The sequence below is a fragment of the Lissotriton helveticus genome, chromosome 7 (assembly GCF_964261635.1).
Source record: "Lissotriton helveticus chromosome 7, aLisHel1.1, whole genome shotgun sequence".
Taxonomy (NCBI): Eukaryota; Metazoa; Chordata; class Amphibia; order Caudata; family Salamandridae; genus Lissotriton; species Lissotriton helveticus.
This window is the reverse complement of record NC_136068.1, coordinates 622,031,734-622,103,822: the sequence shown is the minus strand read 5'-3', so window position 1 is coordinate 622,103,822 and position 72,089 is coordinate 622,031,734. Positions and strand designations below refer to the sequence as shown.

Genomic DNA, 72,089 nt, shown 5'->3' with positions numbered 1-72,089 from the left:
CAGGCACAGTTGGGTGCCGTCTGCATTGCAGCCTCATTGGCCAGATCAACAGCTGGATTATCTGAAGGGCAGCGTTGGTGGGCAGCACTATTGGATTCCGGTAGGTTGTTGCTCAAAACTTTCAGTATTTTTTACGCTCAGATACACTGATGTTGCGTCGGATTGGTAATGTTAGTTTTAGATTGATGGAAGAGTGGTAGCCGTGGCCTAGGGATTTCACCTTGATGTTTATTCCTTGCCCGGAGGTTCTTAGGAGATCTCCTCTCCATCAGCCATCTTGAAGATACCATTCACAAAAACTTGTGAAAGACTTGTGTTTGCTTTTGCTTGGTATAGACTCTGAAATCCGGGAAGAGCAATAGTCCTTTCTTATCCTCCTGGAGAAAGTGTCTCTTTGCAGCTGCTTTGAGCTTGGCTGGGTCCTGTAAATCGAGTGATTAGACTGGATGCACTGAGGGAAATCCTAGAACGTGCATATTCAATACTTTACTCCTATTTTTCAACACCTCAATTTTCTCATATATTTCGACACCTATATTATCCTCTCAAGAGTCAGAAATACATCAGCATATTTGTTGTGCATCTTCGTTGTCCCACTAATGCCCAGTTTTACATGTCTGACTCTATTTTCTTTCTTTTCCATCCTGCTCTTAGAGCTCTCACTTGGCCATCACAGTTTGACATTCTGTTCTCCATTTGTTCCAAATTGGCTTCTATTGCATTTGTACAAAATGATTCAAAATGTCAATTGTATTACGCCTTCTGTTGTATAACCACTTTTTAAGGCTTTCCAGTGTCCAAAATGCCCACTTATTTTAGGTCCAAAAGTATGATTCACATCCGACAGTCATTTTCTGTCGTAAGATTAAACATGAAAAAAAATCACCATTTCAGATCATTTGGAGAAAGTTCCACAGTTCTGGTGTCATCGTTTTTCTTCAGAAATGGGATTTTTTAGACTGTACAATAAATGATTCAAAATGTCAATTGTATCGCGCCTCAAATTGAATGATCACTTTTTAAGGCCTCCCAGTGATCAAAATTGCTATGTTGATAGACTTTTCCACCTACTCAAAAGCTTGTATTTTGCCCGATTTTGAGCATATGACTCCACACTCATTGATTTTAGTTCCTAAAATAAAAATTCACATCCAACAGTCATTTACAGTTGAAAGATTAAACATTAAAAGATTACCATTAGTGACCATTTGGAGAAAATTCCTCAAGTCCGGGGTCATCATTTTCATCAAAAATAGGATTTTTTGGACTGAGCAAAAAAGGATTGAAAATCTCAATTGCATCATGCCTCTTGTTGAATAACCACTTTTTAAGGCTTCCCAGTGACAAAAAAATGCCATATTTATAGACTTTTCTTCCTACTCAGAAGCTTGTATTTTGCCTGATTTCGACCATGAAAATGACTAAACACAATAAATTTGCTCCCAAAAGTGAATATTCACACCAAAAGCCATTTACAGTCAAAAGACTAAACATTAAAAAATCACCAGTACTTACCAACCGGAGAAAGTTCCTGAAGTCCGGGGTCATCTTTTTTCATCAGAAAAATTAGTTTTTGGACTGTATAAAAAATGACTCAAAATGTCAACTGTATCCCACCTCATGTTGAATAACCACTTTTTTAGGCCTCCCAGTGACCAAAATTGCAATTTTTATAGACTTTTCATATTACTCAGAAGCTAGTATTTTGCCTGAATTCGCGCATGAAAATGACTCTAAACACACTAGTTTTGCTTCCAAAAGTGATGTTTCACATCCGCCATTCATTTACAGTCAAAGAACTAAATATTAAATAATCACCATTACTTACCAACCGTAGAAAGTTCCTCAGGTCGTGGGTCCTTGCTTTTCATCAGAAAACTGATTTTTGGACTGTACAAAAAATAAATCAAAATGTCAACTGTATCACTTCTCATGTTGAATAACCACTTTTTAAGGCCTCCCAGTGACCAAAATTGCCATTTTGATAGACATTCCTCCTACTCAGAAGCATGTATTTTGCCTGAATTCGAGCATGAAAATGACTCTAAACACACTCATTTTGCTTCCAAAAATGATCATTCACATCTGACCGTCATTTACAGTGGGTGGAAGGACTAAACATTAAAAAAATCACAATTACTGGCCATTCAGAGAAAGTTCCTCAGGTCAGTTTTTGGACTGTATAAAAAATTACTCAAAATGTCAACTGTATCCCACCTCATGTTGAATAACCACTTTTTTAGGCCTCCCAGTGACCAAAATTGCAATTTTTATAGACTTTTCATCTTACTCAGAAGCTAGTATTTTGCCTGAATTCACGCATGAAAATGACTCTAAACACACTAGTTTTGCTTCCAAAAGTGATGTTTCACATCCGCCATTCATTTACAGTCAAAGAACTAAATATTAAATAATCACCATTACTTACCAACCGTAGAAAGTTCCTCAGGTCGTGGGTCCTTGCTTTTCATCAGAAAACTGATTTTTGGACTGTACAAAAAATAAATCAAAATGTCAACTGTATCACTTCTCATGTTGAATAACCACTTTTTAAGGCCTCCCAGTGACCAAAATTGCCATTTTGATAGACATTCCTTCTACTCAGAAGCATGTATTTTGCCTGAATTCGAGCATGAAAATGACTGTAAACACACTCATTTTGCTTCCAAAAATGATCATTCACATCTGACCGTCATTTACAGTGGGTGGAAAGACTAAACATTAAAAAAAAATCACAATTACTGGCCATTCAGAGAAAGTTCCTCAGGTCAGGGGTAATCTTTTTTCATCATAAAATGGATTTGTGGCCTGTGCAAAGAATAATTGAAATGCCAATTGTATCACGCCTCTTGTTGAAAAAACACTTTTTAAGGTCTACCAGTTACCAAAATTGCCATTTTTATGGACATTTCCTCCTGCACAGAGGCTTGTATTTTGCCTGATTTAGAGCACAAAAATTACTCTAAGCACACTAATTTCGCTTCCAAAAGTGATGATTCACACCTGACAGTCATTTACAGTCAAAAGACTAAACATTAAAAAGTCACCATTACTCACCAACCAGAGAGAGTTCCTCAGGTCCAGAGTCATCATTTTTAATCAGAAATTTGATTTATGGGACTGTGCCAAAAAATGATTCAGAATGTCAATTGTATTATGCCTCATGGTGAATAACCACTTTTTAGGGCTTCCCAGTGCCCAAAATTGTCATTTTTATAGCCTTTTCCTCCTAATCAGAAGATGCATTTTTTCTGTATTTTGAGCAAGAAAAGGACTCTAAACGTACACATTTTATTTCCAAAAGTGATAACTCACATCGACAGTCATTTACAGTGGAAAGACTAAACATTAAAAAATCACAATTACTGACAATTCGGATAATGTTCCTCAGGTCCGGCCGGGGTCATCGTTTTTCATCAGAAAATAGATTTTTTGGAGTGTACAAAAAATGGGTCTAAATGGCAACTGTATTGCACCTCATGTGGAATAAGCACTTTTTAAGGCCTCCCAGTGACCCAAATAACATTTTTATGGACCTTTCCTCATGCTCAGAAGCTTGTATTTTGCTGATTTTTGGCATAAAAATGCCTATAAACACGCACATTTTTCTTCCAAAAGTCATGTTTCACACCCGACCGTCATTCACTGTCAAAGGATTAAACTTTAAAAAATCACCATTACTGACCATTCTTAAAAAGTTACTCAGGTCCGGGGTCATAATTTGTCATCAGAAAAGAGATTTCTGTGTTGAATAGCCACTTTTTAAGGCTTCCCAGTGCCCAAATTGTTGTTTTTATTTCCTTTTTCTGCTAATCGGAAAATTATATTTTACCCAATGTCGAGCATGAAAATGACCCTAAACACACTCATTTTAGTTCCAAAAGTGATGACTCACACTCGACAGTCATTGACATTGGAAAGATTAAACATTAAAAAAATACCATTTCTGACCATTCAGAGAAAGTTTCATAGGTTTGGGGTCATTGTTTTTCATCAGAAATTGGATTTTTTGGACTGTACAAAAATGATTCAAAATGTCAATTATATTGCTCCTCATGCTGAATAACTATTTTTTAAGGCCTTCCAGTGACCAAAACTGCAATTTTTATAGACTTTTTCTCCTAATCGGAATCTTGTATTTTGCCCGTTTTCGAGCATGAAAATTACTTTAAACACAATCATTTTAGTTCCAAAAGTGATTCAAAATATCAATTGTACTACGCCTTATGTTGAGTAACCACTTTTTAAGGCTTTCCAGTGTCCAAAATTCCCACTTATTTTAGGTCCAAAAGTGATGATTCACATCTGACAGTCCTTTACCATTGCAAGATTAAACATTAAAAAAATCAGCATTTCTGACTATTCGGAGAAAAATCCACAGGTTTGGGGGTCATCAATTTTCATCTGAAATTGTTTTTTTCCAGACTGTTAAAAATTATTCACAATGTCAATTGTATGGTGCCTCATCTTGAGTAACCACTTTGTAGGGCCTTCCAGTGACCCAAATTGCCTTTTTTATAGAATTTTTCTCAGGAACTTAGTTTTGCCTGATTTTGAGCATGAAAACGACTCTAAACACACCTATTTTTGTTCCAAAAGTGATGACTCACATCCGAGAGTCATTTACAGTTGAAAGATTAAACATTAAAAAAATCTGCTTTTCTGACTATTCGGAGAAAGTTTCACAGGTCGGGAGTCACTGTTTTTCGTCAGTAATTAGATTTTTTGGACTCTACAAAGACATTATTCAAAATATCAATTGTATTGTGCCTCATGTTGAATAACTACTTTGTAAGGCCTCCTGGTGACCAAAATTGCCATTTTTATAGACTTTTCCTCTTCCTCTGAAACTTGACTTTGCCTGATTTCGAGCATGAAAACGACTCTGAAAACACTTATTTTAGTTTCAAAAGTGATGATTCAAATCAGACAGTCATTTAAAGTCAAAGGATTAAACATTAAAACATTACCATTTCTGACCATCTGGAGAAAGTTCCACAGGTTTGGGGACATCGTTTTTTATCAGAAATTGGATTTTTTTTGGACTGTAAAAAAAATTATTCAAAAAGTCAATTGTATTGCACTTTATGTTGAATAAACACTTTTTAAGGCCTCCCAGTGACAAAAATTTCCATTTTTATAGACCTTTCCTCCTAGTCAGAACCATAATTTTGCCTGATATTGAGCATGAAAATGACTCGAAACACACTAAGTTTAGCTCCAAAAGTGATGACTCACATCCAACAGTCATTTACAGTCAAAAGATTAAACATTAAAACAATCCCAGTTTCTGACTATTTGGATAAAATTCCACAGGCCTGAGGTCATCATTTTTCATCAGAAATTTGATTATTTTGGATTGTAAGAAAAAGTATTCAAAATGTCAATTGTATTGTGCCTCATGTTGAATTAACACTTTTTATGGCCTCCCAGTGACCAAATTACCTTTTTTATAGACTTTTCCTCCTACTTGGAACCTTCATTTTGCCCGTTTTGAGCGTGAAAATTACTCTAAACATACTTATTTTAGTTCCAAATGTGATGATTCGCATCTGACTGTCCATTACTGTTGAAATATTAAACATTAAAAGATCACCATTTCTGATAATTTGGAGAAAGTTCCACAGGTCTAGGGTCCTTGTTTTTCATCAGAAATTAGATTTTGTGGACTGTACAAAACATTAATCAAACTGTATTGCGCCTCTTGTTGAATTACCAATTTTTTAGGCTTCCCAGTGTCCAAAATTGACATTTTTATAGACCTTTCCTCCTTGTCAGAACCATGATTTTGCCTGATTTCGAGCATGAAAATGACTCCAAACACACTAATTTTTGTTACAAAAGTGATGACTCACATCCGACAGTCGTTAACAGTCGAAAGAGTAAACATTTAAAAAAGCACTATTTTGGACTATTCTGAGAAAGTTCCAGAGGTCCGGGGTCCTTCTTTTTCATCAGAAATTGGATTTTTTGGACTATACAAAAATGATTCAAAATGTCAATTGTATTGCGCCTCATGCTGAATAACCACTTTTTAAGGCCTCACAGTGACCAAAAATTCAATTTTTACAGACTTTTCCTACTACTTAGAAGCTTCTATTTTGACCAATTTCAGGCAGTAAAATAACTCTAAACACATTTTATCCCTAAAAGTGATAATTCACATGCAATAGTCATTTACAGTCAAAAGATTAAATATTACAAAAATCACCATTACTGACCATTCGGGGAAAGTTCAACAGGTCCGGGGTCATCGTTTTTCATCAGAAAATAGATTTTTTGGTCGGTGCAAAAAAAAATTCAAAATGTCAAATATGATCATGCCTCATGTTGAATAACCTCTTTTAAACCCCCACAGTGACCAAAATTACAATTTTTACAGATATTTCCTCCCACTCAGAAACTTCTATTTTGACCAATGTCAGGCAGGAAAATGACTTTAAACGCACTTATTTTTGTTCCAAAAGTGATAATTCCCATGCAATAGTCATTTACAGTCAAAAGATTAAACTTTAAATAGTCACTATTACTGACCATCCGGGGAAAGTTCAACTGTCCGGGGTCATCGTTTTTCATCATAAAATAGATTTTTTGGTCTGTGCAAAAAATTATTCAAAATGTTAATATAATCATGCCTCATGTTGAATAACCTCTTTTTATACCATCACAGTTAGCAAAATTGCCATTTTTGTAGATATTTCGTCATACTCAGAAGCTTCTTTTTGACATATTTCGGCCAGGAAAATGACTGTAAACACACTTATTTTAGTTCAAAAACTGATTATTCACATCAAACAGTAATTTACAGTCAATAGATTAAGCATTAAAAAATCACCATTACTGACCATCTGGAGAAAGTTCGACAGGTCTAAGGTCATCGTTTTTCGTCAAAAAATTGATGCATTGGTCTGTGCAAAAAATTATTCAAAATATCAATTGGATCATGCCTCATGTTGAATAACCACTTATTAAAACCTCACACTGATCAAAATTGCCATTTTTATAGACCTTTCCTTGTACTCAGAAGCTTCTATTCTCACCAATTTCAGGCAGGAAAATGACTATACACACTTATTTTAGTTCCAAAAGTGACAATTCACATGCAACAGCCATTTACAGTCAAAAGATTAAACATTAAAAAATCACCATTACTGACCATCTGGAGAAAGTTCAACAGGTCGAGGGTCATTGCTTTTCATAAGAATATAGATTTTTTTAAACTGTACAGAAAATGGTTCAAAATGTCATTTGGATCATGCCTTGTGTTTAATAACCACTTTTTAAAGCCTCACAGTGACCAAAATTGCTATTTTTACAGACTTTTCCTCCTACTCATAAACTTCTATTTTAACCAATTTCGGGCAGGAAAATGACTCTAAACAGACATATTTTTGTTCCAAAAGTGATATTTCACATGCAATAGAAATTTAAAGTCAAATGATTAAGCATTAAAAAACTCACTATTACTGGCCATCTGCAAAAAGTTTGATAGGTCCGGGGTCATTGTTTTTCATCACAAAATATATTTTTTGGTCTGTGCAAAAAATTATTCAAAATGTTAATATAATCATGCCTCATGTTGAATAACCTCTTTTTATACCATCACAGTTAGCAAAATTGCCATTTTTGTAGATATTTCGTCATACTCAGAAGCTTCTTTTTGACATATTTCGGCCAGGAAAATGACTGTAAACACACTTATTTTAGTTCAAAAACTGATTATTCACATCAAACAGTAATTTACAGTCAAAAGATTAAGCATTAAAAAATCACCATTACTGACCATCTGGAGAAAGTTCGACAGGTCTAAGGTCATCGTTTTTCGTCAGAAAATTGATGCATTGGTCTGTGCAAAAAATTATTCAAAATATCAATTGGATCATGCCTCATGTTGAATAACCACTTATTAAAACCTCACACTGATCAAAATTGCCATTTTTATAGACCTTTCCTTGTACTCAGAAGCTTCTATTCTCACCAATTTCAGGCAGGAAAATGACTATACACACTTATTTTAGTTCCAAAAGTGACAATTCACATGCAACAGCCATTTACAGTCAAAAGATTAAACATTAAAAAAATCACCATTACTGACCATCTGGAGAAAGTTCAACAGGTCGAGGGTCATTGCTTTTCATAAGAATATAGATTTTTTTAAACTGTACAGAAAATGGTTCAAAATGTCATTTGGATCATGCCTTGTGTTTAATAACCACTTTTTAAAGCCTCACAGTGACCAAAATTGCTATTTTTACAGACTTTTCCTCCTACTCATAAACTTCTATTTTAACCAATTTCGGGCAGGAAAATGACTCTAAACAGACATATTTTTGTTCCAAAAGTGATATTTCACATGCAATAGAAATTTAAAGTCAAATGATTAAGCATTAAAAAACTCACTATTACTGGCCATCTGCAAAAAGTTTGATAGGTCCGGGGTCATTGTTTTTCATCACAAAATATATTTTTTGGGCTGTACAAAAATGATTCAAAATGTCAATTGGATCATGCCTCATGATAAATAACCACTTGTAAAAGCCTCAAAGTGACCAAAATTCCCATGTTTACAGACTTTTTCTCCTAATCAGAAGCTTCTTTGACCACTTTTGCTCTGTAAAATGACTCTAAACACAGTTATTTTAGTTCCGAAAGTGATAATTCACATGCAAAAGTATTTTTCAGTCAAAAGATTAAACATTAAAAAAATCACTATTACTGACCATCTGGAGAGTGTTTGCCAGGTCAGGGGTCATAGTTTTTAATCAGAAAATGTATTTTTTAGACTGTACAAAAAATGATTCAATATTATTTAATTGTGCTTCATGTTGAGTTACCACTTTTTAAAGCCACGGTAGGAGGCAAGATGGCGTCCGGCTAAACAACACACTTGTGAGCATCTCCAAGCAAACTGTGTAGAAAGCTGAAAAGATCACCTTCTTCGAAAAAAATGCCTCATCATGCTTCAAGATACACAAGGAATGCTGCAGGAAAATAATTTTTCAATGACTTGGCGGTTGTGGGTTGATGGAACGCCTTGAGGACGTCTGCCGGGATCTGGCATCCCGGATTGAATCCAGCCTGTGTGTATCACGGACAGATCAGCGAAACTAGAGAAAACGGTGGCTCTCTGTAAAGGGCGGGGGAGCTCAGTGGAGATACTTTCACTCGCTGGTAACGCGCAGTGAATACCACGAAGCATCTCTCCGAGCCGGAGCACCCGCTGTACCACTCGCGGTGTCATTCAAGGAGCGACTAAGCCGGCAGCAGTCTGCAAAGCGCCGGGGAGTACAGAGAAGAGACTTTAATGCACCAGAAACGTGCGGTGAATACCACGAAGCGTTTCTTAGTGCTGGTGCACCCACTGTGCAGTCCCTCCTTATCATCCAGAAGACACAAGTAAGGATGGCTAGCAAGGGGGGTCGCGCGGCAAAAGGCAAAAATACTATACCTGTTACACAGGGCAGCACAACCCTGGCAGCCTCACGCCAAAAGAAACCAGAATCCTTGGGAGTAAAAGGCAGAAGTGGGGGAGAGAAAGGTGGGGGGGGAAAGGAAGGTGCTGATAAAAGTCCCAGGGAGATCAATTCAGCAAACAATACCATGCCCGCCTAATTAAAGAGATTGACTGTTGTCAGCCATTAATTACAAGCAGTTTTGGTACTTTGGCCGGGTGCTCCGGTGAAACAACTGCTATGCTTGTACCAACGGAAGGAGAAATAGCAGATCACTCCGCATCAGCCAAATCTAATGCTTTACTGTTTCCTGAGTCCCCCCTACCCCAACTCAGGTTATTATAACTGGGTCGGTACCTTCTGCTCAGTTATAAAGTACTCCTTTGGACAGTATCAACAGTGGTAACAACACCAGTGCTCTCCCAAGGGATAATCCTAATGCTATAGTGACTGACTGCTCAGTGGCTGCACTATCACCACCGGCCATCAGTACCACACTGCATGGCTACAAGCCAAGAACACCTGACAATCGGGTCCTATTCTACTCTCTTACAGATGAATCTGAATTGTCAGATGGGAGTATCTCTTTGTTGAGTGGAGAAGAGGAAAGCAAATGGAGCAGTAGCTCTAATTCCGACTTACAGAGACACACACATCGCTCTAAGTAAGTGCAAAAGAAGAAAAACAGAGATCGCCACAAGAAGGAAAATGAGCTTTCTGATAAGGAAGATACTGAGCTAAAATGGGATTATAATGATACATCACTTACGATCTGTTCTAACACTACGGGTACATCAGGGGGCAACCAAACTATTACTGATACTGGCATAGCTCAAAGGGAGACGCAAGGTGCGCAACATAGTGAACCTGCTTTAACAGACATTTTGCAGTCTATCAAAAGCTTTCAAGCTGAAGCAAAAGCAGACAGCCGCAGATCCCGCCTGGCAGCCAAGAAATTGCAAGGAGCAGTCAGGAAAGTGGGAAAAACCTGCGCCGAAATTGTAGACCGAATGGCATCAGTGGAAGAAAGAACGGAACAACATAGAGAAAGATTTTACCTCACTTAATACAAAATCTGAGGAGCATGAGGGGGCGATAAAAGATTACATGTGGAAACTGGAGGAACAGGAAAATCGACTGAGATGTAACAACTTCCTCTTCCTAGGGATCGCAGAAGGTGTTGAGAAGGATGATCACAGGAAATGTATGGTCTCGTTCCTTAGTGGGTCATTCCCCGAACTACAATCATGGGATTGGGACAAGGAAATCCAAAGAGCACATAGATTTCCTTTGACTCCCCGGAAGCGCAACTCCTCAACTCAACAACACCATCGTGCAATGCTTTTGTTTTTTGGAAACTTTCTGCTCCGGCAAGCCTTTATGATCTCGCCAGACCCACAAGCAAAATATCGTTTGATGAAATAAAATGTTTCACCAGGCTGGATTTTGCACACGCCACAGTTGAGTGCAGGTGGAGACTGAGGCAGCTCTTTGATCCCTTCCAAAAACTCGGGTCAACAGTGTATCTTCAAAACCATGCCAGACTAAACATTGTTCATCAAGGGAATACTCGTAGCTTTATTTCTGAAATACAGGCCAAAAAGTATCTTGATGAAATTTCGGGACATAAGTAATATGCACTAAAACCTGGCTTCAGGGATATCCTAGCTTTGCTTACTGGCATTTGATGTGGGTTTGTTGTATTGAAAGTAGCAGCTGTAGTTGAAGTGCAAGGCCTGCGTATAAATATTGCAAATTATGTGGTGCTAGATGTCTGGCCTTATATTGGTGTTTGGTTTGGGTATTGGTTCTTTTGGTGTTTCTTAAATAGTTACTACATAAGGGAAGTGTCTCAGAGAACTTACTGGGGTATTGCATGAAGGATGTCTCACCCCTGGCCCGGTGCTGGCCAGGTAACCTCCAATAATGGTGGGGGGCCTGGGGGGTAGTGGAGGGCGGGCGGGGGCAGGGTGGAAAGTCGGACAGGTCATCAGTACAAGCAAGAGTAAGAGTATTCGGAGCAGGGTAAACTGGTATGCTGAAAATATCAGGTCATGGCACGCCGAAGGGTCCTTGCAAAAGCCGGAGCAAACATTCAGGGAACTTGAAATTAAAGGATGGGGGCACTAAGGGTGTAATCCTTAAATATTTGCAGCCTAAATGATTTCAGGAAGAGGCAAAATTTTGCAATAGGATTACAAACTATGGGTGCTAATGTTGTCTGTTTACAGGAAACCCATATAGAGGGTTCTCAAACACACCTTTTAAAAACACTGGGCTATAAATTGGTTTGTGCAACGTCACAAGGGGCTCGGGTACGGGGGGTTGCTATTTTAGCCAAGGGCCCAGGATATACTTTTATCCGCTGCAAAGATGATAAATTTGGCCGCTGGGCAGTCAAAGAGTGTCAAGACGGACAGGGGCAAAAGATAACAATTTGTGCTGTATATTGGAGCAATAGCGATGACCCGTCTGGTTTTAATGATATCTCTATCGAACTTTCACATTGGCCTCAACCTTTACTGATTTGCGAGGACTTTAATATTAACCTCCCCAGTGACTGGTCCATTAAGGACGACTGGCGGTACAATGGCCGGAAACTCAAAGTGTTTAAGGCGATAAAACACATGTGCTATACACATGGGCTTATAGATGGATGGCAAATTTCAAATACTAATGATTCCGGCTATACTATTTTTTCTAACCCACACCATACACACGTAAGAATAGATTACTTTCTGATGTCTAATTCACTTAAATCTAAGTCTCAAATCAAGAAGCTGCCTAGAATTCTCTCAGACCATAACCCCTAAATTTGGACACTAGATTTAGCACGGGGAAACATAACGCCCAGATCTTGGACATTTGAGAAACCTCTGCCGTTTGATGACAATTATTGCACACACGTGCGAGAGTGGATCCCTAATTTTTTTAAATATAACATCGGGAGTGTCTCTATTGAAGTTATGTGGGACGCCCTAGAAGCAGGTATTCGCGGGGAAACGATGCAATTTTCATTAAAGGCTAATAAAATTGACAAAGTGTCTATGAGGGAGCTGCAGGAAAATCTTCGTTTGGCCGAAGAAGGGTTGATAATCGCATCCATTGGGAACAAAGGGATAGAAGAAACTAATAGAATGCAGAGCCTAGTGGCAATCGCAAGGGCCGCAATCACAGATATCTTTACCGCCAAAGCCATAAAAAAAAAGCAGCAGCTAATAAAGAGATGGTGTACGAGGTTAACGAGCAGGTCGGCCACCAGTTAGCTATTCGTATGAGACAGGCTTCAGTAAATCTGATACGGGAGATACAGGACCCAGTGGAAGGCCAAATTTCTGATCCAGAATTGATTAGAGAGGCTTTTTGGCGATTTTATAGTACCCTATACGCTGAGGAGGGTGGGGGAAACCCAGCCGAGATTCAAAGTTATATAGATAGTGGTGGCCTTGATAGGTTTAACAAAGCAGGTCAAGCTATTCTAGAAGAAATTCCTAATACTGAAGAAATTTTAACTATAATCAAAAATGTACCGAAAGAAAAAGCAACCGGTTTAGATAATATACCATCTGAATTCTATTTAGTTTTTTTAGACCAGATTAAAGGTATCTTACTTGATTTATTCATTTAAATTTTCAAAGGGGGGCAGCCCCCAAACTCCTGGTCCAAGGCAAAGATATTTTTTTCCATAAAACAAATAAACCTCGAGAACAGCTAGGTTCATACTGCCCCATCACTCTCATTAATGCAGATTCCAAAATCTTCTCGAAACTCCTGGCAAACCGAATTGCCCCTATCATTCACAAAGTAATAGCCAAATATCAGCACAGTTTTGTGCCAGGGAGATCAACGGTTAATCATATCCAAAGAGTGATTACCCTATTCGACCACTCGGTAGTTGCAGGAGACTCTAAGGCGTTGGTTCTCATGGACGCCGAGAAGGCCTTAGATAGGGTCTCCTGGCAATTTTTGTGGACTGCCATGTCTAGGATTGGTATTTAAAAGGGGTTTATCCAGACAGTACAAAAATTATATGTTAACCCCGGGCTATGGTAATGGTAAATGGCAGCCTTACTAAAGAGCTGATTATATCTCGAGGAACCCAGCAGGGGTGCCCTTGCTCTCCACTACTCTTCGCGATATATCTTGATCCTTTTATTCACAGACTGGAAAGAAACCAAGAGATAGAACCGATTTTGTCACAGGAACACACAACCAAAACCTTGGCTAACGCCGACGACATAGCGATTGTGACAGCAGACCCAAAGTTAGCTATGACTGCTATCACTAGGGAGGCTATACAATTTGGAATGGTATCGGTATACGCACTCAACCAGGGGAAAACGCAGATTGTGTTGAATAAGAAAATTGAGATGTGCGATCCTCTAGTGGTAGATAATGCAACATACCTGGGCATCTGCATTAAATCTAAACTTGAGAGTTTGGTAGAACTAAATGTGATGCCAATGTTGTATTCTATGCAAAAGGATCTCCGCCGGCTAGATAATTTACATCTTTCTTTAATTGGTAGGGCTAACGCCTTGAAAATGGTCTTCTTTCCTAAAATTCTTTACTTATTTAGAGCCATATGTTTAGAAATCTCCGATCAATGTTTTAAATCTATGGAACATACCTTTTCCAGTTTCATCTGGTCATACGTGCAACCCGGCGCACTTATACATTTCTGACCCTTACAAAAGAAAGAGGAGGTTTAGCCCTCCCAAATCTTAAGGCATATTATTGGGCTTCTGTACTGCTTTACAGTCGGGAACTGTTATAAAATAATAGGGATGACATGATCCCAGGGGGCGGTCAGCCTTCCATCTTTCAGCTAATTTTAGGAAGTAAAAGCACCGGATATTTATGGCGACATCTGCATGACAGCTACCATAAAAAAGTGAAGTTTAAGATGTTATTCAGTGGATTTAAAACATGGAAAGCTATGAGAAAAATGCTGGGTATTGGGCGAGTATCATATTATACCCCCTAAGGGATATCCCTGATCTGCCAGAGATTTTTAGAGATAACTGCATGAATAAATGGGATGCGGTAGGAATATTCCATATTGGGTGTTTCTTCTCCCCCATCGGGTTTCAATCTTTTGAAGAAGTAAGGGAAAACTTCCAGGTGGACAGGCGGGATTTTTTTAAATGCCTCCAAATCCGAGATTATCTTTCACGAAGGGTAGGGGGAGGGGCCCCATCTGAGAAAGTCGCACTAGTGGAAACATTAATTTACAGTAATAAAAACATCATTGGGGGGATATACTCCCTTGTAAATATGATGTTTCCAGATGATCTGGAGAAAACCGCTCAGTAGTGGCAGGGGAAAATAGGTATAACTTTGGATGAATTTAACAATGCCTATTCAATGTCTCAAACATGTCTTATGTCCACAAAACTCCAAGCACAGTTTTTCAAAACTTGCTTTTTCTTATTCTATACTCCTGATAAAATTGCCAAATGGGGGTGTGGAAAAGGGACATGCTGCCCTATATGTAAGCTATTCAATGCCGACTGTGTACATATTTTTTCTACCTGTGATGGATTAACCTTTTTAAAAAGTGAGATTGAGAAATTCCTTTCTGCCGTATTAAAAAGAGATATAATCCTGTCTAATGAAGTTATCCTATTATGGGCCTCAGATCCTAGCACTCCCAGATTCGGGTATGAATTCATTTTTATTGCTATGGCAGTGTTAAGGATTTGCATGACCTCGGCGTGGTTGGATCCGACTGCTTCATCATTTCAGCAATGGCTTGCGAGGTTACTAGCAATCTTTAATTTGGAAATTGCCATTAATAAAAGGAAAGGCAAGAAAAGGCGCAAACATGGGTTGAGAATTTGGACCCCTCTAATGGATTGGTGTCAAATCCAAAGTAATATCTTATGATTCATGAGGAAGATTATTTCATTGTATGCATCCTTTGGGTATTGTGAACGTTAATTTGTAAACTGTTTATGAAAATGATGAAATGTGGATATCATGAGCATATACTAATATGTAATGTATGTTTACTTGTCTGTCCTGGAGGGAGGGGGTGGGGTTGGGGAGTGGGTAATTGTTGAGAAAAACCAAATAAAGATATTTAAAAAAAAAAAATGATTCTTTGGACTGTACAAAAAATTATTCAAAATGCCAATTGGATCATGCCTCATTTTGAATAACCGCTCATTAAAACCTCACACTGACTAAAATTGCCATTTTTATAGAATTTTGCTCCTACTCTGAAGCTTCTATTTTGACCAATTTCAGGCACGACAATGACTCTAAACACACTTATTTTAGTTATGAAAGTGATAATTTATATGCAATAGTGAATTACAGTCAAAAGATTAAACATTAAAAAATCACCATTACTGACCATCTAGAGAAAGTTCAACAGGTCCGGGGTCATTGTTTTTCATAAGAATATTGATTTTTACACTGTACAAAAAATGGTTTAAAATGTCATTTGGATGATGCCTTGTGTTTAATAGCCACTTTTTAAAGTCTCACAGTGACCAAAATTGCCATTTTTACAGACTTTTCCTCCTACTCAGAAACTTCTATTCTGACCACTTTTGGGCAGTAAAATGACTCTAAACACAGTTATTTTAGTTCCACAATTGATAATTCACATGCAATAGGCTTTTTCAGTCAAAAGATTTAACATTAAAAAAAACACTATTACTGACTATCTGGAGAATGTTTGACAGGTCCGGGGCCATTGTTTGTAATCAGAAAATTTATTTTTTAGACTGTACAAAACATGATTCAAAATGTCAATTGGATTGTGCTTCATGTTGAATAACCACTGTGACCAAAATTGCCATTTTTTCAGACTTTTCTTCCTACTCAGAAGCTTCTATTTTGACCAATTTCAAGCAGGAAAATTACTCTGAAGACACATATTTGTGTTCCAAAAGTGTTAATTCCCATGCAATAGTCATTTACAGTCAAAAGAATAAACATGAAAAAGTCACTATTACTGACCATCTTGGGAAAGTTCAACAGGTCATTGTTTTTCATCAGAAAATTGATTTTTTTGACTGTACAAAAAAATATTCAGAATGTCAAAATGATCGTGCCTCATGTTGAATTACCACTTTTTAAACCCTTACAGTGACCAAAATTGCAATTTTTACAGATATTTCCCTCTGCTCAGAAGCTACTATTTTGACCTACTTCGGGCATGAAAATGAATGTAAATGCACTTATTTTAGTTCCAAAACTGATCATTCACATCAAACAGTCATTTACAGTCAAAAGATTAAACATTAAAAGAAATCCATTACTGACCATCTGGAGAAAGCTCAACAGGTCTGTGGTCATTGTTTTCAATATGAAAATTGATATTTTGGACAGTACATGATTCAAAATGTCAATTGGATCGAGCTTCATGTTGAATGACCACTTTTTACAGCCTCACAGTGACCAAAAGTGCCATTTTTACAGACTTTTCCTGCTACTCAGAAGCTTCTATTTTGACCAATTTTGGTTAGGAAAATGACTCTAAACACACTTATTTTAGTTCCAAAATTGATAATTCATATCCAATACTAATTTACAGTCAAAAGATTAAATATAAATCTTTTGGATTTGGAGCCAAACCAGTTTCCAAAATTGAAGTATGGGAGGACAATCAAATAACATATGTTTCAAATCTGCAGAGGGACAAGGACATGACCAGCAAGTAGAGGGAATGTCTGAGGAGAAAGATGACATTTTTTTAGGTTCTCTCTCTTCTACTTTTCCCCAATCCCATCAACACTACATGCTCATAGATCTTTTGATAGCTATTGCTTTTCACCTTATTACCTCTGATTGGAAACAAGCTACTAACGTTACATTTCGTGCTTGGTGGAACGCGGTTTGCTTTCATCATCGACTTGATACTAATTATGTTTCCCCCATCTCCCTAGCAATTAAAAGGGATCTCCTTTGGCTTCCTTTGGTAAATTATTTTTCCTCATCTGCTCCCTCAGTCACTACCTCCAATGCTAGATCTGTTGAAGTACGAAAACCACCTTGATTCTCCCATTGCCTTTTCTTAATATCTCTTATTGAACGTTCCATATTATTGTTTTGAACATATTGCATACTTTTTCATGTTTTTTTTCTTCAATATTGCTATGCTTACGTTGCTTTTCTATTTACACAATTATGATTGCTTTTCTTATATATTCATATATACTTTGTAATATCATAATTTTCTTTATTACTGTATAACCTGCGTGCTTATTATTTTATCTGTTTCTTCATTTTATGTTCTGTTCTTTTGTTCTTTAATAAACTCAAACTTAAAAAAAGATTAAATATAAAACCATCTGTAAAAAGTTTGACAGGCCCGGGGTCATTGTTTTTCATCAGAAAATAGTTTTTTTTAGACTGTAGATTTATTTCTTTAAAATGTCATTTGGATCATGCCTCATGTTGAATAACCACCTTTTAAAGCCTCACAGTGACCAAGATTGCAATTTTTACAGCCTTTTCTTCATAGTCAGAAGCTACAATTTTGACCAATTTTGGATGGTAAAATGATTCTGAACACACTTATTTTAGTTCAAAAAGTGATAATTCACATGCAATAGTCATTTAAGGTCAAAAGATTAAACATTAAAAAATCACCATTGCTGACCATCTGGAGAACGTTTAACAGGTCCGGGGTCATCGTTTTTTCTCAGAAAAAAGATTTTTGGATAGAAATTCACTAAAAGTTCCAAATGTTACATGGATATTATAGTTAGGAAATAGAGTTTGAAAAACCTTGGAAATTCACTGAAAGAAACAAAGGTTACAGTGATGTTAGTTATAGTTAGGAGATAGAATTTAAAAAATCTTAGAAATTCACTAGGTAATTATAGTTAGGGTCCAGTTTCTATAAGAAAACAATTTTTTTACTTGCTATGTGTTTGGTGTGATTTGACGAATCTTCACAAAATGTTCCCAAAAAGTGCCCCAGTAATTCCTGTTGTGCATGGAAAGTTTTGAGTTGACCCGTCAAGCGAGGGCTGAGGAAAAGGGAAGTCAAAAAAAGTGGTTTTCCCATGTTAATTCCCATTGGAAGTTTCAACACGACTACAGTCTGAACCACTTAATGGAAGGACACCAAATTTGGTAGAAACTTAGATTGGGTTCTAGAAAGCGACCTTTTTGAGATTTGATGTAAATCCATTTAGTATTTATCAAGATATTAACTGAAATCCACATTTTTTTAAAGGAACGCAGATCTTCCATGGATCCTCCTTGTTTCTTGGATTTGCGAATCCATGAACTAAAAGCAATGCTGTGATTGGCTGGCTGTAACCTGAGAGGAAAGTTGCTGCCACCATTTTCATCACCATCATTTATATCACCATTTACATTAGGAATCAGTTCCAAGCAGGGAAAATAAACTTAAAAGGTGAAAGACTAATGGAGGGGTCTGTGAGGGACCCCTCATGGGCAAGAAATTGTGCAACAACTTAGTTTCACCATGCAAGGAGCCTCAGGTCCTCCCTGTATCCTCCTAAAAACCTCCTTCTAAATTCAGGTGAGCTGATGATCCATACCCCAATTTAAAAGCCATACACTCACTCAATGATCCACACATCTACTTACACAGCCACTCACATACCCACTTACATACCCACACAACTGCCCACATACCCACTCACAGACCCTCCACACCACTCTCACATGCACTCACAGACCCACACAGCTTTCACACACCCACTTACATATATACAGAACCACTCACACACCAATACAGCCACTCACACACCAACTCACACACCCACACAGCCACTCCCACACTCACCCTGACCCACAAAGCCAGTCACACATGCACTCACATACCCACCCACCACACACTCACACACCCAATTACACCCTGTCAAACACCCAGGTTGCAGGGACAATATAGTTAAGAAATACTATTAAAACCATAGAAATTCATTATAGTGCGTGAGTGGGTCTGTGAGTGATTGTATGGGTATGTAAGTGGGCTTGTGGTTGGTTTTGTGGCTATGTGAATGGGTGAGTGGTTGTGAGGGTCTTTAAGTAGGTGTGTGAGAGGTTGTGTGGGTGTGCGAGTGGTTTTGTGGATGATGTCATTTGAGATGTTATCAATGATATCAGTGGTGTCAGTGATCCGGTCATGAATGATGTAATATGTGCGGTCATAAGCAGGGTATTGTGGGGCCTAAGTTCTATTTAGTTGAGGTAACCATAACTGCTGAATTTCATTGCATTTGTATGAGTGAAATCTTTGCCTCTTAGCCTAACTATAACGTCTTGGTAGCCTTTGCGTTTTCAGTCAATATATATATATATATATATATATATATATATATCTCCGGATCGATTTATTCAAGTTTATTCGGGAAGTAAAGTTATTAAAATTCTTCAAATTGAGAACCCCAGGAGAACAAACACCAAGGGGTGCAGCAAAGGGACACATTGAGGAGCAAGAACCAGGAGAAATAAACATCCGTGACTTGGAGACTCTAGCGATGCTGGAGGAACTGAGAGATGAAAGCAACACCCAACAAGCATCTCAAAGGGATAACGGTAGAAGAGCAGCAGCTATGGGGATAACTCAAATAGGGGAATTCCAGGAATATGTAGCCTTGATTTACAAGTGGCACAAAAGAGGACCATTATCCAAAGAAGAACTACTATTTTCACAGAACAAACAACCGAAAATACCAACATTCTACCACCTGCCGAAGGTACACAAGGATACTACTAGACCACCAGGGAGACCAATTGTGTCGTCAATAGGAGGATTGACTGAGAACATGTCAAAATTCATTGACCACTTTTTAGCACCCTGGGTTGCACAATTGAGCTCTTAGACAAAGGACACCAAAGACTTTCCCAAACAAATACAAGATATAGGTTGGGAGGATGATTTAATTATGATCACGCTTGATATTTGCAACCTGTATATGAGCATAAGGCACCAAGCTGGCCTAGCAGCAGTAAGGACTTTCCTTGGACACTGTCCAGCCAGATATTTGGAACACAGTGAAATGTTAATTGAATTCATTTCGTTTTGTTTGAATAACAACATTTTTATCTTCCAAGGCCAACGATATCGGCAGATAAGGGGTACGGCGATGGGCACCTGCTTCCCCCCAGCTACGCGAACTTGTTCGTGGGCTTGTGGGAGAAGCAGGTGGCCTGCACCGATGACTAGGGTGAATGGGTGGACAAAGTGGTCTGCTGGCGGAGATATATTTACGATCTCTTCATCATTTGGAAGGGATCTAAAGTTTCAGCAGAAGAATATATCGCCGCCTTAAATGTAAATGATTTAAATCTAATATTCACGCACAAAATGAGTACAAATGAAGGGAATTTCCTGGATCTTAAAGTGCTTGCTGAATCCGGAGTAATCCAAACAGCCCTGTATAGAAAGACCACGGCTGGCAACCCTGTTTTGCATGGACGTAGCAGCCACCCAGTGACCCTTGTAAGTAGCATCCCCTATGGGGAACTACTACGAATAAAAAGAAACAGTTCAAGGAAAGAAGATTATGACCAGGCAGCTAGCAATAGCATCAGGCGGTTTAGATCAAGAGGCCACTCACAGAAAACACTGCAATTGGCCAAGGAGAAAGTAAAAACAATTGACAGACAGACACTACTGAGGGACACACAGACTCACACATTGAGAGAAGAGACAGGAAATCTGAGACAAATCACCAACTACTCGTCAGCAGCCAGTAAATTAAGAACAATACTGTGCAGAAATTGGAAAATTTAAAATCTGACAGTGTCATAGGAAAGGAACTCCCTGAATATCCCCAAATAACATTCAGGAAATGGAGGTCTTTAAAAGACCAATTGGTACAAAGTCACCTTACTAAACCATCACCAGTCTCAGGACTGCAGAGCCTTCATGGCTCGCTCCCCTGCGGGAAATACAAAATCTCCAAATTCATGACTTGCACTACAACACATGTGGTATGCTGTATAGAGTGCCCTTGCGGCTACCGTTACATAGGAAGCACAGTCAACGCAGTTAAAATGCGTATACTAGAACACCAGAGAGCAATTGCAAATAGCCCGCCATTTTGCTAGCCACCATAACAGCAACAGAACTCTCCTACAGTTTTTCTGTTTAGATTGCATCCCAAACGACATCAGGTGCGGTGACAGGGAGAAAAGATTGCGACGTCTGGAGTCTTGATACATTATCCAGACCAAGTCACCGAGGCGTTTGAACGCTGGAGAAGAGCTTATAACTCACTTATAGTTTGTATATAATTTCGAGCAGCACCACACATGTTAGGGTTAGAAAAATAGAAGGACTGACACTTAGCATGGCTTTGAACTAGAGAACATATGAATTAAGAGTAATGAATTATGATTTAGGTACAGAGACAAAGAGTAGGAACATAAGGTGGCAATTGATTGGACTCAGAAAGTATAGTCTAAGAGAGGTTTTCTCACTGTGTAAACCAATGCCAGCCCATCCAGGGCTTAATTATTGAGTCACACTCTTCTCTATGTAAATATGTAAAGTTAATTGTAAACATTGGAATCATATGTAATTAGAATGAGTTGAAATCATGATCATATAATTTGAAATCATGGATATGTTTGATTTGGAACGGTTTATTAATTTGAGCTGGCGAATATGCATTGCCATTATGTTATTTGCACATTCCAATATGGCGACTGAGAATGAACACAGAAGGTATTGATGAAGGGAAGTTATCTAGCTGTGTAAACCAATGCCAGCCCATCCTGGTCTTAATAATTTGAGTCAAATTTGTTTCTCTGCAAATATGTAGAGTAATTTGTAAATATTGGTCTTACGTGTAATTAGAAAAAATGCATTGCCAAAATAATATTTGCACATTCCAACATGGCGACTGAGACTTAATCTGAAAGTCCTTTGTTTATTTTGATTATCATTTGTAAATATTAACTTCCGCCTCGCAGACGCAGGCTGACACTGACGAAAGCTACAGCTGAAACGCAACTGTTTTGATTGTTTTGCGCAATGAATCTAAACCGGGATTGAAACTAACGTGAGTGCTGGTCCTTCTGTTGTATGACAGCGGAGCGTTATATCTATCTATCTATCTATCCTATCTATCTATCTATCTATCTATCTATCTATCTATCTATCTCTCTCTCTCTCTCTCTCTCTCTCTATATATATATATTACCTACTGGCGATAGCCAGTAGGTATAAATAGTTAGGATTGTTTTCCATAGGGAAATCGCAACATTCTATTGGGAATAACTTTGGCGCCGGTTGAGGAATCTTCCTGAAGTTTTCCTTAACTTTGCCTCGTGGCGCTCCGGTCCTTCCCTGAAAGTTTGGGGGGGATTCGTCAAGCGGTGCCCGAGATAAAAGGGGGGTCCCAAAACGTGTTTTCCCCATGTTAATTTCCATAGGGCGGTTGGACTCACTTTTAGCCCGAACGGCTGAATGGTTTTCCACCAAACTTGGCAAAATTGTAGGGACTGGTAGCCCGACGTGCCTTTGCTATGTCTCAAGATATGAGCTCCAGTGGTTTTTACGAAAATTAACTTTGAAAAAATATATATTGGGCTACATTGGGCTATATATATGTTAGAGCCCAAATGTAGCCCAATGTAGCCCAAAGATGGCCACCAGAGACAAAAAAAACAAATGTAGCCCAAATATCAGCCAGATGTATCCCAACTATAGCCCAATGACAGAATGTCCCAGAGTGTTCTAAAGAACAACTAGAGCGCTAACAGTCTTACTTATGACAAAAGTATGGCACACCTGAAGTCATCTTGATTGGAATAAAGTGTTAACACTTAAAACATTTAATTTGCAAAGGAACAAAATGAGGGGGTTCATTTTGCCATAGAAATTATGATTAGTGCTGAAGAAAGAAAAATTAGGGCACATTTTGAGTGACTTCTCAAATCCTCTTATATTTCATTAAAATAATTCTGATATGCAGTCTCCCAAGATGGCCACCTGAGACAAAAGAGCCTGTGCTTAAAAACTCTGTTAGCAAAGCAGGCATTTGAGATTTAAAAAACGTTTTAATATATAAAAACGTTATCCGCTAATAGAATTAGCATTTAAAAAACCTTGCGAATTCAATGAAAAAACCAATGGTTTCAGGCCTTATATAGTTAGGAATTAGCATTTAAAAAACCTTGCGAATTCACTGAAAAAACCATAGGTTTCAGGCCTTATATAGTTAGGAATTAGCATTTAAAAAACTTTGCAAATTCACTGAAAAAAACATAGGTTTCAGGCCTTATATAGTTAGGAATTAGCATTTAAAAAAACCTTGCAAATTCACTGAAAAAAACACAGGTTTCAGGCCTTATATAGTTAGGAATTAGCATTTAAAAAACCTTTGAAATTCACTGAAAAAAACATAGGTTTCAGGCCTTATATAGTTAGGAATTAGCATTTAAAAAACCTTGCAAATTCACTGGAAAAACCATAGGTTTTAGGCCTTATATAGTTAGGAATTAGCATTTAAAAAAACCTTTGAAATTCAGTGAAAAAACCATAGGTTTCAGGAGTTATATAGTTAGGAATTAGCTTTTAAAAAACCTTTGAAATTCACTCAAAAACTATAAGTTTTAGTGGGGTTATAGTTAGCTGGACATTTTACTCATACAAAACCATTGAAATTGCTCCTATATAGTTAGTTGTACTAACTATATTTCGCGCACCCGCAATCCACTGCTGATGATGTCACATATTAGATCATTCATGACATGGTCAGTGACATCACTGATGACATCTCAAATGACATCACTGATGACATCATCCACGTGACAATCACATACACCTTTTCATACACTATTACAATTTTTCATCACTCTTTGTAAAATACAGAGTATCGTATTTAAATCCATTGTCACAGCAATACAAGTATCTAAAAATCCACTCAGTGATTCATAGATGTATACACACATCTAATCACTTACCTATGGATTCACTCATAGATGCTGTCAATGAACAATAGAACACTATCAAAAATACTTATACATCTATATCGACATTAAACAACAGCACGCATCCTATTCACATATGAAGTCATCCTACTCACTTATGCAAACAATGGATCATACTTACATATTTACTTATCAAAACACTTATACAAACACCACTTCTTCTATTCATTTAGATAGTAAGTCATACTTAGTGAATTATAAAATCATTATTACAAGTATACAGTTATCCATACTTATTTATATACAACAACTGACACATACACTGCCTTTTATTTTTCTAGTTTGTTGGACCTGTACCATTGAGAAATATATTTGCTCATCACCACACCCATAAAGATATTCACTCACCCAAACAACTGTTAGAACATGTAGTTTTAACTTCCTATATCTACTGAATCAACTATTCACACATCTTTGGACAGTCACATATCCCCCACCGAACCACACACACTTTCACACTCCCATACAAATACTCAGTTAACTAATCAATAACTAATATAGACTTTCACATAGCTAGTAACCAACTGTAGAATCAGTTTACACAACAACTGACAAAGTGATACAGATATTCACACAGTTTAGTCACTATCCACTATATTTAGTGAGACATTATAAATTGGTCAAGTAAACAGTCAATTACACTGCTACTAAATCCTCCATCCAAATATTTATTTATATATATCCACTTATTCTTCAATGCAAATTGCTATATATATAATGCATATTTAAATAACGAAGCAAACCACATTCACTGGATGATGTCATCAGTGATGTCATCAGTGATGTCATTTGAGATGTCATCAGTGATGTCACTGACCATGTCATGAATGATCTAATATGTGACATCATCAGCATTGGATTGCGGGTGCGCGAAATATAGTTAGTACAACTAACTATATAGGAGCAATTTCAATGGTTTTGTATGAGTAAAATGTCCAGCTAACTATAACACCACTAAAACTTATAGTTTTTTGAGTGAATTTCAAAGGTTTTTTAAAAGCTAATTTCTAACTATATAACTCCTGAAACCTATGGTTTTTTCAGTGAATATATATATATATATATATATATATATATATATATATATATATATATATATATATATATATATATATATATATATATACATGAAAAGCAGGCTTCCTTCCTTAAAAGTAGACCAGGGGGCACGACGGATTAAAAGCACGTTTTCTTTATTAAAAGGCTTTAGCATGACGCGTTTCAGCTTTCGCTTTCATCAGATGCTGTTCCTTTCATGTCGCCACTGACACTGCAGTCCTGAAGGTATTCATATATTGGCCCATCTGAAGTACAACTTGGCACACCTGGGCTTCATTAGGGAGAAGTCGCTTAGAAAAGTTCAGCATGTGGGGACGGCAACTCGCCAAAATGCAGTTGGTTCATTTCACCGTGTTGCGGTCAGCGATCCTTCTTTGCATCTCTCTAATTGAGGCTGGCTTGAAGCATAGTCCGGTTTTGAGGACTGCAGCGTATTTCTCGACAAAAAAGAGGCTTTTACATCCGCACCTCCCGCCTTGCCATCACCGTGGGTTATAGGTCCGGGGCATCATTAAAGTAAAGATGGCGCTCCATGAGTTCATGGACTTTCTATACATATATATATATATTTTCACCAAAACGTCCGTAAATCCACAGAAAGCCAAACTTGAGCCCAAATTCTTCAAGCGTGAAATTGTAAGATTTACGGAAGTTTTTGGGAAAAGTATTTGAGGTTCGCGACCTCACTTGAGCCCGACATCAACAAGTGGCAGAGAGACCCGCAATCCTATTGGCAATATATATATATATATATATATATATATGAAATAAATGGTTTATAGTTGGCCAGGTAATATTAACTGCTGAATTTCTATGTTTTTGTGCATATAAAATCTGTACGTAAATAAAATTCCATATAGCATTTGCTATTTTTTGTGAATTTCTTAGATTTTAAATGAATTTTCTAGGTTTAATTTTTTCTGTGAATTTCAAAGCTTTTTCAAATGTAAGTTTCCCAACTATAACATTTGTGTAACATTTTGTTTTTAATGAATATTAACTATATATATATATATATGAAAAAAATGGTTTATAGTTGGCCCAGGTAATATTAACTGCTGAATTTCTATGGTTTTGTGCATATCAAATCTGTACGTAAATAAAATTCCATGTAGCATTTGCTATTTTTTGTGAATTTCTTAGATTTTAAATGAATTTTCTAGGTTTAATTTTTTCTGTGAATTTCAAAGCTTTTTCAAATGTAAGTTTCCCAACTATAACATTTGTGTAACATTTTGTTTTTAATGAATATTAACTATATATATATATATATGAAAAAAATGGTTTATAGTTGGCCCAGGTAATATTAACTGCTGAATTTCTATGGTTTTGTGCATATCAAATCTGTACGTAAATAAAATCCCATGTAACATCTGTTATTTTTTGTGAATTTCTTAGATTTTAAATGAATTTTCTAGGTTTAATTTTTCAGTGAATTTCAAAGCTTTTTCAAATGTAAGTTTCCCAACTATAACATTTGTGTAACATTTTGTTTTTAATGAATATTAACTATATATATATATATATATATATATGTTCTCCAACAAATTGCCTCAGCTTCAAAGACGCACACGACGTTTGGCCTTCCATCCGGCTTTACAAGTAACAGCTCGCTTCGTGTTTCACAATTTATTTAAATTGCCTGACGCGTTTCAAGACATCCTTGTCTCTTCCTCATAGGCTGTTTAAGGAGTTCACGGAGCTTTCCTCTTGCTGATTGGATAACAGCATGCTGACAGTTCATAAATAGCCCCTAATTCGGCTGCGCTGAGTGCTTGTCAAAATAAAAGCATGCTGGGGTTGGTAGTCCCATGGAAAAGTTAGTTTTGTTCCCTAAGTGCGTTCAGTGACGAACCATTTTGTTAAAAATGTATTTCTTTTCCTTTTGTAAGGTTGTGAGTCACGAGGCGATATTCATTTTTCTGGCCCCACATGCTGCACAGGTTAGGATACGTCATAAAATTACTTACATCTAATTTAATAGAACCTGTAACAGTTGGCATATTCCAAACTAAAATACTAGCCTACGCCGATGATGTGGCGGTATTAACATCAAACCCTGCTGAGGCAATTCAGGAGATCGAACAGAACACCCAGACCTTTGGTTTTCACTCAGGGTATTCCCTTAACAGGGACAAGACAATGGTCTTATGTACAGAAAATATGCTGTATGAAGGCCCATGTAGGGTGACCCATGCCACATATCTCGGAGTCTGTATATCCCCTAAGGTAAAATAAATTAACCAACCTAATTATGATCCCCTGATTAAAAATATTAAAAAGGACCTCTTAAGGGTAAATAATCTCCATTTATCAATCCTTGGTAGAGGGAATTATCTTAAAATGAACGTCTTTCCGAAAATATTATATTTATTTCGAGCAATCCCACTGGCTCCCGAGGATAACACTATTAAAAATATTAATTCTTGTATGCTTTTTATCTTTCTGATGTTGATAAAAGTAACTACAAGAATTATATATGCATTTCATGTGGCAACTAGCAGTTGTGTTGGTTGATGTTGAGTGGTGACATGATGTGTGCCAGACAACTAAATCTGTTTGTAGTCTTGTAGTCAGGCCAAAAAATGCATATCGGTTTCAAATGAAAACCGAGCCATACACAAATGCACAAAGACTATTATTCACATCAGCTCATTCACATGTAATCACTCCATGACTTATGCATATAACATTGTATCACATTACTCGCACCTCATCAATTCCCATGACATCATAAATAGCATTTATCTCAAATCAATCAATTAAGGTTACTCATGTTTAATCCTTAAATCATTTACACATCGATTATATGGAAGAACATTGTATCACACCACTAATAACACAACAAATTCCATTACATAAATCAAATTAAATCATTCACATCACATTTCTCACATCAAATAACGATGTATACCGATGTATCACATCACTTACATTACATAATTTATATCACATCACTCACATCATGTAACTTGCATACCTTACTTTATAGCGCTCATACCACATTACTTATATCACTTTACCTACATTACATATGTCTCACTTATACTACTTGACAGACTTCAGACTCCAGAACATCTAATTTTGTTAACAGTGAGCCTGGAGTTCACTGAGCAGTCACAACAGCTTAGTAGACTGTTCAATTGTTCATATTTCCTAGTGTGTCATTTCTGTTTCAGCATATTGTGTAGTTTATATGTTAGTTGGCAAAAACTATTCATGCATATGGTTCATCGATGTTACAATAACAAAGCAAATTATATACTATCTAATTTAAACAAATGGTCAATGTCACAATGCAATTATGGCTATCCTAACATAGCCCACAAGAATGCAAGAAAGACATGGTACAGGCGTGTCTGCACAGTAATATCATGGAACATCGCCAGTCTTAAGCATATTCGTAGTCAACCGAAAGCTCTCAATATTCATAAAAGTAGTAACATAGTTTGCCTGTAAGAAACATGAACAGGGACATCGCTCCTGATAGCAGAGTAGCATGAAACAAGAAGAATAAAGGTGGAGACAACTGTTCTCAACATAAGCAGCTCCTCGCTTCAAGCAGTCATACCAACTCTACATATCAATTTCTACCTAAACCTCCATTGGACTGTCCCAATTGTAACAGCAAAAAGTTTCTGTGAGACACTTGCTTGGCTCATTTGTAGATTAGCAGCCCTTTAAAATGACTAACGTGGGTAATCAATTAACTGTTTCACAGCCAACTTACACAGACTACCTTACAAGTAATTATTTACACACTTACAACCTCACTTCACTACAAGCTTTTCAATTGTTTAAAGCGTTCTCTTATAAAGCCCCAGGCATTTTTAGAGGAATATCTACTTTGGGCTACACCTTTCTGAGCAACCTTTCACTTCAGTCATATAAGGTCTTCAATGTAATAGAATGCCTCTAAAGTGACCATTTCCCATACAAAATCCAATTTCAACTAGAGCATCTGACCAACAAGCATCTAAAGTCACTGGGTACCTCATCGGGGGGGGGGGTGGAGAATATATGCTTCCCCTTGGGCCACAGCTTTACTTAAATTGGAAAATAATATTAGACTCAGTATATCATGGCGTAAGGGTGAAAGGGTTCTATAAATTAGCAATAACAAAGAAGACAAGGTTAGTTGAATACCCATGGCATACTGTTGAGACGAAAAAGAACATCAGTCTTAAGATCAGCATCCGAATTTACAACAAGTACAAAACAAACGTCACTGAGGAACTGCATTTAAGGAGTATGGAAAAAGCTTAACCCAAGCTACTTTGGTCGGCAAAGATAACACATGGAACTAGAATGGATATGTGTTTACACCTTGCTGGGGCATAATAATTAGCTACATTTTCTAATACATCAATTCATTCATTAAGTAGCAAATTCTATGACAGGGGGAATGGTGTCTCTACAGTAAGGCATAATGAGCATGTCCATAGGCTTTACACCGACTCAAACATACAGGGCAATTGCACCCACAAAAACATGGGTCTGAATTCAATACCTCAGTTCCCACAAAAATGAATTTTGCACAATAAATAATAACTGTGACAGAGGGAATTGTGATTCTAGAGTAAAGTGCACAGAGCACGTCTGTAGGCTTTACCTCAATTCAGGCACACAGGGTATTTGCCCCCACGAACGCAAAGATTCAAATTTGACAACTCAGAGCTACAAAAATTAAATCAACACGATAAATTAAAGCAATGTTCATAAAGTTCTTAAAACCATCAGAGAAAATGGCAAGCCTGGCCCCAATGGCTTGCCAAGCTCTCTTGTTAGAACTGACACAGACATTTTAATGGACCATTTAACACCTCTCTATCAGGAGCGTCCACAAACCACCCAGGTGCCCCAGTCTTGGAGAGGGTCCATCTTAATCCTGATCTACAGAAAGGGTGTAAATACAGATCCAATGAACTATTGACTAATTGCACAACTAGATGTTGAGGAACAGACCCTACTATATAAATTAGAGGACTGTGCATAATTAGAAAATCGAATTCCTTTTAATTAAACAGGATTTGAATAAAAAGCATTTACTATAGAAAATATAGTTGCCTTGTCTTACATGGTTCACTGTTTCTTTCTTTGTTCCCGCTCACCTCTCGTCACATGTTTTATAGACCACTCTGCAGCCTTGGCCAGAGTGGAGAGAAATAAACTCTGGGTTAAGCTTGGGTTAAGCTTACAAATAGTAGAATATCATCCACTCCTTTACTTAAAGCAATTATCTCTCTTTGTTATGCACGTGGGTCCGGATCAAGATAGGAAAAGCAAAAACATTCACAAGCCAAATACCTGTCAATCGTGACCTAAAACAGGACTGCATTTTAGCCCCATGCTGGTCAACCTTCCTACCAGACCCAAGAAACACACCCTCAAACACAAACCCAACAATTGGATCATACATGCTGACAATTAGACAAGACCAAGGAGATGGTTTTTCGGAAATATAAGAGCAACCCAAGCAGTATTGCAGGTTAGAGTGCAATAGTAGAGAAAGTGTTGGATAGCGGAGGAATAACATTTACTATTCCCACTCCAGTCAGTGCATCAGTAGGGAAAGTGTTGGATAGTGGAGGGGTAAACATTCCTATTCCCACTCCAGTGAGTGCAACAATAGGGATATTGTTGGATAGTGGAGAGGTACAAATTACTATTCCCTCTCCAATAAGGGTAGCAGTAGGGAAAGTGTTGGGTTACGGAGGGGTAAAAATGACTAGTCCCACTCCAATGAGTGCAACAGTCGGGAGAGTTTTGGATATCTGAGAGGTAGAATTTACCAATCCCACTCCAATCAGAACAACAGTATTGCAAGTTTTGTATCGCAAAGGGGTAGCAATTAATATTCCCACTCCAGTCAGTTCAAAATTAAAAACAAACAAAATATTAACAACAAAATATTTAAAAAACAAAATAAATACAAACATATATAAATATGTTAAAAATTTAAATGTAGGTATATTTAATATAATTAAAAAAACAAATTATCATGTTAAATGCATATGGCATATACCTTCAAATATTATATAAAACAAAATAAACATTAATATTAGAACAAATAAATATTTTTAATTAGAAAATAATTAAAAACAAAAACATTCATTATTACATACATTTCATTTTTTTCATTTCCTACCCTGCAACACCACACAATTCACAACCCACATCTAAATTAAAAAAATAATGTACTCCCATATTTATCATAATTAATTACCAATTAAAGAAATATTATTAATTAAAAATAAAAATTAAAACTCATTTTATTTCCCACACTTTACCCCTATAATCCCCACAACCCAAAGCGAAAATTAAAACGTATTTGCAATTACAAAACTAAAGTATTTACCAACTAATTATAAAGTAAGTAAAATGTATTTACTCCCCACCCGTTACCCCGATAAAAGTTAAACCCACACAAACATATACACAATTACCCTAATTAAATATCAATTAATTACTTAATATTAATGATCCACAAATTATTAATTAATTAAACATACATTATTTCCCATCCTTTACACCTATAAACCCCACAACACATACCTAAAATTAATTACATAATTTCCATATTTAATTTTAAATTAATTAATTAATATTAATTAACAACTAATTATTAATTCAACATAAATTACTTCCCACCATTTACCCCTATAAACCCCACAGCCCGCACCTAAAATTAGTTACACAAGTCCCACAATTAATTTTCAATCAATTAATTAACATCAATCAACAACAAACTATTAATCAATCAAAAATAAATTACTTCCAACCCATTACCCCTATAAACCCCACAACCCAAAGTTAAAATTAAACAGTAAAAATAATAATTACACATTTAAAACTTCTTTTCAATTATAAAACGAAAGTATTTACCAACTAAATATAAAGTAAGTAAAATGTATTTACTCCCCACCCTTCACCCCTATAAAAGACAAAACCCACAAAAAAAAAACAATTACCCTAATTGAATATTAATATCTACCTAATATTAATGATCAAATTATTAGTTAATTAAACATACATTACTTCCCACCTTTTACACCTATAAACCCCACAACCCACACTTAAAATTAATTAGTATCCATATTTAACTTTCAAATAATTAATTAATATTAACTTATTATTAATTCATTAAAAATAAATTACTTCCCACCCTTTACCCCCATAAACCTCACAACCTGCAACAAAAGAAATTACACAATTACCATAATTAATTGCCAATTAATTAATTAACATTAATTAACAACCAATTAATAATTATTTAATAAAAAGTACTTCCCACAATTAACACTATAAAATCTCAATTAAATAAATATTAATAAATAAAAAATAATCATTACATTATTATAATTAAAATACTTCCCACTCTATTACCGTATAAACCCACGGCCTGCTACGGAACTAAAAAAGGCAAAATGTAATAAAATAAATTGATAACTACTAAAAAAGTAACACATATATTAAAAGACATAAACAATTCTTATACAAACAAAAATTACATACATTTAAAATATATACTAAAATACAAGACACTAATTAAATGATATTAATGACTTCTATATTTTTTTAAACGATATTTCTTACCTTAACATCGATATTCTTGACCACGATATTCTTGCTGTCGATATTCCTGACTCACGATATTTAGGACTCTATAGGCCCCATTAGGATGGCGGGCGGACTTTGTCCGCCCGCCATCCTACCGGTAAAAAGGGCCCGCCCGCCATAAGGGCAGGGGGTCCTGTGGGGGCAATTAGGTGGCGCCCGCCACAGTGGCGGCGCATCCCGTATTTGTAACATCTGCTCTACCTGAGACTTTATTCCGCTATGCCTACCCTTATTTGTGTGGGTCACACTGTGCCATCGTATCTAAATTTCTAAAATTGGGACGATAAAGCTTGAATCACTACAGGGCTTCATGGTGACTCTGGGCCTGATGTAGAACTTGCAGGATGGGTTACTCCATCACAACGGATATCCTGTCCACCGAAATATAAATCTCAGAGGATATAATTGGATTTATGTCTCGGCAGATGGGATATCCATCACCTTTGTGACGGGGTAACATACATTCGTGCTTAGTTGGACCCCTGTAAGTCTTTTTTACATTTCTTTAATAACCAACCCCTATTTATTACTTTTTTATTGCTTATATTATTCCTTCATTGTTTTATTATGTATGAACCAGTTATAATGATGATGACCTTGAGCAACACTGAGGTCAAAATGTGTCGACGTTTGCCACTGCATAGACTCTAGTAGTTACTCCCATTTAAATATGCTTTGGAGTCAAGAGTCATGTAGCATTTTATGGATATGCACTTTTCACATATTCACCTTCTTTGAACCATGGGATCGCTGTACAAACACTCTTTATATTGCACTTATAATACATTTCTTTGCAAATAAATCACCTCAGCACCAGGACTTAAATATCTTTGGTTGGACCCAAGGTAGACAGTCTTCACCATGGCAATCCCAATCAATCACTTAAGTACCTGAAGATAAGGATAGTCAATTGTCTTTGTTTGTGTGGTGCTTTTTTCGGCATGTGATAATTTTTTATTTCATGAACATAGGTGTTTTAAGTGTTTTTAAGAAAAAGTTACAAAGATAGAAGAGATAGAAGAGAATTAAACTCAATTTCCCATAAACTTGTGAAATTATTACAAGTATAATGTAATTTGATCTGCTACAAACTACACGAAATTTCTTTGACATTTGAAGTTTTAATTAAAATCCTCTTTATCATTTCACTTTGCATATTGTAAAATAATGGGATTCTTGTGTGATTTATACTTTTTTTTTTCAATAGTATAAATAATGCAATACATAAATATTAATAAACCTAGAACGTCAAACAGTCTCTCAGAGTCTAGCACTCATGCCATACCAGATTCTGTAAAATGTTGAATTATTATTTCCAAATTATGTGCATACACATTGAAATATAATAACTGGGTGTATGGCTCATGGAAAGCAGTGAACCAAATTTACAGCTAGCCCACATCAGGAGAAAGCCTACTGCTGTAATATTTACTCTGTGGAAACTAAATAGCTACTTACATAGTCCATCAACAGAAGCTATTTTCAGAACCACTTGAGCTAAGCTGCTTACAAGATTTCTTATGGCCATCAAGCTTAACGAGGGAAGTTTTCACCTGTCTTGGATAAAAGGCAGTATAACGCATACAGACAAACATACAAAGTTATAGCAGTTGACCCCTGTTATGCCTCAAGTACAACCAATGGAGCAGCATTTAGAATGCAAGATGGCATTTATTAAATAGTATCACTTAGTTATGCAAGCCAAATCAAACACGCTTGAGAAAGTGAGGAGAGGAGTTGGCCTAACGGCTAGGGCGCTCGACCTCGGACCTGGGGATCTGGGTTCGAGTCTCGGTAACGACGCCAAAAACCTCCTGTGATTCTGGGCAAATCATTTAATCTCCCCGTGCCTAAAATGAATGTGTGTGTGTGTCCGTCCTCATGTAACGTAACTGGTGCTATGTAAAGCGCTCTGATACCTGATTCGGTTCGGGTCTAGTTTGCGCTATATAAAACTCTGCAAAAAAAAAAAAAGCGTTGTGGGATGGGGAGCCAATGTAACTGCCTCATGAGGAGGGAAACATGTTCCCATCTGGGTTGCTGGAAAATCAATCTAGCTGCCTGGTTCTGTACTAATTGTAGTCTCTTAACGAGATACAATGGGATGCCAAAATATAGAGAGAGTTGGTGTAATGTAAATGTGATATCACCATGGCAAGTCCCTAGTAAGGAGTCTTCTGATCTTCCTTATCTTTCCTAGCTGGCGGAAGCAAGTCGATGTGACCGATGCAATTTGGGATTTCATGGTGAGGTTGCTGTTCGTTATCACCCCCAGAATTTTAGCTGAGGAAGATGGGATTAGGGGTTAGCCAACTCTGATGGCCAAAACTGAGAGCTCCATGTATGCTGAATACCGCGGATGAGGATAAGTTCGGTCCCAATTGAGTTTTAACTGGTCACTGTTCATCCAATCCCGGATGTGCAGCCTCCAGGATGCAATACATCTAACATACCCTGGGGCCATATTATATATGCAGCACATTCTCCTGGATTGTGCTTTCGAAAGGGGTGCAGTACAAGAAAATGCACCGCATTATGGTGAAAGTTCTACCCCCAGGGCAGCTGAGACCTCGTGCTGCCCTGGCGGCAGCGCATTCATGTGAAAAACAGCGCAGTGAGGGACTGCACCCCCCTGCAAGGTGATGTGTGGGGGTCCATGAGAGCCCCTTCTCTCCTGCCAGAGGGCTGCAATCAGGGGACACACTGACAGTGTGCCACCTTTTAGGCGGCTCATGGTCAGTGCACCTCCTAAGAGCTTCATTGCCTCTGTGCTCGCATCTGTAATACAGCGCAAAGGCAGAGGGACTCCCTCATTTGCATTGGGGCCATGCCTCCATGCAAATTAGGGAATGCCCTCTAGAGGAAATGCTGGTGCTGTATGTGCGCCATCTCGCTCATTAATGCAAGCGTCTGTGGCCCCTTCTGTAATATCAAGGGCCTAGATGCTGCGAAAAGTGGGTTCAAACGTCTGTTGCAGCCCGGGAGCACTTCCATAATACAGCCCCATGTCTGCATAACTAACAAGCACAGTGAAGGATCTAAACTTGAACCCAGATACCACTTCTGTCTTGTGTCAGGCTATAAAATTCATCTTTAAAAAAACAGGTCTTGAGGAAGGTGGACTTGGACAAAGACCAAGGGCTTCCTATGCAAACACAATCTTAAAATCTTACGAGGGACTAAAAATGCATACATACTTAAACGCTGCCTTAAATAGGGAATACAGAAATGAAATTCTTCAAGCTTGCAGGCATGGAAAACCATGCCTGCTATAACTAATTACAGGTTTTGCAAATACAATTCAAGAATCCATGCTACACCTGCTTTGCTGCTGCCTTAAATGTTTGTCAGCAATGCATGTCACACTTTGTTAAAACCATTGTTTTTAAAATACGGAATCTCAACCTGCAAAGAAGCCACGGACTACTGTCTGAGAACTGGGCCGTACTGGGAAAGCAAACCATCCATGGCAATTGAGTCAGGCAAGCGCAGGGTGGGGGTTGGTGCACGTGTAAAACACTGCACCTGCTTTTGTTACAGAGGGGCAGATATTGCGGTCCGCAATAACAAAAACGGCCTGCAGGTGTCCAAAACTGGCCCTGCTGAGAACCAGTATTCCAATGGACTTTACTCTTGAAATAAATGTTATGTATGAAACATTAACAGATGAACAGTTTGGCTGTTAAGAATTAAATTGAATGTTTTAAAATGTTAAAATGCTAATCTTTTAATACGTTCTTTCTCATAGATTTTTAGATCTTAGATTTTCTTAAAGAACTTTGTTAATATTAATAATCTGATGTTTTATTTCAGTGTTTATATAATTGTGCCATTGTTTAGTAATTGAAACAACCAACTTATTAATTGCAGTGCAATTGGCCTGTTTTTTCAGTGGCATGAGGAAATCATCTTTCATATGATTCTGAAGTGCCATATCCATGCTCCCCCACTTTGCACTTGCTCATGAGGATCTGAGTTGGCATCAGCCAACAGACACATTTGATTTGACGGTAAATTACCAAAACAAACAAGTTGTTAAATTGTGCCTTTAGTATACATCCTTTAAAAATTATTTTGCAACTTTAAGGGTTTACTATGGCCAGAGGATTTTATACACAAGGCCCTAATTTCAGAAACCAAGAAAAACACAGGTCCTGCTCATTAAAAAAGAAGTATGGTTCTCCTTTTTGTAAAATTACCCTATAGTATAATTTAGATTAGCAGTATACCAGTGCACGGTGGGCAGTTCCAAGACATTTACCGAATGCTCATCAGTAGGTTTTGACAGGTATCATGACTTGAGTTAGTGGCTCTCCTGCCTTGCATCATAGAGTTTAAGTGAGGTTTTCACCGAATATAAATGTAGAAGCTAAAGCCTATTGAGGTGCTATTTTTACCAACTACATAAGGGTTTTTTATAATTATTCAGGAACAATTTAAAATGTTTGCACCAGACATGGTACATATCTATTGATTTTATTGTCATCTCATTCCTCTGAGATGTGTTGCACTGTGGATTTAATTTCAGGTAACAGTGAATATGATTTGCACAATCTTTTTCTGTCACCAGTTTGACTTTCAGGAACCTAAATAAATACTCGTATATGCTATGTTATGGGAGATTTGTAAAGCGCACGTACTCCAGCAGTTCTCCTTGCACTGAGTTTGAGGCCACCACTGATGTTGTACCTAGCTATAGGCTTGTGTGAAGAGCCAGGTTTTCAATTTTTTCTTGAAACACATATAATCAGTCTGTCTTATGTCGATGGGTATGGAGTTCCACAGTTGGGGTCTCAACATGGAGAAGCGTGAACCACCCAATCTTTTGCCCTTGAATCTGGGTACTGTCAGCAAGTTCATTTGCGCAGATCTAACGTTCCGTTTTGGGAGGTATGGGTGGATCCTCAGAGAAAGGAATTTGGGGCCTCTGTTTCAGATTGCTTTATAGATAATACAGCCCGTTTTGAACACAGACCGCCTTTATACAGGAAGCCAGTGAAGCTCCTTCATCAAAGGCTCCGTATAACAGTGCATGAGTTGTTGGAAGATTATTCTGGCTGCTTGATTTTGGATCAACTGAAGTTTATTGCTTTGATTAATGTGAAGACCTAGGTATGTGGCGTTGGCATAATCAATTTTGGACAGGATCATGGCCATTATGATTAACATGCTCTCCTCCCTCGTGAAAAATCTTCTGATTTTTCAAAAATGTCTAAGTTGGAAAAAGCAGGTTAACGTGAGAATGATTATCTGAGATTCCATGGAAAGGTTGGAGTCTATTTGAATGCCAAGACTCTTTACAGCACTCTTCGGGTGGGTGGAGTGCCTAGTGTTTTGGGCCAGTATGTTGGAGTCCATTGGTTTAATCTGTTGTTGGAGATAACTAGCTCTGTTTCATCAGAGTTCAGTTTCAGAGGCTTGCTTTTCATCCAATCTTTGATGAATAACATAGTGTTTTGAAACAAAACCTTGGAGTCCTGTGTCTCGTCAATTAAAAAGATTGGTTGCATGTCATCCGCGTACTTGTAGATTTTAGCCTTCATTTGTTGGAGGGAATATATCAAATTCAAAAAGATGTATTAAATGAGACTTGAATTATGCCTTCCATCTCGGGGCAGGTAACAGCAAAAGAAAATTGCAGATGTAGCCATTTTATAGTCAGCAACAACAAAATAATATATTTCTGAGGGAACAGCTTAGCAATGTAGACAATTGCTTAGCCAAAATACTTGCAATCAGTACACTTTCTGACATTCGTCTGCACTTAAACTGTTTTTCGTATAAATGAATCATGTTCAGGATTAGAGATTTTTTGGAGATGTCTCTCAAATACAGTTACATCGGGTGCATTCTCAGCAGAGTAGAAGTGTTCTTTTTTGTGGGAAAAGCAAACAAGTGTTTTAAACGTTTATGTCAGTATCCTTAATAATTTAGATTAAAAAATTATAATTGCTTAAGTTAATTAAAATCTGCCCATTGTTTTCTTTTGAGACTCGCAATGAAGCCAACATTTTCTTGGATTCACGGACGACATGCCAACTTGGATTAATGTTAGTCTGTGGCTGCATCTCTGACTCAGGATATAAACCTTAGCAGGTTAGAGATCTCCTCACGCACTGAAGTTATTCTGTAAGCCAAATGTTTACTTTTAAACAGGATGCACGGTCAATACACTACAGAAAAAGAAGTGATATCATTGTTTAAAAAAATCAAGTTTATTTTTTACCAATAGCGATTCACTCTGAATATTTAGTTTTTTTATTTAAATCGGTCACTTCTCGTCTATACTTGAATGTATTCATGTCAGTAAGACAATCGAATATTCAATTCTTTGGTTTATCATCAATCACAATTTCATTGACTCAGTCTTTCTATTTCTTTCTTTTCTGTCACACTATTATTTGTTTTCACTTTTGACACATTATCTATTGCATCTCCATTTATTGTCTATATTCATAATTGCCAGTTCATATATAGTTTTCATCTTAATCAATACTTTTGTTAAATACTGCAACAGACAGGATTGATTTTTAATTATAGGTATTTAATTTATAATTGATATAAACAATTCATCCTGAAAATGTGTATGGAGTGATTTTTTTGCTATTTTCACGCATTTTGACTTCTAATATTCACTTAGTAATCTGTCATTTAAAGTCCTCATATTGCTAATTTAGGTACTTGGGACCACGCATAGATGACTGCCGTATTTAAAGTTTCCGAATTGGTCGACGGGTATTTTTTGCAGATATTAATCCTACCTTGATAGAGAGAACTGCTGCGGCAAAAAGACAATATAGTGACCGCCCCTCCACAATGCAATGGGGGCATGACAGACTTGACAGGAGTTCCTTAATTATTTTTTTTAAACACATTTTATTAGGTTATTTTGCACTGAGATGGGCACAAGCCCTACAGTGACCTGTAGGGGTAGTTTGCTCCAATAACCACATTTCTGTCAATAAACGGTACCTGCCAAACATGCAGGTGAAACAACATGAACATTATGCAGACAGATTTCGATTTCCACATTAGTACATACAGCACACCAGACTCAATGTATACAATATAGCAAGGCAGCAATGGTCCAGAGTGGCATTACATCAGGCAGAGGAGGAAGATCGATTCCTCGATATGTCGCCCACCGGAGTTCTGTAATTTTATATAAGTAGTCCCACAAAATCGAAGCCTGTTTTCAAAAAATTTAAAATGATTGTTCCTGACAAACTGAGAGATTTCACCGATTTAACCAAATGTGCAGAGGTTATTTTCATGCTCTTGAACCTGAAACCTGAAAGTCTCTATGCTGGTCGGCAGCCTACTCCAAACCCTTGTCCTGCCTTTGGGTGCCTGGTTGAGCCCAGGCGATTTCACTCATTGTTTCTTTTGTTTCTTTTGTTTGACCATCCAACTTCATGGTTCCTACTGGTCCAGCTACAGATGAAAAGGGGGGGCCGTTCGGCCACCCGCACGTATGGCGGGGCGCCGCCCCCCTCACCCCTGCACCCCTGCACCCTCGGTGGTAGGGGCGTGCCCCTCTGCCACGTCGTGATGACCCAGCGGTTGCGCCCCCACCACAGATTGGTCTTGGCTCCCGCTTTGACCCTGAAGCAGATCTAATTGCTTCCGGGTCGGGGAGGGGGAGCCAGAGGGGTTAAAAGGCCGGGGGAGCGCGGGCTACTTTCGGCAGAACGGCAGCATTGAGGACCCTTGCACCGCGTGGACGATTGGTAGCGCTACTTTCGGCAGAACGGTAGTGCAGAGTGTGGGCAGCACTCCTCCATTGATGCTGAGTCCGAGGTGGGAAAACTTGGTGCACATGCGAGTTGTTGAGAAGCGTGCTGTGGGGAGTGTGTTGGAGCACGCGCGGGGGGGGGGCAGTGTTTTATTCTGCAAGCCTCTCTTAATTAAGGAGAGGTAACGTATTTGGAAGGAAGCGCGTGTGGCTCGATTGGGAGGTTGCCAGAAACTACACGGATTTGGAAGTGAAGCGGGATTGAGCCTGGTTAGTAGTTGGATGGGAGTATGAGTATGGTCATAAATCAAACTCTGGTTTCTCTTCAACCCAAATCAATCTTTTGCCTTTTTTACTGAAGATTTTCAGTGGGGGGAATGTTTAAGAGTTTCACGCAATTTTTGAAAACCTTGCTGATGCTAAGGAGGTTGGTTTTAAGAACCTGTTTTGAGGCATAGGATAGTAGCAAGCTTGTTTTAGTTACTATAATTTTAAGACTGGTGTGAATACTGTTTCTGAGCATAAGCTTGGTTCATAAAAATTGCAGGTGCAGGACAGTACTGTCCAGGCGTGTTTTGCTGGCATAGGGAACAACTGCCATCACTACAGGATCCTGTGTACATCTGCATGGATATAACTTGATCAGAAAGGGGTGCTGGGATACAGCTGCAAGGTGGCAATTTCTTGCAAAGTGTGACAATACTGTATGCTAACTGTCTTCTCATCGTAGGCTAACACTGAGGGGCACTGCGGGCTGAACCAACGGAGAGTGGCGCAGTGGACAGCGACATCAGAGGGCATGGGAAGGCCTGCATTTCACTGCTTCTGTTGGGCCGCCGGGTTAGAGTGCGTCAGAGTGAGCTCGCCCAACACCCTGGCTAGCTGGTGTGTCTCGGTCACAGTTGCGTGGTGCTTTCGGCCAGTCTGTGTACCTCCAACTAAGTAAAGGAAAAGCCAGGCAGGCCCTGGTAGGTGCAGGAACACAGCATGCTCTTAGGTTTGGCATAAGTGTAGGTGTTTTTTAACGGTTGCAAGGCAAAGAGAGGATGGCTAGTGGTCGAGGCACTAAGCGTTCCCGCATGGAGCATATGCTACAGGGCATGATGCGCAAGATGACTGCAATGGACAGGAGATGGGGGAAAGTAGACCAGATAGGTAGGAGTGTGGCTGAGCTCAGGCAGAGGCTTGATGATCAGGATGGTCCAGCCGGGAGACCCAAATGGGTAATAGTGCCCCCGCAGCCCAGGGGGGATTTGGATGCGTTGCCCAAGCGGGTCAGAGCCAAGAGGGGTAGTGGTCGGGTACCCAAGTCACAGGGAGAGGGGGGGCTTCCGGGGGTGGTCCCTGAGGGAGGGCTTACACCACCGGTGGCTTCCATGCCTACTCCCATAATCCCGACTGGGGTGCCGGTAACCCGACCTTGCCGGCACCAGCACCAAGCACAGTGCCAAGGTAGTTCGAGCAGTAGTCCCAATGGTACCCATGTTTACCCCGGCACCTATTCCGGTACCCAGCACGGGATCCCCCATACCAGTTTCAGCACCTCCAGTGGTTTGTCAGGTACCGCCAGAGCTGGCAGTGCAGATAGTGGCGATACTCCCTTGGCTAGGGATAGGTGGGATGTTACCTCCTTCAGTGGGCGCCAAAGAGGTAGGAGAGGACCCCGCTGCAGAGGCCCAAAGAATGGGAGCAAGAATCAGGAGTGCCCAGAGTGGCAGGGGGGGCAACGCCTGTGACTCCACAGGGAGCATGTCCGGCAAGCGACTCTGCGAAAGACAAGGCTGTTGGATCAACGCTAGTCGCAGAAAGTGGTAAGGAGGTGGCATTACCAGTAGTGGGGGAAGGCACAATACCCTCCAGGAGGGAAAGTCTTGCCCAACACGTAGCACAAGAACTGAAGGATATGATCTGGGCAGGAAAATATATCAATATTTTTTCTCTGTTAGCGGATAACAGGGAAATGGAGTATGCTAGGAAGCAGAAGGATTGCATGTTGCCAAGTGAATAGCGGGGAAAATTGGCAAGGTTCAGGGTCGAGGAGACATTGATCAATTGGATTAGAGCCTTCTCGGTGTTTATGGCGGTAACAGCCGAGCGTTTCCTAAATTTGCAGGCAGAAATGGTATGTTACCAGAGTAGGATTACTACTTTCAGTGAGAAATATGGGGGGAGGGGGGAAGGAGTACGACATCACCTTCAGGAAGGCAAAAGAGTTTGACCAAATGCTATCCTGGGATAGGGTGGATTCCATTTCATGGTATGGCCAGTTCACGGCCGTGCAGCCAGGGAGTGCGGGCCCAAGTTGGAACAAAAACTACCCCTCCAAACCCCAACAGCCCTTTTGGCCAGCACAGGGGGGTGACAAGGCCACCAGGACGGGGAGCAGTGGTGCGCAAAAAGGAGTGTGCTGGGATTTTAACAAGCGTTCATGCACCAGGACACAAGGCACTTGTAATTTCAAACACGCATGTTCCATATGTGGCCACCCTTTTCACCCAGAAACAGCCTGCCTCTCTAAAGGTAACACCTCTGGAAACAGGGGAAAAGGAAACAAGATTAAGGGGAGAGGACGGCTGGTAGCTCATTCACCCATTGACGTTCTGGCTATGACTCCTTGGTTGAACAGGTACCCGGACCATGCCTCTGCGAGGATACTGCAAGTAGTTTTTTTGCAGGGCTTTAGAATCCCAGTGGTGGGAACTACCGGGACTCCAGAATGTAGGAATCACCTCTCAGAAAGGCACAACCCAGAGGTAGTGGCGACAAAAATTGTTAAAGAGCTGCGCTTGGGTAGGATAGCGGGTCCTTTTAATGACATCCCTGTACCTAATTTTGTGTGCTCGCCCCTCGGCATGGTCTCAAAGAAGGATGAGGGCGAGTACATGCTCATTCATAACTTATCGGCACCTAGGGGCACCTCTTTAAACAATGCTATGAATGAAGACATTTGTAGTGGTAAGTATGCATCTTTTGACCAGGCAGTGGAAATGTTGAGGACTCTCGGGCCGGCGGCCTTGCTGGCCAAGTCAGACATTGAATCTGCTTTTCGGCTACTGCCAGTCCATCTCCTAGATCAGCACCTGCTAGGTTTTGCTTTTCAAGGAAAATTCTAAATACACATGTGTATGCCCATGGGTTGCTCTGTTTCATGCGCCTACTTTGAGAAATGTAGGGGCATATTACAAAGCAATAGCGATAATTATCGCTATTGCTTGGTTAGAGACAACATTTTACCGCTGAGCTTAGCGATTTTTATCGCAGATAAACCTTGGTATTACCAAGGTTTATCGCAAATGCGATAAAAAACGGCCGCAATGCATGAATATCGCTGAAAAGTCAGTGATATTCATGCATTACCGAGCTAATGCTCTTAGCCATGTTATCTACAAAAGTTGGTAATAGGAGATAGCGATGTTAGCGACTGTTTCCAGTTGCTAACATCTTGGCACGCCCACTTTGCATGTCATTAGTGATAAATATCACTAACATGCAAAGTGGGGCCCAAGATGGTCGCTATCTCCTACTAGCTGTCGCTAACTGGTGTTAGCGACAGCTAGGTAATAGGGAGATAATTTTATCTCCGCTTTCTTGTCTTTTAAAGCCAAAAAAGCGGAGATAAACCCCCTTGATAATATGCCCCGTAGTTCCTTTCTGGAATGAGCTTTCAGGCAAAAAACGAGACACCACCATGTCATGCATTACCTGGATGACTTTCTCTTTCTGGGCTTGGCGGGCTTACAGGAGTGTGCGTGGGCATTGCAGGAGTTTTGCGTGCTCATGCAGGCTTTTGGGGTCCCGCTGGCACCTGGAAAAACGGTGGGTCCGGCTACCAACTTGGAATTTTTAGGCATACAATTGGACTCAGTGGAGGGTTGTTTCAGGCTACCAAAAGACAAAATCACGAAATTTAGAGCAGCTCTCCAGCAATGTTTGGTTAAGGAAAAGGTGACCCTCCAGCAATTACAGCAGACTGTGGGCCAGCTGAATTTCGCGCTAAGAGTAATACCTATAGCATGCCCCTTCTCACGCTCAATCTCGCAGGCCATGACAGGCCTGTGGGAGAAACACCATCGCACTAGATTGTCGGCCGAGGTTCGCCAGGACATGCGTATATGGATTGCATTTCTGAAGGATTTCAATGGCAAAGTAGTGTGGTGCGGTCCACCCACTACGTCTGCTGAGTTAGGCCTATGGACTGACGATGCATGCAGTGTGGGGTTTGGCGCCATCCTTGGAAACAAGTGGGTGGCCCAACAGTGGCCGGTTTGGTGGGAGGAGAGCGGCTTGACAGCGAGCATCGGCTTTTTGGAGCTATTTCCAATCTGGGTGGCATTAACAGTTTGGCCTGATCTGTTTTGTAATCATTCTGTGATCTTCTGGTCAGATAACATGTCTGCAGTGGAATGTATCAACCAGCAGGTGGCGCGTTGTAAGTTTATACTCCGCCTATTGAAAGAGATTGTACTGGTTTGCATGAAACTTAATGTACAGTTTAGGGCCAAACACGTCCCAGGGGTGTTGAATAACGCAGCTGATGCACTTTCTCACTTTAAGATGCAGGTATTCAGGGAACATCTACCATCCGCAGAGGCGATGCCTGCACACTTCCCAACAACACTCTGGCAGATTGGTGCCCCCAGCTACAGAACCTCGTGGCAGCTAGCATAGCACCCAGGACCAGAACAGCTTACGAAGGGGCGTTTTTGTCTTATTGCTCCTTTTTGGGACAGGACTGGGCAGAGAAATGGGATCAGGAGGAGAATTTCACTCAGTACATATATGCATTGCATAAAGAGGGGCGCTCAGCAGCGACAGCTAGCAGACATATGGCGGCCGTAGATCCCACGAACAGTTTCCTTGTGCGGAAGGCACTGAGGGGGTGGCGGAGCCTGCAAGCAACTGCCACAGATTCCAGACAACCGATATGTCTAGAACGGCTGGCAACATTATTGAAGTCCTTGCCGGACACCTGTAGTTCACATGGGGAGGTACTTTTATCCAGAGCCGCCTTTTCATTAGCTTTTTATGGGGCATTACGGGTCAGTGAGCTGGTGGCTAGCAGCAAGCAGGACATGCCAGGGGGTCTTCGGCTGGAACACACAAAGATACTGGGCGATACGCTGTTGGTTACCATACGTAAATCCAAAACTGATCAGGAGGCCTGGGGGGATAGTCTGGTACTACATCGTGCACGGACTAATCCCTGCTGCCCAGTTTTCCATGTAGAGGCCTTTATCAAACAACGTGCTGGCGCAGCGGAGGGAGCATTATTAATGCATGCAGACGGTACCCCATTGACCAGGTTTCAGTTCAAAAGAGTGCTGGCAATGACTATTGGCAAGGTTGGTTTAAATGCAAAAGATTTTGGGTCACATTCATTCAGAATAGGGGCAGCCACTGAAGCGACGGCTAGAGGATTGCATGTGAACAGTGTCAAAAGGATTGGGAGATGGTCTTCCAATTGTTACAATCGTTATGTGCACATGTTGTGAGGTACCAAGTATGTTACGCTGACCCCTGTCTTGTTGATTGCTTGTATTTCAGTTTCTCGAGCCTGTCACGCAGGGCAGAAACTAATACTGGATCACCAACACAAGCAAAGAGGTAAAGAGGACCAACAACAAGATAGAGAAATTATTCCGGTCACCTTAATTGCAGAATATACCACATGGATGCATCTGGGGGGAACATCTCTTCTTACAAGACGGGGTCCACCTGGCTAGGGCAGGCAACAAGCTGTTTATGGAGAATATTTTGGCTTGGCTGGGTGGGTTCTAAGTAGGCATGACCTTTCAGGAGAGGAGGATTGGAGGGGCCAGATAGTCAGTCAACCATGATGGCCTGTGGCGGTAAGGTCATGATCGGTGAGCAGTCAATTTAAGGTCCTTAGGGGGCGTCACCATTCTTGAATGGGGTCGCCCAGGGGGAGGGGCAAATGGTCTCTCCCAGAACTCCAGGGGCGGTACATTCGCTTGGTTGGATGGGTGCGGGGGAGGGGGGAGTCACGCTTTCTTTGGGCTGGTTAGCCACCACTCACGTACAATATGACGTCATTAAACGGCGCAGAGTGCAAGGGCCTTCCCTTTTGGGTAATGTAGCTCACGGAGCGTACGGGGTAACCGGGAGGGGGGGAAGTACCCTCTTGGTAAACGGGCCCTCTGCACATGCGCACTCAGACGTGAGGGCGTAGCTGGTTAATAAGGATCTGACACCGGTTAGCGACCATGCCATAGGCCCAAAAGCTAGGATATGTAGAAAAAGTTTGAAGTATGATATTAGATTCAGTTAGGAACACGCTGTATTAGACATTTGTTAAGGTTAGCCCTTTGACACCTGTCTACATTGATTGTAATCTAATGTCAACATTTTTTCTGCATAAATGCTTGTGTGTAAATATTGTTTATTTCAATTTTTAATTTGTTTTCATGTTTTAATAAATACGGACAGGGGGTCATGAGACCCCCGCCTTCCAAAGAAACTCCTCTCATGTCCAATTGCTTTAATTGTAATTCAATTTATATTGGTTGCCCAAGTGGGGGAAGGGGGATGGTCGGGAGTCCCTGACCATATGGCCCCTTCTTCCGTCTTGGAATTCACGTCAGTCAATGCCCTGCCTTCTCCTGCTGGCAGCTTCATTCTCCTGCTGGCAGCTTCATTCCAGCAACCATCAGCCCCAGTAAGGTTACATATTCAATCACTTGTTTCATGGTGCTCGGACCGACCACAGTGCTGCAGCCACGGCTGGGCTCCCTCTGTGCGGGCTTTAATGTAAATGCTGGCTGCTGGTGAACATTAATTAATTTCTGAGCTCCGCCAGCCCAAGGAGAAGAGAGTCAGGCCTGCAAATGTTATCTGCTCACATTTGCTGAACGTTCAAAGACATAAGTCAAATGTCATCCGCTGCTTTCGAGCGCCTCTTTATTTTCTTTCTCTGATTTCAAATAGAGGATTTACCAGTTTTGCATGCATCTCCCACAGCCCCCTCCCCCTGTGCTGCTTGAGCCCTGCACCCATGATGTTCGTTTGTCCTATGTCCTAAGTTCTCCTCTGTCCCTCCCTGCTCTCTCATGCACTGTAACCTGCATGTAACATGTCTTATATTCAGAAGGTTTTATACCCTGCTGCAAAAAGGTGTCTTGTATTTTACATCAGATGTAATGCGAATTTATCCGGATGTTCCAACTCTCGATTAGGAGAGGGGTCTTTAAGCTAAATAGTGATAAGCAAAGGTGGTGCCTGCCAGAGAGTCGCAGCCCACCGAGCTGAAAAAACACAAACACAGGCAGTCTCAGCGCTTACGCAGAGGCACACGGTGCTCATGTTGTCCCCACAAACAGGCGGCAGTACCCGGCTGTCCACCCTGCAAATAGCACATATCCTCTCGTATTGTGTGTGCCATTTATTCGCAGTTTGTGGAAGCTGTTGGTGTGGACTTGTCGCACAATATTAGTGATGCGCTGTACTGTATCAGTTTATGATAAACTAATACAGTACAGCGCATCACTAATACACATGTGTTAAGCAGGGCTCAGAAGAGATAGGGACTCTTCAGGAGAATCTAGACTCACGGAAACTCACAAAGGCTCCTTCATATTCATGTCAGCCAGCTAGCTGCTCAATCATAATATAGCAAAAAGAACAACTGGTGGACAGAATGCAGAACAATATCATACATTCACCCCAGTACAGAGATCTGGGCCTAAATCCATTGTTTCTTTGCTCACCATGCCATTCCAGTTTCGAGCCAGCCATATGCAAATCAGTCTTGATCCTGCGCCCAATGTGAACAGTCCAGCCCGAACTGCCAGGCCATATGTATTCAAGTAACCTCTCATTCGGGAAGGGGAACACAAAGCAGTACCCACTGAACTATGCACATAACATATTGCTCTTTGATATGCATGGTACATGTCCTTTGCAGCAGGCATATTACCCCTCTGCACTACCTTAGATGAGTAAAACAGCCACTAGACAAAACATGCTCCCATCTCTCTCCAGCAGGTACATTGATTACCAAAGTTATCTTGGCTCTTGTATTGTTGACCGAAACCTGCTGAATATACAAACAACTTTGCAGTGTTTTTAAACACTCTTGCACTTGTACAAAACCGGTCCCCCCATACTAAACTGGCCCCCTACCCTTCCAGTCGCCCTGGGAAACACCTGCTCCTGCCCTTCGACTGCTCCTGTCCAGTCAGTACTCCTGCTCGATCAACACTCCTGCTTCGTCAATTCCCCTGCCCCCTCCCTTCTCCTGGCCCGTCACTTCTCCTGGCCTGTCACTTCTCCTGGCCCGTCACTTCTCCTGCCCTGTTCACTGCTCCTTCCCCATTCACTGCTCCTGCCCCATTCACTGATGCAGCCCCATTCACTGCTCCTGCCCGTTCACTGCTCCTCTCTCGTTCACTGCTCCTGTCCGTTCACCGCTCCTGCCCGGTTACCACTCCTGCTCATGCCTAATCACCGCTCCTGCTCCGTTACTTCTACTGCTTCGTCATTTCTCCTGCCCCGTCACCTCTCCTGCCCCATCACCTCTCCTGCCCATCACATCACCTGCCTGTCATGTCACCTGCCGTCACTTCTTGTGCCTGTTCACATCTCCTGCCCTGTTGCCTCTCCTTCCACGTCACCTCTCCTGCCCTGTCGCCTCTCCTGCCCCATCACTTCTCCTGCCCCGTCACTGTTCCTGCCCCGTTCACTGCTCCTGCCCCGTTCACTGCTCCTGCCACGTTCACTACTCCTGCCCTGTTCACTGCTCCTGCCCTGTTCACTGCTCCTGCCCTGTTCACTGCTCTTGCCCTGTTCACTGCTCCTGCCCCGTTCACCAGTCCTGTCCTTTCACCGCTCCTGTCCTTTCACCGCTCCGGTCCTTTTACTGCTCCCACCCGATTACCGCTCTAGCTTATGCCCAGTCACCTCTCCTGCCCCGTCACCTATCCTGCTTGTCACCTCTCCTGCCCCGTCATCTCTCCTGCCCGTCACCTCTCCTGCTTGTCACCTCTCCTGCCCCGTCATCTCTCCTGCCCCGTCACCTCTCTTGCCCCGTCACTTCTCCTGCCCCGTCACTTCTCCTGCCCCGTCACTTCTCCTGCCCGGTCACCTCTTCTGCCCAGTTACTCTCCTGCCCAGTCACCTCTCCTTTCCTGTTGCCTCTCCTGCCCCTGGCCCATCACTTTTCCTGCCTTGTCACATTACCTACCCCGTCACTTTTCCTGCCCCGTCACCACTCCTGCCCGTTCACTGCTCCTGCCCGTTCACTGCTCCTGTTCGGTCAGCACTCCTGCCCGATCAGTGCTCCAGCCCCATCAATTCTCCTGTCCCGTTCACTGCTCTTATCCGTTCACTGCCCCTATCCGTTCACTGCTCCTGCCGGTTACTGCTCGTGCCCATGCCTAATCACCACTCCGGCCCCTTCACTTCTCCAGCCCATTCACTTATCCTGCCCCGTCACCTCTCCTTTCCTGTCAACTCTCCTGTCCCGTCACTGCTCCTGACACGTCAACTCTCCTTCCCCGTCACTTCTCCTATCCGTTACTTCTCCTGCCCGTCACTTCTCCTGCCTGTCTCTTCTCCTGCCCGTTACTTCTCCTGCCCGGTCACCTCTCCTGCCCTAGTACCTTTCCTTTCCTGTCGTCTCTTCTGTCCAGTCACTGGTCCTGCCCAGTTCACTCTGTGTACAACATTGACAAATTACACAAGGTGTCAAGTTCCCCACAGTACTCTGTTTGGGGAAAGCTCCTCTGTAATCACTAACTCCATTCTCACTGACACTTGATATGCTAAAGGCAGAGGGCGGCACATTGTCATTCGAAAGGGGATAATCTGCCTCAATCGGAATGACAATGGGCCTGTCCACAGTTTATGCGAGCTCAGGTAGGGGCTGCTGCAGCCTCTGGAGTTCAACAGAGAAGTGCGAGCACCCCCTGGAAGCTTTGAATGAAAAAAGTTGTTTTAAGCAGGACTATTCTTGCCGTCCCGGGATAGTTTTTTTAAAGTAAGATGTAGAGGAACGGACTGAAATAAATATTAGAAGTAGGGGCACGCCGTGCCCTTCCGTCCCCGCCCACTTCTACCACTGAGTTTTTCACACTCCTTTTCTCTTGGAAACGGCACCGCCTTGCCATTTTTGTTTTTGATTACACACACACAGAGCTGCTAGATTAAAGAAAACGATGCAACATGTTCCTAATGCACAATACGTTAATATGTGTAAGGACTAATATAGATAAACAGTGGTGCCACAGAAGCATATAAGCTAAAGGAAATGGTCTCAATAAAATAGTGATCAACGGGTTTTATTTATTTGATTAGCACATGAATGCGTGAGTATAGACGTCACACGGATATGCTTACGCCACTTTGTTGAGAGCACATATACTGCAAGGCAGTTTACTGCATGCACAAAGGGTTTGGATAAATATGGCCACTCACTTCCATGGCTCCCGGTGGTTCATTTCTAAACAGCTGTGTACACCCCTCAACCAGCAAGGGCAGTATTTTAATGGCTAAAAGCAGGGAGGAGTGTTGGATCAGCTACCCATTACATAATAACAAGAAGTGGACAGGGTACCCACATGGCGTTTGAGTGGTATCATGATTGCGTCCACTGTTGAAAGGTTACAGTTGGACAAGAAAGGTAAACATGGCTTATGTACGATGCTCCTGTGCAAACCGTGGTCAGTGTGGAAGGAGAGGATAGGTGTGAGGTGTGAAATCGTTATTTACTTATTTAAGATTTTGCAGAAGTTAACCAAGATCCTGAGTGAGATGAGGGCAAAAAATTTACAACACAACCAGATTCAAAGGAAAATGTTTTTTTTTTTTAAACTCAAATTTTGTACAGAAGGCGATCACTCCCAAAAGGGAGACAACAGACAGTTGACGGTGTATTAATAGACTGTGGAAAATAATTTAAATGCATGGAAGCCTTGCATTGTGATGCACGAGTAGAAATGAGAGAGAAGTACAAGAGGAGCTGCATCACCGGGATGCTGTGAGGTGTGACCATCGTGTAGGTTGCATTTGGAAGGCTGGTAAACAAGAGATAAGCAGAGAATGTAGAGGAAGAGGTTAGAAATCAGGAGAGAAGATAACGAGGTAGTTGAGAGAATAAGAGGACATTTTAGAGCGGTTGAGGTTTTGTGGCATTGCAGCATCACACTTTTTTTTAAACAATGCCGAATTCAAAAGCCAAGTTTAAAAAACTCTGAGACTAAGGAGCCTGGACTGCAGCTTAAGTTCCTGCTGTTGTGCAAAAATGTGTAGCAATAAGCAAATTAGTGCTACAGGAGTTTAAAAACGTATAAATCCCTTTCTGACTACCCTGACGGCTGTCGCGGGGTAGCAGTGCAGCTTGGGCTGCACTTGCGTAAACAGAAACTTTACAGTGGTGGTGTAAGCAGTCAACAAAATCTTTATTTCTGAGTGTCAAGTTTGGACACTTCTAGCTGTTGCTGCTCGCATTGTTCTGGAAAGAATGCCCACCGCCGGTTTTCTAAGGAGTGTTAATGTAGCCGATTAAATCTGAGAGGCATCTCAGTGGGCTGTTTAACCCTTCATTGCCTACAAGAAAGAAACTTAAAACAACCAGGAACAAACATTTATTTAGCATTTCACAAACCCATTCTTTGGTTGGAAGACAGAGAATAGCATCTTCTATTTTAGTTTTCTTCAACCATGTGCTCGCTGCATTGTGGAACTTGTAGTTGGGCCTTTTAACAGTTTCATCATGGGCCCAAAAATAAATCTGTCTTTCTTAATGTTTTTTAGCACCCAGGGTAATATTCTGCCTAGCTAAAAACCTATAAGGCCCTAAAGGCGAGCCTGATTGCATTGCAAAGGCTTGTTCTGAAAGACCTCCTATTCTTACCCCGAGAAATTATGAGCCCACTTGGCTTTGGGCAAATAGTATGGAGTTATCATTACTTTTAAGTTATTTTTGATGGATTTGGAAAGTATCTGATGCAGTCTATTTTTCAATGCGCTGTCATTAGTGAGTGTCATTATTCTTTTCTGTGTTTTCAATAATTAAATTGGGTTTTGTGCTTCTTCTAAATTGATATATTCCCATATTATCAGTAGTCTTCCTCATTCTCAATGGTTTGAGATACTTCTTGAATAATTCTACGTTTATGTCCCATGCATGAAAAATTCTTTATTGTGTAGTTAATAAAAACCATTACAATATAAAATGCAACAATGATTTAGGATGGATCAAAGAGAGCACATTCTTATCAAATAATAAAACAGACATTGGTTTAAAAGGTAAACATAACTGTGGTACTGATATAAAAAATGAAAAGTGCAAATTCAGATTCTATAAAAACAGGTTAAAAAAGTTCGGGAAGGTCACATTTGTAGTAGGTCTTGACACAATTTCTGTTTTTTCTCAAAATTGATAACATATTGAATTATTCCACAAATAAATTGAGGGTCCGCTGAGTCCATCACTTGGACTATGGCTGAGCGACAAGTGCGGATGCCTAGTTTGTTAAATTTTGCCTTGAGCAGGTACCGACGTTCACTGTCTAGTTGTGGGCAAATGCAGATCAGATGAATAAGATCTTGTACCGCGGCGCCACATAAGTTACACTCCATTGAGCCTGGTGTCCTCCAACCCGGTTGGTCAGCATTTGTAGGAAAATTACCCATTCGTAGGGTTAGGTATTTGGATTTCAGATGAGAGGAAAAAGCTAGCCCTAGATAGGGTGCCGGGGCCAGCTTTTTATATGATTGGATTATCATCCAGGAGTGTGTACGTTGTCTCAGGGTTCTTTTATCATCAAACAACGAGTGCCGGTAAGCTGCCTTTTTTGCAGCCTGCTTGAATGAGGACACTGGTAACTGCTTTTGCCACAATGACTTCAGCGCTGTGATTTCTAAGGAGGATTTTAAATACTTTGCGTGCTGGGAGTTTGGGTTGCCTTGCATGGCTTCCCAGATAGCAAAGTTAATTTGTATCTCACGGTTTAGCCACACATTGTACCAGAATCTATGTCCTAAGCAGTTTATTCAGTTTGCTATATCATTTACTCTTTTGTGATGACAGGGATGTACACATACCTTCTGGTTTCCCTCTTAGGGGGAGGATATCTTTCTTCCATTATGGGATTTTTTAACTTTAGGTTCCAAATGTTTACAAACATTATTTTTTAAGAGAGATCAATATTTCTCAGATAGATTTCTCTTATTATATATTTAATTCAACAAAACCAAGCAATGAACCATAGGAATAAAGAATGGAGATAACATTTGATGCAGTAAGCACCATATAGTACATCGACCAAGAATGCATGCAGAAAAATATCTCTAAAAATGAATGCAGGATGGTGAAATTACTTTACATCTTGGAAAGAGTTTTAGTGAAAGAATGCTCAACTATGAATAGGAATTCTAAAATGAGAGTGAAATATTTTTCTGATTTGAACACCAGACAACAGAATGTTAGATTTATGGCCAAAAAAGGAAAACAAAAATTGATAATGGTTCCATAACGCAAAAAGGAGAAAACATAGATATCATTACATATATCACACATAAATATATCAAATAAAACATGACATCTCCAGATCTAAAAGAACTAATAATGCATCACAAAAACTATTTCAAGTTCAGAAAACCTGAAACTGTAATGTTATATCAAGTACATACATTAATTTGTTTGATAAACATATCTACACTTATGATCCAAATCAGGCGTCATGCCTCATGTGATTTCAAACTATAAGTGCACTGGGCCTTTGGCTAACCAGGTTCCCAGTGACAGATCGCTTTCCAAAAACTGTACCATGATTAGCACAACTTCAGCCACCATTGTAAGTCTCTAGTAAATTGTATCCCAATTACCTTGGGCATGGGTACTAAAGAGGGTTCACTGGGGCTGCAGCACAAATTGTGCCACCCCAAGGACCCCTCACCAAGACCATGCAAACTGCCACTACAGGCTATGTGTGTTGGTGCAGAGAAAAACGAACAGTCAACATGACACACAGTAATGTGTGCCATGCCCCTCACACTGCATGAGATATAGGTAAGTCACCCCTACTGCAGGCTTTACAGCTGTAAGGCAGGGTGCACTATATGTGGTTTTTAAATTTCACTCACTTTTCACAGGCCCACACTTAGTTTAGAAGTGCATCTCTGTCGGCAGGTGTATGCCCGCCCTCTACCAAATTGAGTTTCTAGAGGGCGAGGACTGCTGATGATGAAGCATGACACTTGGTGGTGTGTGAGGCCAGTCCTTCACTTTTTGTGAGATGTCCACACTCAAAATTAAGTCTTAGAGCACCTTCGGTCACTACACTGGGAGCGGCCCTATTTGTGTCGAACAGTTTATGTTGGAGGCTGGCCTGCTCCTACTACCCCACGCCTCTAGTTCCCTCCCCCAGGATTTTCCGGGGTTAGTGTGGTTTCACAGGGTGCACTATATCCCAAGTGTAGTCATATCTGCATGTTTAGATATGACCCTGCAATATCTAAGCCATTCTTGGATATTGTATGAGCACAGGGAAGCCAAGCAGAAGGCATGGGCTGGATACTTGTTATTACAAGTTTCCTAGATCCATGATGTCTTTACCGTACCCTAAGATATTTGGTGCCAAACATCTTTGCTTAATAAATCCTCACTGATGCCAGTGAGAGATTTCTTAATAAATGCACATGGGAGACACCTTAGAGGGTTCCCAGTAAACCTACCAAGCCCAAGTGTTGTCTCTGAATTGTCAAAGGTAGTATGTCACCACCAGCCATGTTTCTGACCTCATGGGCTGAGAGCCTGCTCTCCCAGAGACCAGAAACAAAGCCTGTTTTTAGCGGAAGTGCTTCACACCTCCTCCAGGCCGGAATGGCCTTCCAGAGTGGGAAGCTTCAAAGGCGTTGACACCTTTGAAGTTCAGCCCAGGTATCCCCAGATAGTGGGGGATGTGAATCCACTTGTCCTGCTTCACATTTGGTGGGGGAACAGTTTTAATTAAAGTTAGTTTGACGAGGAGGAGGGTCCACACTTAGCCAGCAACACCCATAGTGTGGGACAAGTGATGTAAACCCCTCTCCTGAAAATCCACCATTTTGAGATGGAGGAGAAACAACCTATCAAGACTAGGGTAGTACCCATTTCCACAGGTATTGTTCACTGAGTGGGTGTAGGCACCCTAAAAGTAGGTAGCCCATTGGCTACTACATGTCTCCCCCTATAACGGCCCTAAAACCAGTATTTAGGTGGAATCCCTAGACCCAGAACCTAGATTCGATGGACAAGAAGTAGACCAGGACAAAGAAGACGCAATGCCTGTGACCTAAAGCCACGCTGCAGAGAAATATTGGTGCCAAACCCTGCCTGCTGCCTCTGGGACTTCGATAATTGTGGTCTGCTGTTTCGTCCTGAACCATAGTAGACTCCAAATCCCACAGACCTCCTCCAGCCTTTGCAAAGTCACCACAGGCACCCGCACCAAAGAGGTACACCAGCCCAGGGGAGTAAGATTTGTCTCCCCACCAATTTGGAGACACCAGGACCTACCGGGCGGCAACGTACCAATGCCCGGGATACCAGCCCTCTAGAGAAAACATCAAGTCAAAGAGTCCATGGCGGACCCCAATGATACCAGATGCAAGCACCCATCAATGTGAATCAAGACTACTAAGACCCACATCCTGAGTCCTAAATCGCCTCTCCAAGGTGCCTGCTACTGACAGTGAGGGCTGCTTGATGCATGACACCGTGCTGACCTATTTGCTCTGTACCCGGACCAGGCAATGATAAACCAGCCATGCTCCCATGGTCCTGTGACCATTGCAACCTTCTCCCTAGAGTGGGACCCACCAGACTTACCTCTAACTCCTCATGTGCAGTGCCTTTCCATGTGGCTCCCTTCATCGCAGAGCACCAGCTACCAGCACCATCAATGCCCAGCTCATGGCCAAATCTGGGACGCTCCTGATCTTCTGCTGCTGGAACTTTGGACCTGGTCCTGCGATCGACCTAAAACGAGAAGGTGAACTTACTGAAAGCTTTGCCTGATTTTATTTGCATTTTTCTGCTTTCCCTATTGACTTCAATGGAGAATAATTGCTCACAAAAGTGATATATTTTTCCAAATTCATAAACTGTAACTCCTAAAGTGCTTACTGTAGATCAAAGTTCTTGGTCTTAAATTATGTTTGCCCACACTACCACGGAAAAAAGCACTAGTATAATCTACTTTAACCTCTATGTACCAGTAAGGGATCCACTGGACTCTCTGCACAGTGTGCTTCGTTTTAGTGCACTATATAGAAAGCCAGCATCTTACACCAACATTGTTGCATGGCCCCTGAGGAGAGATGAGCCGATATTTTGAGCATCAATTCGCCACCTTCACAACACCCTACCACCATTCCTTTCTTTCCCATCAATTATGGGCACCAAGATATTTGATGGTGTTAGAACGGCCGTAGTTTACTCACTTTATTCATATCATAAGCTGTAACACATTCTGGTCATAACTGGTTGTACAGTATACATATTGTCTCTATTGCATATCAATAACCCAAACCTGCATAATCCTGCAAAGCATCGTCATTACAACCATAAAGTCAATACATTGGTTGTCATAAATAACTTTTACCAACTGCCATGACAGCTCTAATTCTGTTGCTTAGTTGGAACAGTGGATAGCTGCTTTGAGCCTTCCCTTACTAACGAATGTCTGATGTTCGTGGCCTTGTGGCCATGCCTTGGCTGTAAGTGACAATTTTCGCCCAATGCTGACCATTTTTGTGCCCCTTTATTGTTAAACCTTGTGACTCCTCACCATGCGGGCGGTGGCTTACCGACCTCCGAAAGCTCTTACAGACTAAGAGAAACCTAACAGCTCGAGTGCCCCTATAATGTTCAGAAGGAACACGTTGATCCCAAAGCCAGAATGGTGTGTCTTGTCATCTGTATAATAGCCTGGCATCCTTATGTTGATGAGGCCATGCCTCATGAATTCCCAACCCATGCCCTTATATAACTTGCTCATGGTTATGTTCAAAATGCCAAGATCTCTCTACATCACCATTGCTCATTGTGGCAGCACCAGTATTGTACTATGATCTCTGACCATAATATATTGGCCAGGCAAAACAGTTGTGATATGGTTGTCAAATCTACCTGGATGTCCTCCAAAAGGTATTTTGACCCCCTTGCACCCCGGATGAATTACCAATAGCCCTGTCTGTTTGGCCTCAATCATTAACAATATATCGATGAACTCCTTGCACCATATTTTCTCCTTTTCTGGTAATGGAACCAGACTTGCCAGCCTGGTCTTGCTTGCTAACATAGATGGGTCACCCAGGTAGACCGCCCGGCAACACCTGCAACCTGCACTTTTCAGAGAGCCCCTGCCTGGGCTTTGAGCAAGCCACACTTTCTGCCCGGCCCCTGCAGCACTGTATCTTAACCAGAGCCGGTCCCCTGGAGGTCGTAGACCGCTCCGCAAAGCCCGCAACCTGCACTTTTCAGAGAGCGCCTGGCTGGGCTTTGAGCATGCTGCTCTTTCTGCCCGGCCCCTGCAGCACTGTATCTTAAACGGAGCCGGTCCCCTGGAGGTCGTAGACCGCTCCGCAATGCCCGTAACCTGCACTTTTCAGAGAGCCCCTGCCTGGGGTTCGAGCACGCCGCACTTTCTGGCCAGCCCCTGCAGCACTGTATCTTAACTGGAGCCGGTCCCCTGGAGGTCGTAGACCGCTCCGCAATGCCCACAACCTGCACTTTACAGAGAGCCCCTGCCTGGGGTTCGAGCACGCCGCACTTTCTGGCCAGCCCCTGCAGCACTGTATCTTAACTGGAGCCGGTCCCCTGGAGGTCGTAGACCGCTCCGCAATGCCCGCAACCTGCACTTTTCAGAGAGCCCCTGCCTGGGCTTCAAGCACGCCACACTTTCTGCCCGGCCCCTGCAGCACTGTATCTTAACCGGAGCCGGTCCCCTGGAGGTCGTAGACCGCTCCGCCACACCCGCAACCTGCACTTTTCAGAGAACCCCTGCCTGGGCTTTGAGCACGCCGCACTTTCTACCCGGCCCCTGCAGCACTTTGTTTAAGTCAAACTCAGTGACGCGGGACGCGGCGGACAGCGCCCGGGCAAAGACCTGGCCAAGACGGGCCTGTCTCAGCCCGTCATAGACTGAAATAGACTAGGCTGGGCCACGGCCCTTGGTCCGCATTTAAAAGGTACTGTACCATTATTTTTATGCTTGGACATAATTTACCCCGCAGATATTAAAATAGGTTCTATATTATTAAGTTAAATTGTGGGATATTATTTTTCCCGTCTTGGCCCAAGATTTTGCTAGAGATTTGGTTTACTTGTAACTTGGCGCTATTACTGGAAATCGCGAACTGCGACCAGTTATATTAACAACTGAAATGGGTAAGAGAAAAACTCCAAGTACTAAGAATAAAAGTCAGCCTCCAGCAGTGCTCCGTACCCGTCAGACTCTACTTTACTATCTAACGGGAGCTGTGGGTGCTATAGAGCAGCAAATAATGACGGTTGAGGAGACATTGATCTCGGGTACGAGCAATAATATTCAAGGCGGGGACATACCTATAGCCGACATGACTCAAAGACAGGCAGGGACACTCACAGAAGGTCCAGAAACATTAGAAATATGTCAGCAAAGCTTGAACAGATGCATTATAGACACCTTAGGGCACATTTCAGAATGTGAACAGGAACACGATAGTCATGATAGTCAACCACCTCCTAAAAGGACGAGAAATCTGGAAAAACTGCCCAATAAAGTCGGGACGAAAGATTCTACGGCTAGGATAACCCCCTTAAAACTCTGTAAAAAAATCCCCAAAAAGGGTATCACCCTATCTGGTCAAAATCTAGGGAGTAAAGAAAAGACCATAGATAGTTCCACTATAAGTGTTAAGAATGAGGTATTTTTTTATTAAAGAGAAGTTAGATTCCCTTGATGCCTTTCTCAGAGGCACATTACATAAGATATTGGGAAGAATTGGTAAAATGGAAGAAGTACTCTCGAAATACCCATTAATCAATCAGGACCCTGTACAGGAAATTTTTGACGCTCATTAAAACACTCACGTTCAACAAAGTAACATAATGAGACGTTCTAATTCCCATACTACCCCTCATACCAATAGGGATTCTGTGTGCACACCGTTACGTACAGCTAACTTAAGGGAGCGCATTATTATGTTACCGGAGAGCCCACCTACTGCCATCCAACCTACTAATCATCGTCGTAATAATATATGCTCTCAGCATGAGTCAAGAGATGAGAGGCAGAAAATCCATCTAGACCTACCACCAGCTGCCACTCCTTATGTGGTGGTACTAGCAAACGTCCCGAAAATACAGATTGCGGCATCAGAATCTTTGGCGCTTTTACGAAATAGAGCCTTGCATTGGTTAGGTACTAGATCAGGTCATGACCGAGAGACTCTTTGAGGAATTTAAGATGGCGAGGAGAGTACAGTGAGTAGGCAGAGGCCGCAAAAATCTGAGCAGGGATTGTGTAGTGCTGACATTCAAAACACCACAATTGGTACAGTTGATTCTGAGGAGAATAGGAAGTAAAATAATAACAAGCCCCGGAGTCAACTTGGTACCACTAGGTTTTTTCTACCAACCACCAAGTAATAATGTTCTCAAACCTATGGATCCCTACCGTCCAAGCCTGAACCTTCAGTTTAACATACCCACTTTCAACAGATTTGAGACACTTAGTAATCTTAATTTGGTTCATTGACCACGATCGGGGGAACACTGCAAAAGTGTAAAATCACCCAGCCCTGGATTGTCAGATAGAGGGGGTACATTGGCAATAGTGAATAGTAATAATATAATCCCTCAACATGGAGTCACACTGACTGCGAGTGTATGTACCCCAAATGAATCACTGACAAATACTTTAAATGATTATATTTCTCATTCCCCTCATTCAGAACAACTTACTACTCTTACATTAACTACAGAGAAGGGTCTACACTGTGGTAAGGGTCAGGAAGATAACTGTCAGTTCTTATCCTGGAACATTGCAGGTTTAAAATCCAAGGTTACTAAAACCATATGGCTCGAGTTTGTGAAAAATTTTAATATTATCAGCCTCCAAGAGACATGGGCAATAGACCCTATACATTTTTGCAAATATAAGACCTGCCATACTCCAGCTATCTCTTCCACACATGGCCATGCCAAAGGGGGATTGTGTACTTATATATCAAACTACCTAAACATAGGAAAAATTGATTTACTTGCAACTGAATCACAATATCAAATTATAAACCTGCATATAGACAGTACATCTTCTCTGTTGATACTGAATTTTTATAATAATGCCAACACAAACATGATTATAGATGTATTGAAATCCATGGGTCACCACATTCAAAAACTGCATACGCGTTTAAAGAAAGAAATATCTGTGATTTGGGGTGGTGATTTTAATTCATTTTTTTGTAAATATAACGATAATGACGTATGTGGTTTGGCATTTGAAAGAGAAAACAATCTTGCACATTTCCCACACACTATGTACGGCGACGCACTTAATGAAAGTATGTTCATGTTTGATTTGGGGTTTGCTAATAATCAGTGTTTACCGACAGAGCCGTTTAGTCCCACCTTTAATGGCTGAGGCATCTTCTCCACTATTGACTATATACTATTTTCTAATAGATATTCGTCCCGTGTCAGACACATAGGATTGCCCTAAGCGACCACTTCCCCTTAAGCATGAACATAAAGATGCTTAGCCGGTGTACTAATGCTAGAATGGATTCTGCTGATATTGCAGAGAATATTATTTGGACCAGGCAAAATGGATTTGTACTTAAATTGGCCATGGTGGACCCTGAGGAATTCATTACTAAAGTTGTGTCAAATTGTAAAAGCATGTTCCAAAACTGTCTAGACAAAAAGTCCCCCAGAGATGAAATTATTGAAAACTTTGTGACTATCTCTAATTATGCAAAAAAAGCACTCACTGTCGAAATAAAAAGGAGGCATGTTAAGAAACAAGGATGGTTCGATACAGATTGCACTAAGGCTTACACTAAATTAGGGAAGATATAAGAGAGGCAAGAAGGAATTATCGAAAAGTTTTAAAACTCAGAAAGATCACTCTACAGGAGGAGTCACGGCGCGCTCTGCGCGATGCCTCTGAGTCACGGGACTCATCCGCCTTTTGGAAGACGGTGAACGCACCTTTCTTAGCCGAGCAAGATAGGGCCTGTATAGAGTTTGCTATTTCTGAGCCTGAGTGGATACAGTATTTTACGACCCTGTATAGTAATTCTGTAATAGACCAACTTGAGATTGTATCTGATATAGAGACCCGGGATCAAATACCCATAATGGTCTTTACACTAGGTGAAGTTACAACGGCAATTAATTCAAGCCTGGGTGGTAAGGCTCCAGGGCCTGATGGCATACCTGTAGACCTTTTTAAATCGAATATAGACCTATGAGGACCAATTTTAACACAGGTTTTAAATGCTTGTAGTGTATGTGGCTTTTTACCTACATGGTACGAATCTATAATCGTACCAATTTTTAAAAAGGGAGATAGGGCAAATCCGGCCTGCTACCGCCCGATCTCACTGTTGGATTCAACAGTTAAGATTATCAGTGGATTTTACTTGATAGAATGCAGATCTGGGCAGAGGAAAAGAAAGTGATAAGTGACCTTCAATACGGGTTCCGAAAGGGCTTGGGCACTGTTGAACAGGGTCTCAATTTACACATTATAATGGATAAATACACTAGGGTTAAAAAGGAAAGATTATTCATGATTTTTGTTGACCTGACAGCAGCTTTCGACTGTGTCATACAGGAGAAATTGTGGTCAATTTTAGAAAGCCTGGGGGTCGATGTTTTAATAATAACTTTTTTAAAGCAGCTCTATGTAGGGGCAAAGGTTAAAATCTGCTATGGGCTTGGCGTAGAATGCACTAGTCACTTTAATGTAAGGAAAGGTTTGAGGCAAGGCTGTGTCCTTGCCCCTTTCCTTTTTACTCTGTCTATAAATAATCTGGAAACTATTTTAGTGAAAGAGTGCAAGGATTTACCGATGATAGGGAAGCATCCAATCCCTGCACTCTTATATGCAGATGACACAGTTTTAATGGCCTGTACTCCTCTTACACTTCAAAGGGTCGTGAACTCGTTTTAGAATTTTATGACGCAACTTGGGCTCTTGATTAATTGCTCTAAAACCTTTAGTATGAATTGTGGGGCAAGGGCAAATAAGAGGTTTAAACCTATCACTATTGATTCAAAGCCTATTGAATGTATAAAACATTTTCTTATCTGGGTATTGTATTTGATGGGTCCGGTTCTTGGTCAGCCGTAGTGAACATTAGACGCCTACTGTTTGTTAAGTCATTAATGGCATTATCAAAATTTAGCCGTAAATTAGGCAGACGCCCTACGGGGGAATTATTAAACATCTACAGGGCAAATTGTGTGGCAATAGCCACTTATGGAGCGGCTATATTGGGCTATGCAAAGTTATACACTCTGCAAATTGCGGAAAACACATTTTTAAAAATTCTTCTCTCCCTTCCAGATAGTGCCTCTAATTAGATCTGTCACCAGGAATTGGGAATGCCATATTTGTAGGACATAATTAAAATCCAACCGGTCCTCCTTTGGCATAAAATTTAGACGTCGGATGAAACAGGTTTTAATCGGGACATACTAACAAATGCATTGGGGATGGACGGCGCAAAGCAAATTAGATGGTTAGAATACGGCAAATATGTTCCTCTCAAAGCTAGAACATCCGGAATATTTCACTAAGCCACATTCAATGTGCAGTGTCTCAAGAAAATCTATGAAGGAAAGTAGTATGAGTTTTCTGGGCGAACATAGAGCAACTATTGAATTGAGGAAATGTAGGGTACAAGCTCACCAGTTAACTCTGCTGTCCCCAGGGACCCAGCCATATTTATTATTAATAGTTGGTGACTTTGATCGACTATTTCTGACAAGTCTTAGGGTGAACATTTTACATAGATTTTTAAGTTTCCCTAAGGTAAATGATTGGGGGAGAGGTCTGTGCAAGTGCCCATGTGATGACATTTCTGTACAATCTACCATTCACATTTTGTTATTCTATAGGTATTATGACATACCAAGAAGGAGAGGGAGCGTCCCCGTTTTAAAGAAATTAGGGCTGAAACAGTGTCACCCTGCATTTTTAGCTATATAATACCTATAGAATGAATATGTCATTGCATCAGTTATTGCATTTAAAAAAAAATGTTTTTACTTTACGGAAAACAATATTATTGTAAATTGTGTATATGAATTCAAATGCTATTAAGATATTTTCATTTTATGGATTATATTTTGTCTTTTCTATCTGTAACTACTATGCACTGAAGCAGCAAAGAAATGAATTAATTTGAACTTTTGTGCTTTTATGGTAACCGAATAAAGACATTTGAATTGGGTCACCCAGGGAAGGCCTAATATACTCACTGACCGGCTTGCTAATTTCCCCGCCCACTGTGACACTGACTCCGCCTCCCGGATGTTGCTTGTCCCCTTTCCCCTGGGGGTCTTGATTTGCCCCGTCTTGCGCTTTGACCCCTTGGGTACTCAGCTTGTCTGTATGGTTCTTTGACTACGCTGGCCCTGCCTGCCCTAACGCATTTGACCCTCTGCCTTTCTCTGTATTCCGCTGTGCCACCTTGCCCAGCATCTTGCCCCTGCCCTGGCCCATAGTAGTAGCTGGCCATGCAAACAGTGGCAGATGGGATACCCCTAGGCCTCTGGCCCCCTGCCATAGCCATCATGCCAGGGGTAGCAATGGGGGTGTAAATACCACATGTGTCCTGCAGGCTGCACTGATGATTTACTCACTGCATTAACTACCTCGACCTGTGTACCATAATTGGCTATCCTGTGTGCCCTCATGGCTTCAGACCCCTGTCAGGGTCTTGCTCCTACATCCTTCTGACACCCACCAACACTGCTTGCGAACACCATAGACACTGAGCTTGCTTGGTCAGCAGTACACCCATCACTAGCAGTGTTTGTCCCACCGTCTGGTGCAGGAGACCCACCCTGCTATACCCTTCAGTCCTTGTCGGGCACCACCATGGAGGCTGTAGGTACCATCTTGGTGCTCGGTGGGTCCCTCTCGCCACTGTTCCTCTCCTCACTGTCTACAGTGTTAGTGGATGCTTCTGCCTGTGTGGGGCTGTTGATGTGGCTCCAAGCCCACTCGATGAGGTCGTGGAGTCCGTCCTGCAGTTCGCTCTCCTATGGTGCACCCTACTGTGACCTCTACATGGTTTCTTCACCATGGGATTGCTGCTCGCTGAGCTCCGGTTCACTGCCTCCCTCATCTGTCATAGGAGTTGCCCCACATCTGCATCACTCTGCTTCCCCTGTGTCTCTGGGGGATTTGCTGCTTTGACATGCCAGCAGGGTGGGGTTGGCTTCTCTAACTTACCTGCTGTCTCCAGGGCCAAGTCTCTGGCCCTTTACCGGAACCTTTTGGGCTTCCTGTAAGCCTTTTTTTCCAGAATGGCCACCAGGGGGGCCTGCTAGTCCGGTCCCCTTCTTATTCCACTGCTCCTGCTCATTGGCGCGCTCCAAGGCCCCTTTAATGGCCTCAACTGGTGGTGTGTGACTGCAATCAGTTGCTTGATCTTAAACTTGACTGGTGTGACCCAAATGAGCTGCTGTTAAGTCCTTTTTGTTTGAATGAGGGAGGCACATAATGGTTGAATCAGCTCATGTGCCTAAGTTGTTGTATAAAATGTTTGGACCCTATTGTAATTTTCCCGATTTATGCCCTTATATAGGTATAAATCACCATATCCTTATATAGGCATAGAAATCATAACCATATTTAGACATAGCTCATGCAGTCCAAATTCGGCAGAGCTACTTCCACTAGTTCTGAAAATCTACAACGATTTCTTGGAAAACTCGCTTTGGCAGCTAGGGACTTCCCCTTGCTCGAATACTGACTTGTCCAAGAACTCATGGAGTTTTCAAAGAACTGAGACTCCTTAATGACGTTATTATGTCCAGCTTTACGTCAAACTCAGTACCTTCAAGGTATAAATATTCCCACACTTGCCATAGCAAACACACAGTGGTTTGGAGCAGTTCTCCAGGGCCAAGTCTCTGGCCCTTTACCGGAACCTTTTGGGCTTCCTGTAAGCCTTTTTTTCCAGAATGGCCACCAGGGGGGCCTGCTAGTCCGGTCCCCTTCTTATTCCACTGCTCCTGCTCATTGGCGCGCTCCAAGGCCCCTTTAATGGCCTCAACTGGTGGTGTGTGACTGCAATCAGTTGCTTGATCTTAAACTTGACTGATGTGACCCAAATGAGCTGCTGTTAAGTCCTTTTTGTTTGAATGAGGGAGGCACATAATGGTTGAATCAGCTCATGTGCCTAAGTTGTTGTATAAAATGTTTGGACCCTATTGTAATTTTCCCGATTTATGCCCTTATATAGGTATAAATCACCATATCCTTATATAGGCATAGAAATCATAACCATATTTAGACATAGCTCATGCAGTCCAAATTCGGCAGAGCTACTTCCACTAGTTCTGAAAATCTACAACGATTTCTTGGAAAACTCGCTTTGGCAGCTAGGGACTTCCCCTTGCTCGAATACTGACTTGTCCAAGAACTCATGGAGTTTTCAAAGAACTGAGACTCCTTAATGACGTTATTATGTCCAGCTTTACGTCAAACTCAGTACCTTCAAGGTATAAATATTCCCACACTTGCCATAGCAAACACACAGTGGTTTGGAGCAGTTCAACTATCTACTTGCCCGACGCACCCTGCTACTGCAAGTGCCGAAGGAAGCCGACCCTCCAGCATACGCACTGAGAGAGACGCTGTCTTTTCTCCTGCCGAGAAATCTAGCTCCAGTGTTTCCAAGCTACCCTTGAGGGTTGTTGGGAAATCGAGTCCTGAGACTGACCTTCTTCATTATACACTAAGGTACCGAGCTGATTAGACCTTCAGAGAAATCTTGGATAGATTATTGGCAAAGAATACTACATTTATGCTACACCTCACTTACTCCTTCACACGTACTAAGCTTAGGTTAGGTACATCGAAATAGGCGTATTTTAGACGCACCAGTTGAGTACTTTTTAGCCTCTGTTATTTATGTATGTATTTATCTATGGTCTAGGAACCATACAATGCTCTTACAGTATTATTTTATTCTACTCTTTTTACTGTATGCATTATATTTTGCAACCAGTACTACGATTGTAGCAGTTCATTTTTTATGCTTGAGGAAGAAGACTGTTCAATAAATACCTTTTATTGAAAACGCCCGTCTCTCTACTCTTCTGCAACTCTGTTGAAACGAAGCATGCACAAATGACTGAGTAAAATATCTATCTATTGTTTCCACGACTCTGAAGATCCGTTTTATCTTTGGGAAACAAAGTTGTCATGTTTATGCGATTTTCAGAAACGAAATCTCTTCTTGTGAACTCGAGAAAGTTTCTAGTGACCTCTGAGCTAGCTGGCACTCACAATTAATCTAATATATTCGATAGAGACCTAGTAGACAGAAGTCCTACGTCACATCTATAGGATATATTATTCCAATGCGCAGAGCCTATTGGGAATATAGGAACTACACTACATGGTACCCAACGTTTGGTAAGGCACTAATTTAACACTAGATACTAGAGTAACTCAGTGGTGCTTTTCACAGAGACCCTTTTATCCCGTAAAATACTCCAATAGACGCCTGGAGTGGGTTAAAGGATAACATATCCGCCTTAAACTGAGTAAGGATAAAAAATCCTATTTTATTAGTTTTTGGTTTTGTTCAACATTGAAGGATAAATTGTTCCAAAATATTGTGCACCTTATCTTTATTACCTTGAAACTTGCTCTGCAGAACTTTCAAACAAAATGTTGGATACCGACGAGGATAATCCCAGGGTAAATGGAACTGCAGTAAATGCAAACCAACCAGGTCTTGACACCACTGGTTTCCAACAAGACAATGGAAATGCTATAATCATCCTGGAAAACGTAAGGAAAACCATAGTTATAAAACTTATAGAAAATGGCCTATCAGCAAGAGGTGGTAGGGCAATTTTTGTCATAGAGGCACATGAATATCGGCAGACAGAGGTATTCTATTCATGATTATCTTTCCACAAGCAAATCCAACAACACATGTGTTCCACTTCTATAAGATAGAGGAACACCCAGCGGAATACGTTCCTTTCGAGGACATTGAAATTCCACTAACTTACCAAGAGCATCATCTCTGGTTTAAAGGCGCCCTACAACATCAAAATCACATTACCAGGCTCGGTCCACTAAGTAGACCAGGAGCAACATGGCCGGTACTAGCCAACTATACACCACATTCTGCCAATGAACAAATGACAGGTCCAGAATTATTAGCTCAGCTAAAACAATTAATTAAAATCCATAGACAATTGATACAATATGTCATGCAGACCTTAGTTTTGGACTACAGACATTTAAATTTCTGTTGCAAAACCTTTGCAGCACAAAATGCACACAGTGCAGCACTGATGAATAACATCGTGCGCAAAAAATATAAAACGACATTAGATATTTCAAACGGTTTCTTCTGTCAAAACATTGCACAAGAAAGCACGTATTTGACCGCTTTCTCAATAATGGGGACACAACGACACTTTTGTCGTCTCCCCCAGGGATTCAAGAACAGTCCAGGGTTATGTTCAGCCAGAGTAACAGAGTTACTACAAACCTACGATGATGAGGCATTATCTTATGTCGATGACATCTATCTTACAGATGATGACTTGGACAGGTACTTAACCAGGGTGAACACCATAATACTTGGATTCGCCTCAGAAGGGTACAAATTCAACTTTAAAAAATCAAGAATTGCCCATCTTAACGACCTATTCGCAGGATATGAACTTTCAAGTGAAGGCAAAAGCCTGGCAGCAAACTTTCTAGAAAAATGTGCGCTGCTCCAACCTCCAAAAACGCTGAAAAACGTAGTCAGTTCCAGGATTCCTGAATTTCGCAAGAACTTACATTCTAAATTACGCAGAAAGGGTTAAACCTCTCTACGAACTAATCAAACCTGATTTCAAACCTAATAATTGGACTAAAAAACATACAGAAATTTTGCGTTAAGTGCAAACAGACATGTTAGCAACAACACATTTACAGACACGTGTAAATGAACGCAACCTTGTAATCTGAATCATTCCAGGGAGATGCGGATTCACATACCTAACCTTTAATGAAGGTGAAAAGGTTCCAATAGCTAACTAATTACACCTGTACACACAAGCTGAAATGAAATTCTCTTCAACAGAGAAAATTCTGACAGCGGTTCAAACTGCGGTAGCAAAAGAGAGACCCCTCGCACAGGGAAAACGCATAAAAGTTGTTACTCCCGTACCTGCCTTAGAGGCAGTGACTAAGGCAAGCATTCCAAATGCAAAAGCTCTACATCCAAGGTGGATACAGTGGGTTAATTCTCTTGCTGCGACAGATGTTGAATACGTCTTTGACCCTTACTTGAAGACACAAAAATTTCTCCGATACGAACAAGAATGTCCTCTGCCTACTGAAATTCTGCCTCTAGAACATTACGGCTGTATAATATATACAGACGGATAAGCACAGCCCGCAATTGGGGGAAAACAAGCTTACAGTGCTGCGTGCGCAAATGTTAAAGGTCGATGGCGCGATGGTACATTCAGACCTATGGTCACAAAAACTCAATCCCTAGGAGACTGTACAGCTCAGCGAGCTGAACTACAGGCTTTCAGGATGGCGCTTGAAAATACCGATCGCGAATTCCCCACAGTCATAGTGTGCGATTCGTATTACTGCGTCCAATCTTACAACAAATACTTGCAGAACTGCGTTCAAAACGGTTTCAAAGATGCAAAAGGTGGCACAATCAAGCATAAAATGCTTTAAGAACAAATAGTTATTTTACAGAAAGAACTACAAAAGACTCACGTGATACATACACTGAGTCATCAGCATGCTGGCGTTCATGTTGCAGGGAATTCATTGGCTGATGAAGCCGCGAAGGCAGCTGTGCAAACAGCTTCCATAGCTGCAATCACTCATTCAAAAACAAAAATAGACAGCAAAATAATGCAAGCCGTCACTGCTCCAATAAAAGATAGTGGCAAAAATTTCCAAAAGGCTTTTCACTTAAGCACTCATATATAACTGATGCAAATAATGTTCTGTTGCTTGAATCCCTGGAGTGGGGGATAGAGTAATCCCAAGCATGGAACACAGGTTAGGATTAGTTTTAGCAGCACATGAAGGGCTTGCCTCTGCACACGCAGGTGTTTCCGCCATGGTATCATTATTAAAGCAGAGATACTGGTGGCCACGCATGAGGAAACAAACCAGAAGGAGTAGTTTCTGTCCTGTAACTCCAGTTCTGTAGTAGGGGAATCTCTGTTATAGTCATAATCTAGTGAATAGTCCCGCCCATGTGCGTGGACCCCGGAGCAATCAAAAATAATCTCTTACAGTGTCAAAAAATGCAGAAATGCATAGACACTTAAGAGAGAATTTAAAGACAGATAATGCAGCCTAAAAGGCTACACTGTCCAGTACTTTAACTAGAAATTCCACCATAAAATCCACAAAACAGCAAAAAGCCTGTACAGATTTCCATTGCTTTAACAGCAAACTCCCTCAGGAATTATAGATAGAAGAATCTGGACAGACAAGCCCATAGGCTGCCATTATGTGGCTCAGAACAGGATACTGTGCCTTTAAGAGAATCTTCCAGAACCTTCTCCCAGTATCCCAGAATGCATAGCAGGTCCAACTTACTTTCAGTTCTTTTTGAAGGCGCAACACGCCAGACCTGTAGCATTCCTTAAAGGAATATGTCTCTCTCCACCGGGGAGGAGGGAGGGCGCTTATGACTATAACAGAGATACCCCTACTACAGAACTGGAGTTACAGGACAGAAACTACTCCTTCTGTAGTAGGGGATCTCTGTGTATAGTCATAATCTAGTGAATAGAATGGCAAGCCCATCCCCACACCAAAGCGGCGGTGGAGAAAAGAGAATCAACACCACTATTGTGCGAACAGATTTCGCAGTGAAGCCCGTCCAACCTGAGCATCTGCCCTAGCATCAGTGTCCAGGCAGTACTGCTTAGCAAAGGTATGAACCGACTTCCAAGTGGCCGCCTTGCAGATTTCTGCAATCGGAACATTACGGAGCAATGCTGTCGTGGTAGCCTTGCCCCTGGTGGAATGAGCCTTAGGCTTACCTCCTAAGGTCTTATTAGCTTTTTGGCAACACAGCTGTATACAGGACACAATCCACCTAGAGATAGACTGCTTAGAGGTCGCAAGACCCGTCCTGACTGACCCATAATTGATGAACAATTGGTCTGACCTACGAATATCACTGGTTTTATCCAGATAAAATTTCAGCACCCTCCTAACATCCAGGGAATGCAAAGACCTTTCCGCTGGAGACGAAGGATTCTGAAAGAACGTAGGTAAAGTTATAGCCTGGTTGATATGACAATCAGAAACAACCTTGGGAAGAAACTTAGGGTGAGTACGCATAACAACCTTAGCAGCATGAAATACAGTATAAGGTCATTGGCAACACAACGCCTGAATTTCACTCACCCTGCGGGCCGATGTAATGGCCACGAGGAACGCCGCCTTCCAGGACAGGTGCTGCGACGAAGCCTTATGAATAGGTTCAAAAGGCTCCTTCATCAACCTGGACAGCACCACATTCAAGTCCCATGAAGGCGAAGGAAGCCTGACAGGAGGGAATACTTTCTTCAAGCCTTCTAGAAAATCCTTGATCACAGGGATCTGGAAGAAGGAAGTCTGTGAAGGGCATTTCCTGTAGGCAGTCAAAGCAGCCAGATGAACCTTAATGGAATGGACATTAAGGCCAGACTGCACCAGATGTAGCAGATATGGAAGGATGACATCTTCCTTGCATGTCGTATGGTCATAGTTCTTAGACTTGCACCAGATGCAAAACCTCTTCCACTTGTAAGCATAAGAAGTCCTAGTGGAAGGTCGCTTAGCCTCCTTCAGTATGTCCATACAATCCTCTGAGAGATTCAAATGGCCATATTGCACTATTTCAGGAGCCATGCCGCCAAACTCAAAGACGAGAGGTTGGGGTGCACCATCCGCCCCCTGAACTTCGTGAGAAGGTCCGGCCTGCACGGCAGCTTCATGTGAGGAAGGTGAGACCAGTGAAGCAGGTCCGTGAACCACCACTGTCTGGGCCATTCCGGGGCAATCAGA

At 41.0% G+C, this 72,089-nt stretch overlaps 1 non-coding gene across 1 annotated transcript; it reads left to right on the top strand.

Moving 5' to 3' along the window:
• The first annotated feature begins 41,112 nt into the window (after nucleotides 1-41,112).
• LOC144771206 (U5 spliceosomal RNA) lies at nucleotides 41,113-41,230 on the top strand. Its single transcript, XR_013599163.1, has one exon. It is a non-coding gene; the product is annotated as a U5 spliceosomal RNA (small nuclear RNA).
• Nucleotides 41,231-72,089: the final 30,859 nt, after the last annotated feature.